This window comes from Hyla sarda, chromosome 3, assembly GCF_029499605.1.
Source record: "Hyla sarda isolate aHylSar1 chromosome 3, aHylSar1.hap1, whole genome shotgun sequence".
NCBI lineage: Eukaryota > Metazoa > Chordata > Amphibia > Anura > Hylidae > Hyla > Hyla sarda.
In genome coordinates this window covers 317,460,125-317,532,213 of record NC_079191.1, presented here as the reverse complement: position 1 = coordinate 317,532,213, position 72,089 = coordinate 317,460,125, and the positions used below count along the sequence as shown (strand labels likewise).

Sequence of the window (72,089 nt, the reverse complement as noted above, 5' to 3'; positions counted from 1 at the left end):
CATAACAGTGACCATGTCATAACCACTAGATAAGTTTCACACTTGGCAACATCTCCCAGCACAACCACATTACAGCAATTTTGCCCCTGTTGCTCTTTAAGATTTGTAATATTAGACAATGAAGCTTGCGCCATGCTTTCTCAAAAATGGCAGCCCCCAGCAAATATCTCTAGATCATACTGATGTCTGCCATTAACCCTTTAGATGCCGTGGTCAATGCAGAGCATGACATCTATAGGGAAAATGGCTATATTGAAGAATGAATGGTTCACAGTGTCTCACTTTAGAAGTCCACGGGTACTCAGTCCTCAATGCCAGACCTTCATAATGCAGTATAAAGGAAAAATGGAAGACGGCACTTCAAAGCAAAAAAAGTGAATTCACAAGTGTTTAGTCACCCATCCAGTACAAAAAAGATGCAATGTTTCAACTTCACAAGAAGTATTTTTCAAGCATGGAAAATGGTGTTGGTGGGTACAAGGGGCTCATCGGACCATTGCATTGAAATCGTAATGGTCTCTTACTCTCCTCTGATACGCAGGATAGATGATCTTCTTGTGCAAACTGCCTAGCCAGGCGGTACAAGGAGATCGCTGATAGTACTGATCAGCGACCCCCCATCCTCTCAGCTGATCGGTACATCGCGATTTCACTGCGATCGTCCCGATCTGCTCCAGCTGTCAGGAGTTTTTTTTTCTTTTTGTAATCTTAGACTCAGTGATCAACTTTGTGGTGTCTAAGCAGTTAATGCTAGGCATCACTGCGATCAGTGATGTCCGACATTAGACACGGTACTGGCAGCTGATAGCAGCCGGGATCACCCCACTATGGAGAGAGCACAGCCTCTGAAAGCGCCCATAGAAGGGGAGAAAATGCAGGGCGTACATGTACATGCAGGGTGTACATGTACATGCAGGGCGTACTTGTACTGCTGCCAGCAGTAGCTCAGAGGCGGTCTATTTTGGGCAGTAAACTTGACATAATGTGAAACCCAAAATTATCTTGTCAAAGAAGATAACCACTATGCATAATGTGGTGGAAATGAAAATTGTTAACAAAAAATCTGGTCTGGAAAAGGGGTTGTGTCATGGATCCTGTACTTTACTGGAGTTAAAGGGGTACTCCCGTGGAAAACTTTTTTTTTTTTTAAATCAACTGGTGCCAGAAAGTTAAACAGATTTGTAAATCACTTCTATTAAAAAATCTTAATCCTTCGAGTACTTTTTAGGGGCTGTATACTAAAGAGAAAGCCAAAAAAGAAATGCATTGCCTCTGATGTCATGACCACAGTGCTCTCTGCTGACCTCTGCTGTCCATTTTAGGAACTGTCAAGAGCAGCATATATTTGCTATGGGGATTTTCCTCTGCTCTGGACAGTTCCTAAAATGGACAGCAGAGGTCAGCAGAGACCACTGTGGTCATGACATCAGAGGAAAGCATTTCTTTTTTGGATTTCTCTTTAGTATACAGCCCCTAAAAAGTACTGGAAGGATTAAGATTTTTTAATAGAAGTGATGTACAAATCTGTTTAACTTTCTGGCACCAGTTGATTTTAAAAAAAAAAATGTTTTCCACGGGAGTACCCATTTAAGTTGGGAAAAAAAAAATAGTGATTTAATTTTTTTTCTCCACTAAACTCCCATAGTTTTTGGGGAATCGCTGACGGCAATGTGAATGAGGCCTAAACAAGTTAAAGGGGTACTCCGGCCCTGAGACATCTTATCCCCTATCCAAAGGATAGGGGATAAGATGTCTCACCGTGGGGGTCCCGCCGCTGAAGACTCCCGCAATCTTGTATTCGCCACCCACCTGTTTGAGCTGCACGCCGTGGTGACGTCACGATACTCCGGCCCCGTGGTCGCCACCTGGCTGTTTGTGAGCTGGCACTGTGGCGTGCAGCTCAAATGGGTGGGGGGCGAATACAAGATTGCGGGGGACCCCAGCGGCGGGACCCCCGCAGTAAAACACCTTATCCCCTATCCTTTGGATAGGGGATAAGATTTCTCAGTGCCGGAGTACCCCTTTAATTTTGTAAAGTCTTTCATATAGGGTGAAGGCAAAACATTTTTGTTAGCACTATTTAAGTTACTTGTGACTTTATATATATTTTTTTATTTTGGTGATACAGAAAAAATAGTTCAGCGATTATTGTTGGCATGGTCTGCACAAGTTTCCTGAACTCTCACTCATTCTGCATTGACATTATTGGCAAACATACAATATTTCCACAAGCTCCTTAAGGTTTTTTCTTTATTATTTTAATTTGTATTACTGGAGACACATTTCAAGCTTAAATGTATAAACCTACTATGGAAAGTCAGCATAGCCTAGCCTTGTATGCACAGCTGGAAAATCAGAGCAGATTTTTTTCTTTTGTTATATGGTAGTCTGAGATGCTTTGGAAGCATATAAGTTCTTTTCCTTCAGAAATGAAAGGTCTATTTATTTAATATTGCAGCACAGTATTTGGCCCTCTATTTGCCACTCTCATGCTATGTAATAGAAAATTGATTTTTCTTTTCCTTGACCATTATTTCCAGCTGACAATTCACATTTAAACTCTATTTTGAATGTTTCCGCCTTAGCCTCCAACTTATTCATATCCCTCTATAATATATTATGCTTTTCTGTGTTGATTACTTTACAATACTCAGTGTCATCTGCAAATATTGAAGTTTTACTCCATAATCCATCTGTAAATTTATTACAAAACATATTGAAACGAAGAGTACCCGCTACCAACATGTACTTTCCCACAGTATGCACATTCTCTTTAACTCAGATCCTATCTCGAATTTACTGCTTCACATAGCAGTTGATTTGGCTTGGTCAAACCGATCTTTTATAAACACTGTAATGGGCAATGGGTGAGGACGTGCTATGCCACCCAACTGGTTTCACTTTGGGCCACACTCGAGGGTGTTGTTTGGGTTATGCCCGTAAACATCCATATAGAGATCTGAACTTTACTAGTAGGGACTACCTGGTTACTACCTCTGAGAGTGGAGGCTGGCCCAGTGGACCAGAAGAAGCTGCTGCAAGGCATGGAGGGGTCTGGTGGAAGCAAATTCGGGTGAAGGCCAAGGGTGTGGGCAGGCAGCAGAAAAGTCAGGCAGAAAAGCTGTGGCGGACAGCTCAGGTTGTGGGTCACAGTCTGGGTCATACACAAGAGAGGCAAGTTGGTATAGAGGGTTAAAGGGTTACTCCGGTGGAAAACTTTTTTTTTTTTTTTTTAAATCAAGTGGTGCCAGAAAGTTAAACAGATTTGTAAATTACTTCCATTAAAAACTATTAATCCTTCCATTACTTATTAGCTGCTGAATACTACAGAGGAAATTATTTTCTTTTTGGAACACAGTGCTCTCTGCTGACATCACGAGCACAGTGCTCTCTGCTGACATATCTGTCCATTTTAAGAACTGTCCAGAATAGGATAAAATCCCCATAGCAAACATATGCTGCTCTGGACAGTTCCTAAAATGGACAAAAATGTCAGCAGAGAGCACTGTGCTCGTGATGTCAGTAGAGAGCACTGTGTTCCAAAAAGAAAATAATTTCCTATGTAGTACTCAGCAGCTAATAAGTACTGGAATGATTAAGAATTTTTAACCCCTTAAGGACACATGACGTTCTCATACGTCTCCATTTCCGAGTCCTTAAGGACACATGACGTATGAGAACGTCATGTGTTTTACCGGCCCCCCGCAACCATCTGGAGCGGAGCCGGTCCCCGATGCCTGCTGAAATCGTTCAGCAGGCATCGGGGCATATCGCCCAGGGGGGTCATGATGACCCCCCATGTCGGCGATGGCCGCAGATCGCTGGACAATTCAGTCCAGTGATCTGCGGCGGATTCCGGGTCAATCGGGTCTCCAGTGACCCGGTGACCCGGAATTATTGGCTGATCGGGGCCGTCTCTGACGGGGCCGTCTCTGAACAGCCAGAGCCAGCAGGGGTGAGGTGGCACTGGTGCCACCTCACGATCGCCCTGATTCGTCGGCCGGTCAGGGCGCCTGCTGCGGGTGTCACTTCCGCAACCCGCTCCGCCCCTCTTCCGGAGAACGTGAGCGGGTGCGGGACGTGCACCCCGGGTGCTGGGGACCCCGATCCCCGGCGCCCCTGTTGGGATCGGGGCCCCAGGAGCAGCGGCGGCGGAGACGACGAGGGACTGACCTGTGCGGCGAGGATCGTTGGAGGTGAGTGACAGCCTCCTGCTGTTGCTTAGCAACAGCTCCCAGCATGCAAAAAGGGCATGCTGGGAGCGGTAGTTATGCAACAGCAGGAGGCAGACCACCACAACTCCCAGCATTCCCTTATGGGCATGCTGGGACTTGTAGTTTTGCAACAGCTGGAGGCACATTCTTTCTATGGAAAAGTGTACCTTCAGCTGTTGTGTAACTACAACTCCCAGCTTGCACAATCAGCTAAAGTGCATGCTGGGAGTTGTAGTGGTGCATCTGGTGGTTGCATAACTACAACTCCCAGCATGCCCGTTGGCTGTCGGTGACTGCTGAGAGTTGTAGTTTTGCAACAGCTGAAGGCACACTGAGTTAAGTAGCAAACCAGTGTGTCTCCAGCTGTTGCATAACTACAATCCCCAGCATCCCCAGCCAAAGTAGTATGCCTCCAGCTGTTGCATAACTACAAGACCCAGCATGCCCTTCCGCTGTCCGTACATGCTGGGGGTTGTAGCTTTTGCAACTGCTGAAGTTACCAAACTCGGTGTTTCACAACCAGTGTGCCTCCAGCTGCTGCAAAACTACAACTACCAGCATGCACTGATAGACCGTACATGCTGGGAGTTGTAGTTTTGCAACAGCTGGATGTTCCCCCCCCAATGTGAATGTACAGGGTACACTCACATGGGCGGAGGATTACAGTAAGTATCCGGCTGCAAGTTTGAGGTGCGGCAAAATTTCTGCCGCAGCTCAAACTGCCAGCGAGAAACTACTGTGAACCCCCCGCCCGTGCGACTGTACCCTAAAAACACTACACTACACTAACACAAAATAAAATAAAAAGTAAAAAACACTACATATACACATACCCCTACACAGCCCCCCTCCCCTCCCCAATAAAAATGAAAAACGTCTGGTACGCCACTGTTTCCAAAACGGAGCCTCCAGCTGTTGCAAAACAACTACTCCCAGTATTGCCAGATAGCCGTTGACTGTCTAGGCATGCTGGGAGTTTTACAACAGCTGGAGGCACCCTGTTTGGGAATCACTGGCGTAGAATACCCCTATGTCCACCCCTATGCAAGTCCCTAATTTAGGCCTCAAATGCGCATGGCGCTCTCACTTTGGAGCCCTGTCGTATTTCAAGGCAACAGTTTAGGGTCACATATGGGGTATCGCCGTACTCGGGAGAAATTGCCTAACAAATTTTGGGGGGTATTTTCTGCTATTACCCTTTTAAAAAAAATTTAAAATTTTTGGGAAAACAAGCATTTTAGTTAAAAAAAATATATTTATTTTTTTACATATGCAAAAGTCGGGAAACACCTGTAGGGTATTAAGGTTCAAATTACCCCTTGTTACGTTCCCCGAGGGGTCTAGTTTCCAAAATGGTATGCCATGTGTTTTTTTTTTGCTGTCCTGGCACCATAGGGGCTTCCTAAATGCGGCATGCCCCCAGAGCAAAATTCGCTTTCAAAAAGCCAAATGTGACTCCTTCTCTTCTGAGACCTGTAGTGCGCCAGCAGAGCACTTTTCACCCCCATATGGGGTGTTTTCTGTATCGGGAGAAATTGGGCTTCAAATTTTGGGGGGTATTTTCTGCTATTACCTTTTTAAAAATTTAAACATTTTGGGAAAACAAGCATTTTAGGTAAAATTATTATTTTTTTTTTACATATGCAAAAGTCGTGAAACACCTGTAGGGCATTAAGGTTCACATTACCCCTTGTTACGTTCCCTGAGGGGTCTAGTTTCCAAAATGGTATGCCATGTGTTTTTTTTTTGCTGTTCTGGCACCATAGGGGCTTCCTAAATGCGGCATGCCCCCAGAGCAAAATTTCCTTAAAAAAAGCCAAATGTGACTCCTTCTCTTCTGAGACCTGTAGTGCGCCAGCAGAGCACTTTTCACCCCCATATGGGGTGTTTTCTGTATCGGGAGAAATTGGGCTTCAAATTTTGGGGGGTATTTTCTGCTATTACCCTTTTTAAAAATGTAACATTTTTGGGAAACCAAGCATTTTAGGTAAAAAATATATATATTTTTTTTACATATGCAAAAGTCGTGAATCACCTGTAGGGTATTAAGGTTCACTTTACCCCTTGTTACGTTCCCTGAGGGGTCTAGTTTCCAAAATGGTATGCCATGTGTTTTTTTTTGCTGTCCTGGCACCATAGGGGCTTCCTAAATGCGGCATGCCCCCCAAAAACCATTTGTCGCTCCTTCCCTTCTGAGCCCTCTACTGCGCCCGCCGAACAATTAACATAGACATTTGAGGTATGTGCTTACTCGAGAGAAATTGGGTTTCAAATACAAGTAAAAATTTTCTCCTTTTTACCCCTTGCAAAAATTCAAAAATTGGGTCTACAAGAACATGCGAGTGTAAAAAATGAAGATTTTGAATTTTCTCCTTCACTTTGAGGCTATTCCTGTGAAACACCTAAAGGGTTAAAACACTTATTGAATGTCATTTTGAATACTTTTGGAGGTGTAGTTTTTATAATGGGGTCTTTTATGGGGTATTTCTAATATGAAGACCCTTCAAATCCACTTCAAACCTGAACTGGTCCCTGAAAAATAGCGAGTTTGAAAATTTTGTGAAAAATCGGAAAATTGCTGCTGAACTTTGAAGCCCTCTGGTGTCTTCCAAAAGTAAAAACTCATAAATTTTATGATGCAAACATAAAGTAGACATATTGTATATGTGAACCCAAAAATGTTTTATTTTGAATATCCATTTTCCTTACAAGCAGAGAGCTTCAAAGTTAGAAAAATGCAAAATTTTCATTTTTTTCATCAAATTTTGGGATTTTCCACCAAGAAAGGATGCAAGTTACCATAAAATTTTACCACTAAGTTAAAGTAGAATGTCATGAAAAAAAAATCTCGGAATCAGAATGATAACTAAAAGCATTCCAGAGTTATTAATGTTTAAAGTGATAGTGGTCAGAATTGCAAAAAACGCTTCGGTCCTTAAGGTGTAAAATGGCCTGGTCCTTAAGGGGTTAATAGAAGTAAATTACAAATCTGTTTCTGGCACCAGTTGATTTAACATTTTTTTTTCCACCGGAGTACCCCTTTAACCTGTTGGGGACAGAGGGCATACCTATATGGGGGTATTTTCTGCTATTACCCTTTTTAAAAATGTAAACATTTTGGGAAAACAAGCATTTTAGGTAAAATTATTATTTTTTTTTTACATATGCAAAAGTCGTGAAACACCTGTAGGGCATTAAGGTTCACATTACCCCTTGTTACGTTCCCTGAGGGGTCTAGTTTCCAAAATGGTATGCCATGTGTTTTTTTTTTTGCTGTTCTGGCACCATAGGGGCTTCCTAAATGCGGCATGCCCCCAGAGCAAAATTTCCTTAAAAAAAGCCAAATGTGACTCCTTCTCTTCTGAGACCTGTAGTGCGCCAGCAGAGCACTTTTCACCCCCATATGGGGTGTTTTCTGTATCGGGAGAAATTGGGCTTCAAATTTTGGGGGGTATTTTCTGCTATTACCCTTTTTAAAAATGTAACATTTTTGGGAAACCAAGCATTTTAGGTAAAAAATATATATATTTTTTTTACATATGCAAAAGTCGTGAATCACCTGTAGGGTATTAAGGTTCACTTTACCCCTTGTTACGTTCCCTGAGGGGTCTAGTTTCCAAAATGGTATGCCATGTGTTTTTTTTTGCTGTCCTGGCACCATAGGGGCTTCCTAAATGCGGCATGCCCCCCAAAAACCATTTGTCGCTCCTTCCCTTCTGAGCCCTCTACTGCGCCCGCCGAACAATTAACATAGACATTTGAGGTATGTGCTTACTCGAGAGAAATTGGGTTTCAAATACAAGTAAAAATTTTCTCCTTTTTACCCCTTGCAAAAATTCAAAAATTGGGTCTACAAGAACATGCGAGTGTAAAAAATGAAGATTTTGAATTTTCTCCTTCACTTTGAGGCTATTCCTGTGAAACACCTAAAGGGTTAAAACACTTATTGAATGTCATTTTGAATACTTTTGGAGGTGTAGTTTTTATAATGGGGTCTTTTATGGGGTATTTCTAATATGAAGACACTTCAAATCCACTTCAAACCTGAACTGGTCCCTGAAAAATAGCGAGTTTGAAAATTTTGTGAAAAATCGGAAAATTGCTGCTGAACTTTGAAGCCCTCTGGTGTCTTCCAAAAGTAAAAACTCATAAATTTTATGATGCAAACATAAAGTAGACATATTGTATATGTGAACCCAAAAATGTTTTATTTTGAATATCCATTTTCCTTACAAGCAGAGAGCTTCAAAGTTAGAAAAATGCAAAATTTTCATTTTTTTCATCAAATTTTGGGATTTTCCACCAAGAAAGGATGCAAGTTACCATAAAATTTTACCACTAAGTTAAAGTAGAATGTCATGAAAAAAAAATCTCGGAATCAGAATGATAACTAAAAGCATTCCAGAGTTATTAATGTTTAAAGTGATAGTGGTCAGAATTGCAAAAAACGCTCCGGTCCTTAAGGTGTAAAATGGCCTGGTCCTTAAGGGGTTAATAGAAGTAAATTACAAATCTGTTTCTGGCACCAGTTGATTTAACATTTTTTTTTCCACCGGAGTACCCCTTTAACCTGTTGGGGACAGAGGGCATACCTATACGCCCTCCATCCACTCCCTTTCTATAATGCGGGGCCACGCTGTGGCTCGGGGTCATAGCGGGTTGGGCCCGGCCGTATAGCGCGAGGCACTGATTGCGATGCCGTGAGCTATTAACCCTTTTGACGCGGAATTCAAAGTTGAATGCCGCATCTAAAGTGAAAGAAAACTAGTGCTGGTTAGCTCAGCTGGCTGTTTGGGATCGCCGCGGCAAAATCCCGGCATCCTGAACAGCAGTAGGGTACCCTACATTCCTCCTCGCTGTCCGATCGCCGAATGACTGCTCAGTGCCTGAGATCCAGGCATGAGCAGTCAAGCGGCAGAATCATTGATCAATGTTTTCCTATGAGAAACCATTGATCAATGTAAAAGATCAGTGTGTGCAGTGTTATAGCCCCCTATGGGAGCTATGACATTGAAAAAAAAAAAAAGTGAATAAAGATCATTTAACCCCTAATAATAAAAGTATGAATCACCCCCTTTTCCCATAAAAAAAACTGTGTAAATAAACATATGTGATATAGCTGCGTGCGGAAATGTCCAAATGATAAAAATATATTGTTAATTAAACCACACTGTCAATGGCGTACGTGCAAAAAATAGAATATTTTTAGTCACTTTTTATATCATGAAAAAATGAATAAAAAGCAATCAAAAAGTCCAATCAATACAAAAATGCTACCACAAAAAACGTCAGATTACGGCACAAAAAATGAGCCCTCATACCGCCCCATACGCGGAAAAATAAAAAAGTTATAGGGGTCAGAAGATGACAATTTTAAACATATATATTTTCCTGCATGTAGTTATGATTTTTTCCAGAAGTACGACAAAATCAAACCTATATAAGTAAGGTATCATTTCAATCATATGGACCTACAGAATAAAGAGAAGGTGTCATTATTACCAAAATATGCACTGCGTAGAAACGGAGGCCCCCAAAAGTTACAGAATGGCGTTTTTTCTTCAATTTTGTTACACAATGATTTTATTTTCTGTTTTGCCGTAGATTTTTGGGTAAAATGACTGATGTCATTACAAAGTATAATTGGTGGCGCAAAAAATAAGCCATCATATGGATTTTTAGGTGCAAAATTAAAAGGGTTATGATTTTTAAAAGGTAAGGAGAAAAAAACAAAAGTGCAAAAACAGAAAAACCTTCCGTCCCCAAGCGATCTGATTGGTTGCTATGGGCAACTCAGCAACTTTTCCTCTGGATAGGTTTTAATGAATCTCCCCCTATATGGATATGGCTGGGTTTGCCATTATTGTAAGCACTATGGTTGGCACTGTATGGATGTAGCAGCATTGTGTAAGTACTGTGTGGATATGGTGATATTGTGTATGCACTATATGGTGGTATTATGTATGCACTATATGGATATGGTGGCATTGTTTGTATGCACTATATGGATATGGGGGTATTGTGTATGCACTATATGGATATGGTGGTATTGTGTATGCACTATATGGATATGGTGGCATTGTTTGTATGCACTATATGGATATGGTGGCATTGTTTGTATGCACTATATGGATATGGTGGTATTGTGTATGCACTATATGGATATGGTGGCATTGTTTGTATGCACTATATGGATATGGGGGTATTGTGTATGCACGATATGGTGGCAGTGAGGAGCGGGCAGTGAGGAGCGGAGGAGCAGGCAGTGAGGAGTGCAGGAGCGGGCAGAGAGGAGTTCAGGAGCGGGCAGTGAGGAGCTGCGACGTTAGAGTAGAAAAGTGCGTGAGAGACTTTTGGTAGTTTGCATTTATCAATCACTGACAAAATGGCTCTGGCTAGTGGACTACAGATTCCCATCCCCCGCTCTATTTGCATACAGACACAAGAGGGACTTACAGGAAAGCAAGGCTACATTTTACAGCAATTCCTTTCTATTCATCCGATTCCTAATGTTAGCTCCCTCTCCTGGTCAAGAATGGGAAATATGACAAGTTATTTTTTTCATTTTTCATATTTTGTGACAAATAAAAAATTTAAAAAATATTTGCAAAAATAGTTAAAAAATGTGAAAAATGTATTAAACCTCTAAAAAAAATTAACAAAATTTGGTGACACATTCCCTTTAACCCCTTAAGGACCGGGGTTTTTTCCATTTTTGCATTTTCGTTTTTTGCTCCTTGCCTTTAAAAAATCATAACTCTTTCAATTTTGCACCTAAAAATCCATATGATTGCTTATTTTTTGCGCCACCAATTCTACTTTGTAATGACGTCAGTCATTGTGCCCAAAAATCTACGGTGAAACGGAAAAAAAAATAATTGTGCGACAAAATTGAAAAAAAAAACGCAGTTTTGTAACTTTTGGGGGCTTCCGTTTCTACGTAGTACATTTTTTGGTAAAAATGACACCTTATCTTTATTCTGTAGGTCCATATGATTGAAATGATCCCCTACTTATATAGGTTTGATTTTGTCTTACTTCTGGAAAAAATCATAACTACATGCAGGAAAATTAATACGTTTAAAATTGTCATCTTCTGACCCCTATAACCTTTTTATTTTTCCACGTACAGGGCGGTATGAGGGCTAATTTTTTGCGCCGTGATTTGACTTTTTTATCGGTATGATTTTTGTTTTGATTTGACTTTTTGATCACTTTTTATTCATTTTTTAATGGTATAAAAAGTGACCAAAAATGCGCTTTTTTTGACTTTGGAATTTTTTAGCGCATACGCCATTGACCGTGCGGTTTAATTAATGATATATTTTTATAGTTCGGACATTTACGCATGCGGCGATACCACATATGTTTATTTATTTTATTTTTTCCACTGTTTTATTTTTTTTATGGGAAAAGGGGGGTGATTCAAACTTTTATTAGGGAAGGGGTTAAATGACCTTTATTAACACTTTTTTAAAACTTTTTTTTTTGCAGTGTTATAGGTCCCATAGGGACCTATAACAATGCACACACTGATCTTTTACACAGATCACAGGCGTGTAAACTCCCGGTGTCCTGTAAGCTGTTCGGGACGCCGCGATTTCACCGCGGCGGTCCCGAACAGCCCGACTGAGCAGCCGGGTCACCTTCACTTTCACTTTAGAAGTGGCGGTCAGCTTTGACCGCCGCTTCTAAAGGGTTAATACCGCACATTGCCACGATCGGCGATGTGTGGTATTAGCCGCGGGTCCCGGCCGTTGATGAGCGCCAGGACCGACGCGATATGATGCGGGATCGCGGCGCGATCCCGCTTCATATCGCGGGAGCGGTGCAGGACGTAAATATACGTCCTGCGTCGTTAAGGGGTTAAGGGGTTAAGCAGGGATGGAGTTGGGATGACAGGCAGAGGTCAAACACCTCCAAGGTCATGCCAAATGGAGAGATAATTCTGAGGACATGAATGGTTCACTCACCTGTCAGTGTGAATTTATATGGTTGTTGCTGCCGACTCTTTGCCATCTGGACTACAGACAGGGCCGTTTGAAGGAATTTGGGGGCCCCAAGCAAAATAGACATGGAGCCTCCCCCCCCCCCCACGCAAAGTCTACAGCAGTGATGGCGAACCTTTTTGAGCCCGAGTGCCCAAACCGTATTGAACACCAACTTTTTTCCCCTCAAAGTGCCAGCACAGCACTTAAAGCAGAATACACATTAGGGTTGGCAGTATAGTTCCCCACATTAAGGTTAGCAGTATAGTTCCCCCCCACATTGGGTGCAGTATAGTTCTTCTCCCCCCCCCCCCCACACATTAGGTTGGCAGTATAGTTCCCCCACATTAAGGTTAGCAGTATAGTTCCCCCCCACATTGGGTGCAGTATAGTTCTCCCCCCCCCCCCCCCACATTAGGGTTGGCAGTATAGTTGCCCTACATTAAGGTTAGCAGTATAGTTCCCCCACATTGGGTGCAGTACAGTTCTCCCCCCCCCCCCCACATTAGGGTTGGCAGTATAATTCTCCCCACAAGGTTGGCAGTATAATTCTCCCCACAAGGTTGGCAGTATAGTTCCCCCACATTAGGGTTTGCAGTATAATTCCCCCCACAAGGTTGGCAGTATAATTCTCCCCACAAGGTTGGCAGTATAATTCTCCCCACAAGGTTGGCAGTATAGTTCCCCCACATTAGGGTTTGCAGTATAATTCCCCCCACAAGGTTGGCAGTATAATTCTCCCCACAAGGTTGGCAGTATAATTCCCCCCACAAGGTTGGCAGTATAATTCCCCCCCCCCACAAGGTTGGCAGTATAATTCCCCCCCCCCCCACACAAGGTTGGCAGTATAATTCCCCCCCACAAGGTTGGCAGTATAATTCCCCCCCACAAGGTTGGCAGTATAATTCCCCCCCACAAGGTTGGCAGTATAATTCCCCCCACAAGGTTGGCAGTATAATTCCCCCCACAAGGTTGGCAGTATAATTCCCCCCACAAGATTGGCAGTATAGATTACCCCCACATTAGGCAGTTAGTGTTCCCCCACACTAGGCAGGGTTCCCCCACATTAGGCAGGCAGAGTTCCCCCACATTAGGCAGGCAGCGTTCCCCCACATTAGGCAGGCACCGTTCCCTCACATTAGGCAGGTAGCGTTCCCTCACATTAGGCAGGCAGCGTTCCTCAACATTAGACAGGCAGTGTTCCCCCACATTAGGCAGGCAGAGTTCCCCCACATTAGACAGGCAGTGTTCTCCCACATTAGGCAGGCAGCGTTCCCCTACAGTAGGCAGGCAGCGTTCCCTCACATTAAGCAGGCAGCGTTCCCTCACATTAGGCAGGCAGCGTTCCTCAACATTAGACAGGCAGTGTTCCCCCACATTAGGCAGGCAGAGTTCCCCCACATTAGGCAGGCAGCATTCGCTCACATTAGGCAGGCAGCGTTCCCTCACATTAGGCAGGCAGCGTTCCTCAACATTAGACAGGCAGCGTTCCCCCACATTAGGCAGTGTTCTCCCACATTAGACAGGCAGTGTTACCCCACAGACATACAGCCTCCAGCCACATACAGTGTATGGCTGGAGGCTGTATGTCTGTGTCGGAACACTGAAGATGATGTCCCGCTGGTCACTTACCATGCGTGCGTCATCCTCGGTCCTCCCTGATGCTCTGCTCTGCTTTACGGGCGCACGCATGGGACGTCAGTGACGTAACGTCCCTGCATGCTCTAACTCCCGGCGGTCCCTGCGTTTTTAAAGCTAACGCGGGACCGCAGAGAGGTAACCGGGACATCCTTGTGTCCCGAAATGACCTTTCGGGACACAGGGATGACCGGAATGTGACGGTGGCCTGTGGCCGCGTGCCCACAGAGGGGGCTCGGCGCGGCACGCATGCCATAGGTTCACCATCAATGGTCTACAGGAACCACAGCATAGCCATACAGTTTAAGTTTACCCACAATTTATATAAATAAAAAAGGAGGTTTACATTGCAATTTTCATGCACATTAAATGCAACAGCAGTATTTGCACTGTGCAAATACTGCTGCTGCATTTAATGTGCATGAAATTTTAACATTTTCAACAAATGAACATTTGCAAAAAACACCACTGTACCATAGAAATTCTACTGCTGCCCTTCTAGTGGTGGCTAAACTGCAACTCCCAGCATGCCCAGAATGCCAAAGGCTGTCTGGGCATGCTGGGAGTTGTAGTTTTGCAACATCTGGAGGGTCACAGTTTGGAGACCACTATTACAGTGGTACCCAAACGGTGGCCCTCCAGATGTTCCTAAACTACAACTCTCAGAATGCCTAGACTGCCCAGGCATGCTGGGAGTTGTAGTTCTTTAACATCTGTTTCTTCAGATTTTGCAATTTTCATGAAAATTGCTGCTCTACTTTGAAGCCCTCTAATGTCTTAAAAAAGTAAAAATATGTCCATTTTATGATGCCAACATAAAGTAGACAAGTTGTATTTGTGAATCAATATAAAATGTATTTGGAATATCCATTTTCCTTACAAGCAGAGAGCTTCAAAGTTAGAAAAATGCTCAGTCCTTAAGGTGAAAATGAGCTGCGTCATTAAGGGGTTAAGCTAAAGGAGCAGTGCAGCAAAAAATAACTTATCCCCTATCCAAAGGATAGAAGATAAGTTATAGGTCACAAGGGGTTTGAGCGCTGGGACCTCCGCGATCTCGTGAACGGGGCCCGGTGCTCTGCAAGATGCGGCTGTTTCGACCCCTGCAGGAAGCCGCTTAAGGCCTCTGTGGCTTAGTTTTCATGTCCGCTTAAGGCCTCTGTGGCTGCAAGGACTCTTCCTATGGCAGCCTCTAGCACAGTGTTTCCCAAACCAGGCCGCCTCCAGGTGTTGCTAAAGCTACAACTCCCAGCCAAAGGCTGTCCAGGCATGCTGGGGCTTGTAGTTGCAACATCTGGAGGCTGCCTGGTTGGGAAAGACTGCTGTAGTGCCTACATACTGCATTGATCTGTATGAGCAATCCAATGATTAACTCATACAAGTCCCATAGAAGGATTAAAAAAGTGTAAATGGTAAATTGCAAACGTGGTTTTAAAAATATAAATCAACTTCTTTCATAATAAAAGTTTAAATCACCTCCAATAAAAATGTAAAAAAAAAAAAAACACAAAAAAATCTTGTCTGGTTTTCCTGTAAGAGCTCTTAGAATATATACCTATTGATCCCACACAGTGCACAATGTAAGGAAAAAAACAAAACTAGATGACAAAAGAGCATTTTTTGGTCACATCCCAGAAAAAAAATGAAATAAAAAGTGATCCAAAATTCTGATCTACGCCAAATTGTTCCCAATAAAAACAACATGGAGCAAGAATAAAGATAACCTGTCCATTTTAATGCACAGTGACCGACATATAAACAATACACCGCAAACATGAAAAAATTGCATTCCAGCTCACAAGCAACTTTCTCTGTTTCGCAGCACATTTTGTGGCAAAATTAAGGTTTTCATTACAAAGTACGATTGGTCTCCCAAGGGGTTAATGCGGTATCTCCTAACCAGGGTGTTGCAAAACTATAACTTGCAGTTTTGCAACTGCTGGAGGCACCCTGGTTGGGAAACACTTTGTTAATGAGTGGTACACTACTGAGTGGTCTGTCAGAGATGAGGGTCTCTTGGTGACAGTACTGTGGGGGCACTGAGGCTGGCACTTTTGCTGGGCCTGTAAATATGGATGAAGTACTACCAGTACTACCTAACACTGGCACCTTAATAGTGGTGCTGACTGACAGTGGGTGACACATAGGTCAATGTTTTACACATCCTTTACATTATCTTTAGTATAACCTGTGGTCATGGTCTGTAGGCTCTGCCCTCATGCAGTCCCATCGCTCCCTCTCACTCTCATGCTGCCGCCATGTCTCTTCTGTTCCCTGTGACAGGACAGGCTCCTCATAAACTGATCAGACCCGGGAATCTAGTGCTGGGCTCAGCCTGTGCAGCAGCTCCCTGCACTGACCATAGAGATGAGTACAGGAAGAGGACAGAGAGGACTGTGGAGCTACATCCTGCACTGCTCTCTCTATGTTCGGGCAAAGCAGCTTAGGAGCCTCTGCCCAATCATAACTCAGCTTCAGTGTCAGGAATAACAGGTTTTAATTGGGGGGCACAGCATTAACTTAGTTTATTGTAAATGGGGGGGGGGGGGGGGGCAAAAGGGGGGGCACAGCCTGATCTAGGATGGGCCATGGCCCCCTGTGCCCCCGCTCCTAACCCCCCCTAGTGACGCCACTGTGAAGGTGAGCTGGAGCGGGGCACAAAAAGAAACTGGAGGCAGCGACTTCAGTCTCTGACTCCCGCTCCAGGCAGGCTCTCGCACTGCTGGCCTGGCAGGCCGACAGGGCGAGCTGCTTGCCGAACGGAATAGCGCAGGAGGACGGACAAACACCGGCTCTGCTTCGGGGGCCCGGGCCAGCTCGGGGCCCCAAGCAATTGTTTGGTTTGCCTGTCCTGTTGCGACGGGCCTGACTACAGATATGACATCCAAATTTGTCACTGGGTTTCAGAAGTGGTGGAAACTGAGCCCAAAAACATAATAATCATGAGGCATCTGAAGAGCACCTACACTGCCTTGAAAAGTGGAAAACTTTGGCAACAGGACTGAGGCTGCACAAAACCATTGATGCAAAACTCTCTCTAGGATGGAAATTGAGAAGAAAAAGTGGAGGGACATTTTGCACAGAATACTGGAGGGGCAAGCTGTGCATAACTAGCTTGCCCCCTGACTGGTGAGCAGTTAAGGGGTTAAGAAATGTACAGGCAAGGTTTTTTAGCCCCCTCCCCCGCCTGTAAAACTTGCCAGTGGCTACAGTGGTATGTCCCATGGGTAGGGGGGAAGGAGTGCACCAATCAGGGGTTTAATAGTTTCCCGGGCTTTCAGAGGCCCTCCCCTGGGTATTTATAGCTGTGGTGCCTCCCTTCCCCCCTCAATCTGCCCAGGACCCGGAGTTTTGTCTGCCGGTTGGTATGTATCTGCCCCTTATATTATGGCCCGGATGGAGCAGGAGGGTGAGGGCTGGCATGCTTGCTTGTGGCTGAGCTGGCCTCCCCTCCTGTTGCACCCTGGCATTGGGTTCGGGAGGCTGGCGGACCTCTCACAGTCCCGCTCTCCTTCCCCCTGTCCTGCCCGTTCCTTTAATCCCCTTCCCTGTCCCGTTCCTTTCATCTCCTGCCCGTTCCGTTAATCTCCTGCCCGTTCCGTTAATCTCCTGCCCGTTCCTTTAATCTCCTGCCCCTTCCTTTCATCCTTTTCTCTGCCCGTTCCTTCAATCCTCTTACCTGGCCCGAGCCCCTTTCTCATGCGTGCTCCTTTTGAGCGCGCTTTGCCTCTTTCCCCCGTTACTGTCCCCTCCGCTGCGGTGGCGGCCCCCTGGGTGGCTGCTGCTGTTTTTTGCGGGCTTGCGCAAATGGTCCCTAGCTAGTTTTTTGCGGGCTTGCGCAAATGGTCCCTAGCTATGCTGCGCGCTCACAAGTTGAGCGTGCATCATAGCCGCTGGGTCCCGGTTGCTATTAGCAACCAGGACCCATGCTAATGCCGGACATCGCCGATCGGGCAGATGTCCGGCATTACCTTTTTGGATGCGGCGATCAAAGTTGATCGCCGCATCTGAATGTATGTACGGGCGTCCCGGCTGCTCAGTCGGGCTGATCGGGACCATCGCGATTAATCGCGATGTCCCGATCAGCTGGAACGCAGCAGGAGGGTCACTTACCTGCCTCCTGCGCGTCCGCTCGTGGATTGATTGCTCCAAGCCTGAAATTCAGGCTTGAGCAATCAATCACCGATGACCCAGATCATTGCCATGTTAACACATGGCAAGTGATCTGTGTTAGGTACTGTGTGTGCAGTGTTGTGGCTCCCTATGGGAGCTATAGCATTGCACACACACACACACAAAAAAAAAATAAATAAATAAATAAATAAATAAATTAAAAAAAAAAAAAAAAAATTATGAAGATCAATTTAACCCTTGCCATTAAACGTTGGATCACTACTCCCCCCCCCATACATAAAAAAAATAAAAATAAATAAATAATAATAAAAAAATAAATAAATAAATTACTAAATAACTGAATAATTAAAATAAAATAATTAAATAAGATATAAATATCTGTATTACATCAAGCATATACACCTATACGGTATCGCTGCTTGCGTACATGTCCGTACTATTTAAATATATCTTCGATTGCAGTACTCCTTCAATGGCGTACGCGCCAAAAAAATAAAAAAATAAATAAATAAAAATTCATGAATAAATAAATGAATTAACAAAAAAATAAATAAATAAATAAATAAATGAATAAATAAATAAATTTATAAATACATAAATAAAAAAATTATAAATAATAAATTACAATGATATGAAAAAGTACAAACTATGTAGATTTCAATGCACATACGCATGTGGTATCAAAGGCCACGTGTGTCCATGTCCGAACTATCAAGTTATATATCCTCATTTGATTGCACGGTTTGCGGTGTAAGCGCAAATTAATAATTACATATATATATTCTACAGTCCCATATAGCGTATTTTGGTCGCTTTTTATACGTATAAAAAATTTTTTTTAAAAAAGAATAAAAAAAAAAAAGAATAAATAATCACAACTCTAATTGACACAACAATGGTACCGCTGTAAACTTCAGATCACGGCGCATGGTTCTTGCAGCCACTGCACCCCAAACCCTCCATCACCCCCAGCGTGCCTTGTCCCACGCCTGCGGTGGTGAAGTGGTTCCTCCATCTTTTGTGCCTTCTCCATCTTCTGGACTTAGTGAGCGTTCTGTTGCGGGGGGGGGGGGGCTCTATTTTCGTGCCTGCCCTTGGGGCTTTGGCAGGCCAGTTGTCTTCAGCTGGCTAGGTTGGGTTGGTGCCCTCTCCTTCCCCGGTTAGTGGGCTTATGGCTGTTCAGGGTAGTATCCGCCTTTTGTTCCTGTGTGTTTGGTGGGTTTGGGTCTCGGATATAGGTGTATGTCTATGTTGGTCTCTGGTTGTGAGTTGGGTACGTCTCTTCTTGACGGGGTGCTTTGGTGTGGTATCATTTTCTGCGGTGCTCACTTAGGTGAGTGGTCTTTTGGCCTTACGCTCTGGATGACTGGGTTTTGTGGACTTAGCTCCTTAGGCTTGTTCCTTATCCTGAATCGGTGGCACCCAGTTACGGTTTTGTTTCTTTTGGTTTTCTCCCCCCTTGGTTTGGTGTTTCTCTCCGTCACTAGTTGTAGTCCCTCTCCGCTGCTCTGTTTGTCCTAGTGTATTGTCTGATGTTTTCTCCTGTTTTGCTCCCGATCTCTGGTAGGCATGGGACTCCTGTATGTCGTGCTGGGTGCTTTAGCTGATGTGGCGGTGGGTAGGTTTTGCTTGGGTTTCAGTTAGTCTTTCCTTGTGGGTTCTTCTGTTTGTGGTGGTTTTTCCAGAGGGGGATTCTCCTGTGCTCTACGCTTGTTGGGGTGTGGTTTGTTGTAGTCTTCCGCATGCCGTGTGGCGTTGGTCTGCAGTTTTCCTGTGTAAGGGGAGTGTTTGCGTTTTCTCTGTTTTGGTTTCCTCGGGGCTCGCTAGGTGCCCCTGTTCCGGTCCTTGCTGGTTTACTGTATGTTCCGCATGGATTATGGTTCTGGGCAGAGTTTTTTCCTGCAGGTTGTCTCTGGCCACCGAGGGTGTCTGGTATTTGTGCCCCCGCATATGTGCCCCTGGTACGCTATGGGCTGACATTTCGGTTGGTTGGGGTTTTTTCAGGAGTTGGGCAGTGGACTGGCCTGCTTTCAGTTCCCCATTGCAGCGCACGGGGAGCTCGCTCTGTTCTCTGTTGTGGCTGGTTGGGTCGGTTGTTGGTGTGGTGTTTGGTTTTCCAGTGGTGCTGCGGTGGGTTTCTGCCATGCTTGGGGTTTTGTTTGAGCTTTTCCCTTGGTGTTGGTTGTGGGACTTTGGGTGCTTGCTTCGGCAGCTCATGTTTTAGACTTGTAACGTTACTGTGTGGGTTGGCATGGCCCCTGTGCTTGGTTGCGCGCTACTTTTGTGATGCTTTTCTTCTTTTCTGGTGTGTGATTTGAGTGATCAGGGGGCGTGTTTTCTTCCTGTGCTCTGCCTGTTGCATCTAGTGCTTCGCTGTTTGGAGTTACGATTTCTTTCAGGGCTACGCTCCCTGGGGTCGGTATTGGGTGTTGACGTTTTGTCCCGTTTTCTCTGGCTGTAGTTCCGGAGGGTTGCTTGTGCGGCCGGCCCGTGGGTCCTTGGGGAGAGTGGTGTAATTCTTGGTCCGCTTTGGTGGCTCCTGCGGTTTGGTCGCACTCACGGTACGGCGCTTGCGAGTGGTTAGTGTTGGTGTGGAGGCCGGGATGTCTACAGTCGAGGAGGGTCCCGGAGGTTCCAGAGGGTCTGTGGACGGCGGATAAAAACTTAAAAAAAAAAAAAAAAAAATATTGGTTTCCATACCTGGAATGCCCCTTGATGTAACCTTATAAGGCTCTGATGTTTGATTTACTGTTTCGTTTTAATAGGATGTGATAACGGAAGTTATCTGCTGTGTCACCTCTCCTAGGAGTTTCGAGATTTGGGCAGTGTTCTCAGTGTATCCAAATAACATTCTGAGTATGTGATGCTGGGATCTTCACCTGTTAATGTGAATCACCTATAAAAAAAAAATAAAAAAAAATATAAAAAAGTTGGTTGGCTTTCCCGCTGTGCTGCGATCCAGTGGGGTGCGGTTGGCGCACGGCACATGGCAGGGGGTGATTTTCTTTCTGCTTTGCAGGTGGTGTATACCTAGGGGCTGGGCCCACGAGTGGGTGGCCTTGCTGTCGGCGACCGTTTTTTTCCTATCATTTTTGGGTCGCTTGGTGGCGGCTGCGGGTCGGGTTTTTGGTTGTCGTTTTGCGTAATTTTTCTGATCCGAGATTTTGCGCTAGCTTTTTTCAGGGCTATGTGGATGGGGCACTTTTTCTTTCTCCTCGTCTCCTTCCATGGGACTTGGGTGTCCGTGTTTTTGGGTGCCTATTTTTTGCGTTTCATGGAAAAAGTTTAAAAAAAAAAAAAAATAAATAAATAAATAAAAAAAGGCCCGTCGGTCCGAGACTGTTTAGGCGATCCGGGAGACGCAGCTCGTGCTCCATGAGGGTCCGTGCATGACTGTTTTGTGAGTTCGGGATTTGCTCTCTTTTTGTATCGGGGCCGGCGGAGGTGGATGGGGTTTCCGGAGAGGGTAGCGCTGCACGTGGGGCGCGGGCGTTCTGCATGTTATGTTGCTATTTTCGCCCAGTTTGATCTTTCCCATGTGTGTTTTTGTTTTAAGAGCGGCTTTCCGCAAGGTGATGCGAGTGCTGCAGCACTCTTCGGTGTATGGGCGAGTCTGAGAGAGAAGTTCACACGGGTTATTTAAAATTAAAAAAAAAAAAATAAATAAAAATTTAAAAAATGGTCCTGGTGGCAGGTACCTCGGATTTCCTGGAGAGGAAATGTGTTGAGCAGATTTCCTGGAGAGGAAATGTGTTGAGCGGATTTCCTGGAGAGGAAATGTGTTGAGCGGATTTCCTGGAGAGGAAATGTGTTGAGCGGATTTCCTGGATAGGAAATGTGTTGGGCGGATTTCCTGGAGAGGAAATGTTTTGGGTGTGCCGGGGGGCTGAGGTGGCCCCAGGTGTTGCCTATCCAGTTTCTCTTGGGTGGGGGTCGGAGCCCAGTGTAGGGCTAACTGGTCTCCTCCGTGGCGGTAAGAAGACGGTGAAAGCGGGGTCAACCCGGGGTAGACCTCCACACAGGACAGTGTGGCAGCACCTCTCGGGTTGGTAAGAAGCCAATCGGTGTCTTTGTTACAGTTAAATTGTTATTTATATAAGTAATTTTATAAATAAAGCTGTGGCCGATTCCCACCCACGGAAAAGTTAAATTGTTGTTGTGTCAGTTATTATTTAATTAATTATTGTAATAAGGGGGAGGGGTAGTTATAGCCGGCTAGGAGCTAATTGGGTCTCAACAGTCTGGAGGGGCAAGCTGTGCATAACTAGCTTGCCCCCTGACTGGTGAGCAGTTAAGGGGTTAAGAAATGTACAGGCAAGGTTTTTTAGCCCCCTCCCCCGCCTGTAAAACTTGCCAGTGGCTACAGTGGTATGTCCCATGGGTAGGGGGGAAGGAGTGCACCAATCAGGGGTTTAATAGTTTCCCGGGCTTTCAGAGGCCCTCCCCTGGGTATTTATAGCTGTGGTGCCTCCCTTCCCCCCTCAATCTGCCCAGGACCCGGAGTTTTGCCCTCCCTCCCTCCCTTTTTGTATCTCTGTTTATTGTAAGTCACAGCTTGGCGGTAAGAAGACGGTGAAAGCGGGGTCAACCCGGGGTAGACCTCCACACAGGACAGTGTGGCAGCACCTCTCGGGTTGGTAAGAAGCCAATCGGTGTCTTTGTTACAGTTAAATTGTTATTTATATAAGTAATTTTATAAATAAAGCTGTGGCCGATTCCCACCCACGGAAAAGTTAAATTGTTGTTGTGTCAGTTATTATTTAATTAATTATTGTAATAAGGGGAGGGGTAGTTATAGCCGGCTAGGAGCTAATTGGGTCTCAACAGTCTTGATATGACATTGTTTCTTGCCAAGCAGAATCTGGCATCGTGTGATGAGTCTTCATTGAATAAAGGGAACTTTCTTGAGATGGTTGAGATGCTTTCCAAATATGATTTAGTACTGAAAGAACACCTAATTAGATTAAAGCGGCACACCTGTAAACCTAACCGGTTTCCTATCTTTCTCCACAAACTCAAAATGAGTTTATAAGTGCCCTGGCAAATCATGTGGTAAAGAAGAAGAAGATTGTAATGGTCATAAAGTCTGCAGAGTACTGCATCATGGTTGACCGCACACCCGATGTATAACATAAGTGATCAGATGTCTTAAGTGATCAGATACTTACAAATCAGCAACAGGAAAGTTAAAATAAAAGACGTTTTTTAGGATTTTTTTCTAAAAAGCTGCTGACCTCAGTTCTGACATTCTTTAAAAACTGGGAAGGGATGGAATAGACATAACGATGTGTCACTCTCAAGGTTATGATAATGCTGCTACTATGGCTGAAATTCATGAAGGTTTACAATCCATTCTGAAGGAAAACACAGGAAGGCTATTTTTAATGGATGTGTCAACCATTCCCTTAAAGTCGTACTCTGCCCCATCTTATCCCCTATTCAAAGGATAAGGAATAAGATGTCTGATCGCAGGGGTCTGGCGAGCAGTCATCTTATCAAAAATGCAGTCACCTAGTCAAAAATGCAATCCAGCAGGCACTTTTAGGGTGTATTCACACAGGAGTCCATCCGCAGCGTATCTGATGCTGTGGATGCGCTGCCGGCACACACAAAGTTATGGCAGAGTGAGCTCCCTGCTGCTGCTGCTGCTGGTGACTGTGGATTTCCCGCTGGCAATCATGAGCTGATACACAGAGCTACTGCAGCAGCCGCAGGGAGCTTGATCTGCCATAAATCTGTGTGTGCTGGCAGTGCATCTGTGGCATCAAATATGCTGCAAATGCGCCCCCGTGTGAATAAGGGAGAATGAAGAATATGGAATTGCGGTAGAGAGAAGAGCCAGGCTCAAGAAGAGGATGGCAGGGGAATTGGTAAGAGATGCTGGACAACAAGTCTACAAGAAGAAAATAAGAGGGCAATGCTTGAGGGCATTGATCACTTCCATTTTGAACTCCACACCAGGCTGTTCAAGCAAAGAGTCTCATATCTGCCGCTGAAGGAGAATTAAAGATGCCCATTCCAAAACTGACCCTTTTCTATGATGAGGTATCCAAGATTGAGCTGTTAATAGAGATATGACAGTTGAGAAGACACCTTACAGCAACAAAGACTGACCTAGAAGAAGTCAAAGATTAGTCAGCACTACAAGTTTTGACCTTTATAGCTTAATAGGATTTCATTGAATTACTTCCATATCTTTCAACGCTTAAACTTGTAAAAAAAACTATGTTCTACAATGGGCCGGTCTAGGATTTTCGATCTTACACTGTTGTCAGTTGAAAGCAAATTAGTAGAGAAGGCAAGGGAGAAGACAATTAGGTAATACTTCTTTTATTCACTTTTCAATGCACCCGGGTTTTGGCCTTCTGATATTATTTTGGCGCAACCAGCCTCATCCAATCATAGCTCCTCTCACACTTAACTGTCATATGCTGTTGGTTGGACACACACCCCTCAGCACTCCAGGCTGCACTTCCTGTGTTTGGGCTTCGGTCCAAAGTCTGTGTATGAGATGGGGGGAAAATGTGCTCTTGAGCATTTTTAAGCACAAATAAAACATAGAAAACTTTTTTTTTTAAACAAAGTATATTAGAAATATTTTTTATTTACCATAAGGAGTGCAATAGCAAAAATTAGTTTTAATGAGAGTTACCCTTTAAGTGTGGTAAGAGATTCAGGTATAGAAGCCACGATGTCTTCCAGCTCAGAGACTCTGTGCTCAGCCTGCGCAACCTTGTCTCTGAGGTTTTGCATGTCCTGCCTGAGGAGCCCCACATGTATTTTAATCTCCTCCATCTTGCCAGTGAGGGAGGTTTTGTAGGCTTGAATAGCCTGTAGGAGACTCCCCTGATGTAAGGTCCCGTGCCTCTGCGCTCTTCTCTGCTGGCAGCTGATTTCTCTGTGCAGCAGGAAAAGGAGGCCGTACTGCAGCATAGCCAGCTCTATCCTTCCTCCTGGAATGTGCAAACTCTCATACCCAGTCAGCCGCAGAGCGGTCCTGTCCCGGCTTGGATCTTGCTTGGGGGGCATCTCCCTTGCCGGATCACTGCGGTCTGGAAAGACAGGATGCGGTGTAAGGATGGGCAAAATGCGGTCTCAGAACAGGAGCGCTTAGACCATGTGTCCACTCATTTGAAGCTCCAGCCCAAACTCCCCAGATCAGTTCATTTTTCTGCATAGAAGTCTTTCTGAATTCTTCTTTTAAGCCAGAAAACCAGGTATCACAGGAAAAAGGGTATTTTGAGGAGAATTATCTGCTTGCTTGTAAATATAGTCTCATGTACCTCTCTCAATTTAGAAATTTTCATTAACATCAACTAAGCAATAATACAAATGAGTCAAGGTATCGTAATTCTTCTCCAATGCTTTGGAAGCCATAAATAATCTATGATAAAAAGATTTTAAGCTTTAGGACTTTTCAATCCAACCGTATTCCAGTGCATCTTCTCATTCAATACAAAAAGGAGATCAGGGTACTATATTTAACTTTCGGTGGGCAGTGCATCTAGCATGGCTGCATTTTAGTTTGGCTCCGTGCCCTCCGTGTCCTAAAGCTTAACCAAGACTACCTTTATCCACTGGGGACAGACCCTACAGTATCTTACACCTGGCTGAGGACCCTGTGTGTTCCATACAGCCACCTGAAGCCAGCCTGGTGATGTGGCATATCTTTATTTCAGCAGGGGCATCTGGCTGTGTGAGGGAGGCTGGTGCCTTCTTGGATTTCTCCTTGTGGATCTGCTGATGGCTGGCACCCCTCTTATGGCTTCCAATGCCCACCTTCCTGTACCCTCCAAGTTCTTACCTGTCTTCTGTGCCTGGGAACAATAGCAGAGACCTCCTCAGTTGTTGCTCGAGGGCCAGGTATCCTCTCTTTTGTTGGAGCAGGCTTCCATTCAATCCCTGCATTGTCCACTCCCCTGCACTGCTCTCTACCAGGCTGAGGACCTTCCCACCTTCTATTACATGTAGTGCTATTATTTAGCAGCACAGAGCACCTCTATCATTCCTGCAGTTCTCTATTGCACTGCCTATTTTGGGGACTTTTCTGCTAACTCTCTGGGACAATTGTTACCCTTTCTGACCACTGGAGGGTTCCAGAGCACCATCATATGACTCCAACTATGGCATAACTCTGTGTTCTGTGATTGATCTGCCCTTGCTCCATTGTACCGGTGTGTTGACAAGAGTCTTTCTGTACTGTTCATTTTTCGCCTTATTGCCCTTTTTTCTGATAATCTTAAAAAATAAAAAATTAATTCTGCTTGTTGCAGTGTTCTCCGCCAAGGACATTCTACAATGCTATGCACAGTTAACAGCTGTTCACTCATATTGCTGCTCTATAATGTAAAGTATATTTTTCCTTTCACCACTCCTTAGCAAATCTTCTAATTGCCAGGGGAGCTGTACCTCGCTCCCCTGTAACATTCGAGTTAACCTTCATTGTCGTCATGGACAAATATTTCACAAATTCTTAGGGACTTACTCACTTATCTTACATGTCAACCAGATAGACTAGCTCCTCTTCATCCATACCTCTCACTCAACAAATAATGAAACAAGCAGTCTAAGGCCATGCTCACATGGCATAAAAATGTGCCGAAAGTCCACACCGACATTCTGCACATTTCAATAATCCAGTGGGCACTAGGACCCCTTGGAAATGCGCCGTCTGGGGGTCAATTTCTGAGATATTTTAAGTTACTAAATTGGCCCATTGACAAAAAACACAAAATGTGTCCCTAGCCAAATGGACTGAGGACATACCAAACATTATCGAGTAGCATAGGTTTGCTATCAGGATTTCCTCCTGCTCTGGACAGTCCCTGATACGGGCATCAGTTGTCAGCAGAGAGCACTGTGGACAAGACAAAAAAGAAATTAAAAAACAAAATAATTTTCTCTGTAGCAAACAGCTGCTAAAAAGTACTGGCAGGATAAAGATTTTTTTAATAGAAGACATTTAAAAATCTGTTTAACTTTCTGGCACCAGTTGATTTAAAAAATATATTTTTTTTCCACCCGAGTACCCCTTTAAGATAGATCTCTTTACGTCCATCTGTTAATTAAATAAATATGTGGAGAAAAGGGTGATTTCCAATTGGGTTGCCAGTAAGTTGTTTCCAACTTGTCCTAAGCACCTTTTATTTTTTACCCAAGGAACATAAGACCTTGAATTTCCCCTCGGACGACCTATTGTCTCCAGCGTGGGATCCCTTACTGAACCAATCTTCAAGTACCTGAACTAGTTATTACATCCTTTGTTACAGAATTTTCCAGCCCTAGTTAAAGACACTAACATGTTTCTTATGGTGCCTGAAGATGTGATTTGGCAGGACAACTGTATTTTTGCTTCTTTTGACATAGAAAGCCTTTACACTAGCATTCCACATAAGATGGCAGTAGAGTGTATTAGAGAATGGTTGTTAAAATCTGATCTTATATGGTGAATTTTGTGGGGGGATGCTCCATCTTTTGTTTTATTAAACAATGCTTTCCAATTTCACTGTACCTGACATGCCCTGTAGCAAATTTGTATATGCCTGTTCTTGAAAATAATTTTTTTCTCCATCAATAATCCTGGGGAGGGTCTGCAGAGGAGTTTTATGAGTTTGTTCAGTTCTTAAATAACGCAAATGACATGAACTTGTGTCAAGCTCTACGGAACTGGAGTTCTTGGACGTGTTGATTGAGTTGGGGGCGGGGGGAGCTTGCAGACGGTTTGATATCAAAAGCCGACTGTGGGCCATGTCTTGCTTAAATTTTTGAGCTCGTACCCCCAATACGCATGGACAATTTTTGCGGTTACGCAGAATTAATAGCACCAAAGAGGGCTTTGAACTCTAGTCCTGGGAGTTTTCAACAGACTGTTAGCCAGCGGTTATCCAGATAATGTGTTGGGAAATGATTTTTAAAAAAAGGCTCCAGTCATAATGGAATGGAGCTCCTGACAAAGGCTAGTGGAAGAATAAATGCAAAAAAAAAAAGTTTACAGTATTTAAAAATTTTTGGGCCTTTAAGTATAGCCCCAGCCCCAGTACCATTAAAAAAATATTATTATTATTAATAATAATAATTTTAAATAATTGGTACCTAAGTCAGAAAGATCTGGTACCAATTATTTATGGTGTATAAAGGGTTAAAAATTAAGGTAATATACTTACCAGCCGTGTGAATCCAGGTAGAAAAAACAGACATGGCCGCACATCCACAATTTTGTATTTTGATCTAATTGCTTCTCAGCATCATTTCAAAAATAACAGGTTGTTAGTATACATTTTGATCAAAAGGTACAAGCCCACTCGCCACATCAAGGCCACCTATTAAGAGTGGGTCCCTAACGTCCCTAGCATAAAATGGCGTAGCACTGGGTGGCGTTCACCACCGCTGCGACACCAGTGCCCACAGGGGGAACGACCCACTGGCAGAGCGGCCCCAATGCCACTCAAACCAGTCTATGGGCCGCACCCCCCCGCAGACACGGCGCCGTGTGAACAAGGTGTAAAAGCTCACTTACCATGTGCTCCCAGTCAGTAAGTAAGTAAATGTTTTTTTAAATTCACTAAATCTTGTTACACATCTGTCTGGTAACATCACATCCTGAGATTATTTAACCGGGCTCTGTCGCCTCCAGAGGGTATGGTCTGAAAAAGTATGCCTAGTATACGAAACAGATGGAACTACTTAGGTCTCCAGTATCCACGTTGTACTTTTTACCACAACTACATTAAAGTAATCCCTGTTTTGCACCAGACTTTGGTGAGTGCCATCCATCTTTTCCACTTTGCTGTTATTTTTCACCTTGCACAGTGAATGTTGTGGTTGTAGTTCTCACATGGCATGCCCTGTATAATACCTTGTATTACTCTTACAAATGAAAGCATACCTGTCATATAAAAGACAAAAAAATGCTTATATATGTTTCTCACTAGGTCATACAGATTATTTACATTACTTTTTTATGTGTTTACCTTTTGTGTTTGAAACTTGCAATATAGGAAAAATAAAAGCAGACAAAAGCGCAAAAACATGTGCCGTTACTCTGGTAGAGCAGGGGTTACCAATAGCAACAAGATAAGTACTGCTCACCTTGAGATGTTATGCTTAGAGCACAACACCTTTTGTAGCTTGATTACCCAATCCCTGGGTATGTGGTCAGGGTGCTGCCTGGATCGTACCCGTCGCTGGTGTAATACAGGATGGTCAGGGAGATCTCAAAGGAAACTGCAATCTGCAGAGGAAATGGTGATCCTCCTGGCGCTCACCTGATGATCATGGAAGAAACCGATCAGGACAATAGAGATTAATAATTGAAATAAAAATCCTTTATTCATAGCCCTGTGGACTATGCGTTTCATGGAGTGGGACCCCCTCTTCACCAGAACCTTTTGTGTTTGGCTCACAAATCCCTCTGTTCTGTTGCTCACTCATTCTGACATCCACTGCTCAGGAAGGGGTGTGTCTGAGGTAAACACTGAGCTTGCCTTCACTGAACATGCATTCGCTTCCTCCATGAGTCTGCTGTGCGGTGCTTGGTCTCTTCATCCAACAAATTCAGGCTTCTTTGTAACTCCATTCTCTCTGTTTTCAGACAGGAGTCTAATAGACAGGACAGGGGTGAGCATAGAGAAGTCCTAGTCCAACCCTCACTTCCTGGACATTGTTCCAGGCCGTGCCTGAGCTGGGACAGAGGTAATACTGCAGCCGGCCAGAACCATGTTCTGGAAGGTATGGGGACCCCTGTGGGGACCCCTCTTTTATTTATAAAGCCATAATTTCGATTACAAGAGATACAAATTTGTTATAAAGTATATTACAAGGGTAATGTTTTGCCAAGATATACAACATATAAAAGTTTTCTGTTCTGACAGTCTCCATTTAAATAACAAAGTATGTTCCCTCTAGTAGTGGCTAAAATGATCCAGAATGATCTTTTAAATACATTTAGGCAAATGATTTGGAATTCTCTATAAGTAAAGAAGGCTGAAAGCACTGTAAATGTACTATAGGGATTTAGTCAGTGCTCATTTTTTAGCTTAAAAAAACAAAGCAGTGGTTAATCATTGACATCTCCTTTCAGCTGAAACTAGACAGTTTGCTCTGAATTCAGGCATACAGCAATACGTCTTGCCTTTATTTTAAACCTGTATGTCCTTACTAGGCATTAAAAGTTAAAATGTTAAGGTGTTTTACTAGTAGCTACAATTTAGCTACACAGAGTTAAAAAAAAAAAGCGTAATACACACAAAAGATCAATTCACATTTGACTTAAACTCTCCCATACTGTTTCTTTTGGCTTAAAGAATAAAAAAGGAAAGGAAAGTGGAGAGAAATTAAATAATGGAGAATGCCAGACACAGAATTGGAACGGTCAATGTGATATAATCTGGAGAAATCGTCAGAAACGCAGTTCTCTGTTCTCATTTTCACTATAGAAACAGACAAGGCTTCTGGAGAGAAAAAGCTTAGGGCCAGACAGATTATCATTCTACTACTAAATGTGCAACTGCACCTGAAATTTGGTGTATAAAATTTGGTGCATAAATCAATCTCATTCAAAACAGCTAGGTACCCTATCTATCAAACTGTCATGGAAAATACAGATATATGTATATACACTGCTCAAAAAAAATAAAGGGAACACTTAAACAACACAATGTAACTCCAAGTCAGTCACACTTCTGTGAAATCACACTGTCCACTCATTAAGCAGCACTGATTGACAATCAATTTCACATGCTGTTGTGCAAATGGAACAGACAACAGGTGGGAATTATAGGCAATTAGCAAAAAACCCCCAATAAAGGAGTGGCTCTACAGGTAGTGACCACAGACCACTTCTCAGTTCCTATGCTTCCTGGCTGATGTTTTGGTCACTTTTGAATGCTGGCAGTGCTTTCACTCTAGTGGTAGCATGAGACAGAGTCTACAACCCACACAAGTGGCTCAGGTAGTGCTGCTCATCCAGGATGGCACATCAATGCAAGCTGTGGCAAGAAGGTTTGCTGTGTCTGTCAGCGTAGTGTCCAGAGCATGGAGGCGCTACCAGGAGACCAGTACATCAGGAGATGGGGAGGAGGCTGTAGGAGGGCAACAACCCAGAAGCAGGACCGTTACCTTTGCCTTTGTGCAAGGAGGAGCAGGGGTGCACTGCCAGAGCCCTGCAAAATGACTTCCAGCAGGCCACAAATGTGCATGGATCCACTCAAATGGTCAGAAACAGACTCCATGAGGGTGGTATGAGGGCCCAAAGTTCACAGGTGGAGGTTGTGCTAACAACCCAACATCGTGCAGGACCCTTGGCATTTTCCAGAGAACACCAAGATTGGCAAATTCGCCACTGGCGCCCTGTTCTCTTCACAGATAAAAGCAGGCTCACACTGAGCACATGTGACAACGTGATGCCGTGGAGAATGTTCTGCTGCCTGCAACATCCTCCAGCATTACCGGTTTGGCGGTGGGTCAGTAATGGAGTGGGGTGGCATTTCTTTTGGGGGCCGCACAGCCTTCCATGTGCTTGCCAGAGGTAGCCTGACTGCCATTAGGTACCGAGATGAAATCCTCGGACCCCTTGAGAGACCATATGCTGGTGCGGTTGGCCCTGGCTTCCTCTTAATGCAAGAGAATGCTAGACATCATGTGTCTGGAGTGTGTCAGCAGTTCCTGCAAGAGGAAGGCATTGATGCTATGGATGCCCACCCTTTCCCCAGACCTGAATGAGATTGAGCACATCTGGGACATCATGTCTCGCTCCATCCACCAACGCCACGTTGCGCCACATACTGTCCAGGAGTTGGCTGCCACCTAATCAGGAGCATGCCCAGGCGTTGTAGGGAGGTCATACGGGCACGTGGAGGCCACACACACTACTGAGCCTCATTTTGACTTGTTTTAAGGACATTACATCAAAGTTTGATCTGCCTGTAGTGTGCTTTTCCACTTTGATTTTGAATGGGACTCCATATCCAGACCTCCATGGGTTGATAAATGGGTTAAAACTACTTAAGGTTAGTTCATATCTAACACACAAATATACATTGCCATAGACATTATATTGTATTTTGGGAGCAAGTGTTATCCATTGTGTCCGTTTGTACCATTTAAGGATAAATATGCCACAAAGGAAACAGATTGTAGGACATACTTTTTCCCACCATACACATTAAACGCAAATCCACAATGGGATGAAAGCCAGACAATCTTGGCCCACTATGGTAGATGTGCAAGTGATGTGCAAAACTGTCCCTTTTTACCTAAGGGACAGCTGCCTGAACTCAGGGGTAGCAAAGCGCCATGTGTGGCGGAAACCCAAAAGTACCCATCACCCTGAGCAAACCATCCCCACAGGATACAGGGCAAATCCTTGAAGAAAATCTAAAGCAATCAAAAAAAGACTTGAGACTGTGATGGAGGTTCATCTTTCAGCAGGACAGCCAAAGCATGTTAATGTCCTAAAATCGCCCAGTCAAAGCCCAGACCTAAATCCAGTTGATCATCTATGGCAACTTAAAAAATTGTTGTTCAAAGTCTGTTTCCATCCAATCTGACTAAGCTTCATCTTTTTTTAGCAAAGATTAACGGACAAGCATTTTCATCTGTAGATGTATGAAGCTGAAAGAGAGATACCCCAATAGACTTGCAGCTGTAATTGCAGTGAATGATGATTCTATCAGGTATTTACTTAGAGTAGTGAATACATATACAGTGACATTGTACGAAGAAAGGGAATGGATGGATCACTCACTGTGCCGGTATAAAAGATATCTTTATTCTTCAATCTTTAAAATTTGTCTCATGTCGAGATATGGAACGCAGACCGGTGGGGGGTTGCGCAGGGACGCGAGAGTACAGAGACTACGGCTCCGTTTTGTTCCCGGAGGTAACTTCTTCCAGTCTCCCTCAACGGTCTACAGTGATCCCTCAACTTACAATGGCCTCCACATACAATAGTTTTAACGTGCAATGGTCTTTTCTGGACCATTGTAACTTGAAACCAGACTCAACATACAATATGTAAATATGTAAATGTATCAATAGCTGGAAGAACTGACCAATCAGAATGGACATTTCACTGGTAAAACACCTGTATTACTGAAGCATATGCACTCACTGGCTGTCTGGTAGCGCCCCCTACAGTACAGAGGTATTACAGGATCTGTACTACTCTTTACCTGTGCCACAGTTAGCTGCTCCTTTGGACACCAAGTAAGGGCGGCTCCAGTTTACTTTTTTAGGACACTGTGTGTACTGTACAGAACCCAGAGAAGCTTCTGTCCTCTACATAGGCAGTGATTTACAGCTCCCAGCAGCTTCTTCTTACTTTTATATCTAAGGACTTTCTTTATCTATATTAGTTATCTACTTATTTTGTTTAATCCTCACTTTTTCCTATTATTTTCCTATGACATTTTGGTGGCTTCAGAACCAATTACCAGGTTTCCATAGAGTTATGGTCTCAACATACAATGGTTTCAACATACAATGGTCGTCCTGGAACCAATTTAATATTGTAAATTGAGGGACCACTGTACATCCAACAGATATCAACATTTAGGTTCTCATTATTGTTTGTGTCTCAATGAAAGGTATTTTTCACTTTTAAAGTACTATACATGTTGTGTTGATCATATGGTAAAAGTATGTTTAAGTCTATGTGTGGTCGCTAAGACGTGGTGTGTATATAGACTGGTGGGTGTTGTGACTATGGTAAGAGTTTGTGATGCCAGAAGTGTTAACCACTAAACTCCAAGGATTAAAGTGGTTGCCGGATAAGGAATATCACAAATATAAGGTTAGAGAAACCACTTTTGAACTTTACTTCAGGAATTACAACAGGGTAATACCCACAAGACAGTTCAGTTTTATCGCAATTTTAGCTAAAGGATGCTATAAGAAACCACAGTTGTTGTTTTGGCACTCTGGGACTTGCAGTCCTCTTTAACTAAGATGTGACTTGACTGGTCTGAACTTGACCTGGACAGACTTGACTGACCTAGCCTTGACTTGACTGACTGACTGAGACTTGACTTGAATTAGACTTGACTTGGGAGCTGACTATCACTGACACTTGCTACTTCACTTGTTGAATCCAATGTAAGGGCTTACTGCTAGGGTGGACTTATATGGACCGGAGTGGCCAGATGATCTTCACTCACGTAATCCTTTTCTTTGGCAATGTGGCCTGACAGCTCTCTTGACACTTATCCCCAAAGCTGACTTGAACTTGACAGACGGACTATCTGGTGAAGGCTGATGGGCAAAAATGCAAAATGGGCAAAAAGTCCAAGGGGGTGAATACATATACAAAACACTGTACTGATGAAATTCAACATCAACCAATTGTTGACTCCTTCTCACAGCTCTGCCCGCTGACTGAACTCGGTCGGTGAGCAGAGCTGAGGGAAGGGGACATTAACCCCTCCTCTGCTGGCTGCTATTGGTGGGACAAATGGCAGCACTCCTGGTGGGGGGACGGGATCGCCACCTCCCCCCTAGCTACAGGGGGTCATTGTCACGGGATGCCTGCTGAATGATCGCGGCGCGTGGCGGGGACTCAGGTACACCCTGAGTCCTTAACTACCAGGGGAGCGAGGGCGTACCTTTATGCCCTGGGTCCCTAAGTGGTTAAACTGGGGAAGATTATGTGTCTTGTAAAGGGAATGTGTCTTTAGAAAATGACCAAATGACTGTGTTAAAAAAAAAAAAGCAAAACGCTGCAGGCTGGAATCAGCTTAAAAAAGAAAAAACACCAATCCTGCATCACTGTTGTTCTAATATACCCCTCTAAGCCAGCTGTATTTTTATTAAGTAAATTGTTAAAGAGGTTAAATAGCACTACAGTGATTAGAATAGGTCACATAACAGTGGGTGAGATTTGTCAAAACCTGTGTAGAGGAAAAGTGGTGCAGTTACCCATAACAACCAATGAGCAATCTGATTGGGTGCTATACGCAACTGATCAACTTTTCCTCTTCACAGCTTTTGATAAATCTCCCCAACAGTGAGGCTTCCCTGCGACCCTGTTCTCTCACATTATTCAACTCCTTACCCCCTTGGTTCCTCATCCCTGTAAGCAGCCGGACGGCTTATCATCCTTACATGGCTGCCTATGGAGGAGCATGTGACAATACACTTTACGTGCCTTCTTCATAGCAGTGCACTGCGCCCAAGCAAAGAGTGCAGGCACAGTAAAGAAGGTAGAGTGACATGAATAGTCAAGGGCCTCTCCATAGACAGCCTTGTATAGACTATTAGCTGCTTGGTTGCATACAGGGACAAAGGACCAAGCAGGAGCAGAGCGCACTGAGAGAACAGGGCTGCAGGAAACCCTTACTGTAATGCTATATTAAAAAAAACATGCAACAAGGTGGGAAACCCCTTTTATATGATACTGCAGCCAATCACCAACCTCAGCTGTCTTTTTGGTCCTGTGAGTCCTGAGGTCAATGATTGACTTTAACACCACATAAAAAATGTTTTAACCAATGTGCCCAGGTTGCCTGATAACACACAAAAAAAAAAAAAAATCATACATACCTCCCTAACAGCCTCCGGTATCGATACCGGTCTCCCTCAGCTTACCCAGTCACTGACTCAGGTGGCACATCGCTGTGGCCAGTGATTGGCTTAGTGGCGCTGCTACTTCATGTCTGTTGCTCCATGAAGGGGAAGTTTAGAGGAGACTGAGCACTGATTATGGACAGGGCCGGACTGGGGAGGAAAACCAGCGCTGGAAATAATTGAAGACCAGCCCCACAGCATTGCGTCAGTCATCGGTAGCCACACCTAGATTTATCACTATCCTACAGTACACTAATATAATATATATATATATATATATTTTTTTTTTTTATTTCCTCGATATATATTTCGAATAATTAAATTGCGACTGTATTTCACTTTGCTGGAGCAATTTATATATGTGTCAATTTCCCATGCATTATAATACTGTATATGTCTATATAAGCCAAACATTTACCAAGTAACAATAGTATGGGAGGAAAGGAAATATTACCATCACACTGTAACTGACCAAGTCCTCTATACTTAGGCTAATATTAACAATAATGACACTATAAAAGGAGGAATATTATCACCATACATAGTACCATCATACATACGGTTACTGGGCAAATCCTGTATACTGAGACCAATATTACCAATAATATAAGTATACAAGGAGGACTATTATCACCATACATATTACCATCATACTGTTACTGACCAAATCCTGTATACTGACCAATATTACCAATAATAATACCAGTAATAATACCAGCTCCTGGACAGTCTGTGGTGCATGGAGCGAGACATGATGTCCCAGATGTGCTCAGTTGGATTCAGGTCTGGGGAATGGAGGATCTCATCTCAGTAGCTAATGGCAGTCAGGCTATCTCTGGCAAGCACATGGAGGGCTGTGCGGGCCCCCAAAGAAATGCCACCCCACAACATTACCGACCCATCACCAAACCGGTCATGCAGGAGGATGTTGCAGGAAGCAGAACGTTCTCTACTGCATCTCCAGACTCACGTCTGTCACATGTGCTAAGTGTGAACCTGCTTTCATATGTGAAGAGCACAGTGCGCCAGTGGCGAATTTGCCAATCTTGGTGTTCTCTGGTAAATGCCAAACATCCTGCACGGTGTGGACGTCGTACCCTCATCCCACCCTCATGGAGTCTGTTTCTGACCATTTGAGTGGACACATGCACATTTGTGGCCTGCTGGAGGTCATTTTGCAGGGCTCTGGCAATGCTCTTCCTGCTCCTCCTTGCACAAAGGCAGAGTTAAGGGTCCTGCTGCTGGGTTGTTGTCCTCCTACGGCCTTCTCCATGTCTCCTGATGTACTGGCCTGTCTCCTGGCAGCGCCTCCATGCTCTGGACACTACACTGACAGACACAGCAAACCTTCTTGCCACAGCTCGCATTGATGTGCCATCCTGGATGAGCTGCACTACCTGAGCCACTTGTGTGGGTTGTAGAATCCGCCTCATGCTACCTCTAGAGTGAAAGCACAGTCAGCATTCAAAAGTGACCAAAACATCAGACAGGAAGCATAGGAACTAAGAAGTGGTCTGTGGTCACCACCTGCAGAACCACTCCTTTTTTGGGGATGGCTTGCTAATTGCCTATAATTTCCACCTGTTGTCTGTTCCATGTGAAATTGATTGTCAATCACTGTTGCTTCCTGAGTGGACAGTGTGATTTCACAGAATTGTGATTGACTTGGAGTTACATTGTGTTGTTTTAGTGTTCCCTTTATTTTGTTGAGCAGCGTATAAGCTCTATACAGGCACATATGCTCTGCAGACCATAGATTACATACAGTTACATCAGGTGATGTCTTCTCCAACTGGAGTCGTTCACTTTCCTTTTTCTTTTCCATCCGGCCCAGACCGTCATCAAGTTTTCTATCAGCCACAATTCGTCTCCACAAAACCTGCCAGACAAAGATTTTAAACTGCGCACTTTTTCAGCACTTATAGTGCTCTATACAGTAATAATAACCCTCTTAGTGTCCTACTCAGTAGAGTGGGTAGAGGTATGGGTTGGGGTTGAGTAGGTAGGTTCCCCCCTCCCCTCATTATGCTCCAGTAGGTTGACAGGTCCCTTCATATGGTTTCCCCCATTATGGATGTGCCCCAAATAGGTAGGTCCCCGTGTAGATAGCTTCCCCTTGTAGGCAGTAGCAGTCTCTCATAAGTAGGGTTTACTCCCTGTAGGTAAGTCCCTTTGTAGATAGTAGCCTAACTGCATATAGTTGAAGCCCCCAAATTTAATAGTAGCAGCAGCCCGCTTTAGGTAGTAGTAATAGCAGAAGCCCCCTTTAGGTAGTAACAGCAGTAGTCCCCTTAAGGTGGTAGTGATAGCAGGAGCCCCCTTTATGTAGTAACAGCAGCAGTCCTCTTTAGATAGTAGTGATAGCAGGAGCCCGCTTTATGTAGTAACAGCAGCAGTCCCCTTTAGGTAGTAGTGATAGCAGGAGCCCCCTTTGTGTAGTTACAGCAGCAGTCCCCTTTAGATAATAGTGATAGCAGGAGCCCCCTTTATGTAGTAACAGCAGCAGTCCTCTTTAGATAATAGTGATAGCAGGAGCCCGCTTTATGTAGTAACAGCAGCAGTCTCCTTTAGGTAGTAGTGATAGCAGGAGCCCCGTTTATGTAGTAAAAGCAGTAGTCCCCTTAAGTTAGTAGTGATAGAAGGAGCCCCCTTTATGTAGTAACAGCAGCAGTCCTCTTTAGATAGTAGTGATAGCAGGAGCCCGCTTTATGTAGTAACAGTAGCAGTCTCCTTTAGGTAGTAGTGATAGCAGGAGCCCCCTTTATGTAGTAACAGCAGCAGCAGTCCCCTTTAGATAGTAGTGATAGCAGGAGCCCCCTTTATGTAGTAACAGCAGCAGTCTCCTTTAGGTAGTAGTGATAGCAGGAGCACCCTTTATGTAGTAACAGCAGCAGTCCCCTTAAGGTAGTAGAGATAGCAGGAGCGCCCTTTATGTAGTTACAGCAGCAGTCCCCTTTAGGGAGTAGTGAAAGCAGGAGCCCCCTTTATGTAGTAACAGTAGCAGTCTCCTTTAGGTAGTAGTGATAGCAGGAGCACCCTTTATGTAGTAACAGCAGCAGTCCCCTTAAGGTAGTAGAGATAGCAGGAGCGCCCTTTATGTAGTTACAGCAGCAGTCCCCTTTAGGGAGTAGTGAAAGCAGGAGCCCCCTTTATGTAGTAACAGCAGCAGTCCCCTTTAGGTAGTAGTGATAGCAGGTGCCCCCTTTATGTAGTAAAAAGCATTAGTCCCCTTAAGTTAGTAGTGATAGCAAGAGCCCCCTTTATGTAGTTTCAGCAGCAGTCCCCTTTAGTTAGTAGGGATAGCAGCCCCTTAGGTAGGCAGGCAATCCTCCCCTGTCCCATCTCCTCCCCTTTTCTCTCTATAACTTAGTATAGTGTTTCTCAACCAGGGTGCCTCCAGATGTTGCAAAACTACAACTCCCAGCCAAAGGCTGTCCAGGAATGCTGTAAGTTGTAGTTTTGCAACACCTGGAGGCACCCTATTTGGGAAACACTGGCTTAGTAGCTTTCATGTAAAATTAAAACAACAAAAGAAAACTCACCTTCCTACCGCGCCTACGCAGAGCCGTTCTGTTTCCAGTCTGCGTCCAGGCCGCACAGGACACCTATGTCATGGCACTGGCAGCGCAATCATATGACATCATCAGGTAGCCGGCAACGTGACAGATGCTACGTGCTGCCTCTGGATGCGCAGGTACTGGGTTGAGTGGCGGTGCTGGGAGCCTACAACTCATAGCTCCGCCTCTCTGTGGCCACTTCACACAAGGTCCTGACTTCATGTCAGCACCTTGTGTGAGTGAGCAGACACTGGGTGTACCCTCCCGGCCCACTGTGCGGTTGGCCTACCGGGAATTTTCCCGGTAGTCCGATAGGCCAGTCCGGCCCTGATCATGTGGGAGCGATTATTAACCAGTCTGCAACCACTGGTAAAAAAAATAAAATCTTTTGACATTGTATGCAGCAAGGCCAAGTGGGGACACCAGAGTGTGGACAATGTAAAGTGTTTTTTTTTTTATGTAAGTCCATAATATTAACTTTAATTACATGTGCAACACCCACATCTGAAACTAGTAAAGAGACGTTCAGAATACGGTGAGACCTTAGCCATAGATTCAAAGAAAAGATAATATTACTTAACATTCAGATTTTCTAACATTAGTAAATTTCCTATCTAACAAAGATTGAACCTAAATGATTTAACACGTAAAGATGCTCATCCTCGCATTTACCACAAATAGCAACACCTTCCCCCATTGCATTTTACAGTTCTTTAAAATTAGTCACCTGTGCAAAATCCCAAAATGGTTTATCCACATGTCCCTGCTGTCCTGACCACGGTCCCTTACACAGACACAGAGTTTAAAACATGATAATTTTATTGGCATATAGTCTAGAAAAACTTGGAATAGTTTACTTTCATAACCTATGACTGGGTTGCCAAAGCTTTTGGAATCAAATAAAAGCCATAAAAAGCAAGGAATGGGTAAAATATAAAACCCCAACGAGCACCTAATAAAGTGTTATAGTGAACTACTTATACATGTGTTCTTAACGCTCTAGAAATGCCGCACTGCTACATCAGGGATTCCACTGACACATTTTCAGATGTACAATAGATTTTAAAGCAAACTTGTTTCCTCAGTACAAGAAGCAGTTAGTTATTTATAAGTTATAGTTATACGTTTTAAGTTATAGTTTTATTTCAGATGTATAAATTGCTATAAGTGCAACTTCGGCTTTTAACGGCCCAAGGTTCAATAGGGGCCCATGGCAGTCCAAACCAGACAAAGGATTTCATCTACTGATATTCTGCCCTTTGGCAGTTTGCAATGACTTGCACAAAATTGCAGCTTATTCCATGATTTGGGGGAAAATTGTGGTAAGGCTGCAGCTAAACGGCCATTCTCCAAAGTTATAACAGGCCTTCAGGAGTTTCCGTGACATCATAATCACATGTCAAAGGTCCGGCAGTGCTCCAGAGTGGGGGAAGAGAGCTGTGCAGGTAGGTAGTGAGAGACATAGGAGGTCTTGGTTGTTGAGATTCCCATAAATCAGTGTTTCCCAACCCTTTTCCGCTCGGGGAACTCCTTGGAAAAGAAATTTCCGTTGGGTACTCCTACCGAATTTGACGAGAAAAAAAAAAAAGGGGGGGGGGGGGGCGGGGGGGAACAGCCGCAATGCACAACATCAATTTAGCTGTTGGCTATGTAGATTACAGTGCAGCTTTATAAAGCAACTCACGAGTGACGTCTTCTAAAATCAGCGTTGTTCCCTTCTCTTCTCCGGGTCATCATAACGATTTCTTCCAGCCACCGTTCTTCACTGTTAAACCAGCAAAACAAACCTATTAGGCTCCACACTTTTCCTGCATCAGCCTCCAGATTCTCCTTTTACAAGTGAAGAGGAATATAGGGGCGTAAAGGGGTAACAGAGGGTTGTAGAATAGTGTACATGGCATGTAGAGGAGTGTACATGAGTGAGAGAGGGGTGTTGAGGGGTGTACATGGTTGACAAGGGGGCGTAGGGGGTGACAGAGGGGTGTACATGGGTGTAGAGGAGTGTGCATGGATAACAGAGGGGTGTTGAGGGGTGTACATGGGTGACAGATGGTAGTAGAAGAGTGTACATGGGTGACAGGGGGGCATAGGGAGAGAAAGAGGGGTGGACAGGAGTGACAAGGTGGTAACAGAGGGGTGTACAGGGGTGACAAAGGGACAGAGGGGTGAATAGTGGAGGATGGACATTGGTGATGGAGGTAGACTGGGGGGTGGTAAGAGGGGTGGTGAACATGGGTGACAGGGCGGACAAGGTGGACATGGATGACAGGAAAGTGGACAAATGTGAAAAGGGGTGACAAAGTGGGGTGGACAGTGGTGACAGAGGGAAGAGGGTGCAGTACCTTAATTAAGCTGAGCTGTTTTTCAATGTCCTTCTGCAGGGGGCTGTGAAGATGGTCCAGGGGCTGGGAGGATGGTCTGGGGGGCTGGGAGGATTCTCCTGGGGCAGGGAGGATGGTCCGGGGGCCGGGAGAATGGTCCTGGGGCTGGGAGGATGGTCTGGGGGCCGGAAGGATGGTCCAGCGCACCATCCCCATTGCATATATTCCCTTCCCGGCCTGCATGCTGTGACTCACTCCCGTCGCCACAGGGGGAGGGGAACGCTGTGTGCGCAGTATGCACATACACGCAATGCGCATGCAGGCTTCACTTCCAGGATTCACATAGCATTTCTATGAGACCAGTAGACGGAGGGTAACATAAAATTTATTTACAATAGATCACTTTGGTGATCCAGTAATACCCTATATTTTCCATATAACTTATTAAAATGTTGACTATATTGTTTATTCAAATTAAGTGGTTTAAAATCTTGGTCTATTGACCGCTGTAAGTGTTTTTATTGTGGGTGCAGTACAGTGCTTCCGAACGATTTATGATTTGCTATGGCTGCAGTACAATAGCTATATCATTTGAGAATTAGACCATAGTTTAAAAGCCTTAGCCTAACACCATGCCCCCGTCAACATGTTTCACCACTAGTCGTTGCTTTGTCAAGAGGTAATGGGCTAATGTTAGCCCATTACCTCTTGACAAAGCCACGTCTAGTGGTGAAACATGTTGAGGGGGGCATGGTGATAGGCTTTTAAACTGTGGTCTAATTCTAAAATTATATAGCTATTGTACTGCAGCCATAGCAAATCATAAATTGTTCGGAAGCACTGTACTGCATCCACAATAAAAGCACTTATACAGCTGGAATAGGCCAAGATTTTAAACCAATTTGGTGTGAATAAACAATAAAGTCAACATTTTAATAAGGTATATGGGAAATATAGGGTATTACTGGATCACCAAAGTGATCTATTGGAAATAAAAGCCGGAATTCAAAGGCGCGCAGGCCGGGGCGGGAGATTTAAAAAAATAATAATAAATTGCCGGGCCTGACAGAACCCTGGTTGGGAATCACTGTCCTAGATAGAGCAAATGGAGCTGGAAGGGGTGAGAAGGGGTCTGAGAGCTAGTAGGAGGGGATCAAATAAATGATGATGTCATCCTGTAGTCCACATGAAGTCAGAGTATGACTTGGGATCACATGGCCAAATTTGAGTAATAAAACACATACATGTAGCTGCACTGGAATAAAACTAATGGCGTTGTTTGACTAGTGATGGTGAGTGTGCATTGACTAGTGATGGTGAGTGTGCATGATATAGACAAAAAATAAATAGAACACTGAAGTGCTTCTTTAAAGTCATCCATAATAAGATTAAGAATTTCACAAAACAATAAATAAGGATGCTTGAGTAGGCAGAAAAGTGATCAGGAAACTGGTAAGTTTAGTATAAAAACAACAGCCACACTCAACAGAGGCATAGCTAGGTATTCCTGCAGGCGAGGCTAAGATTCAGTTTGGTAGACAATTGGCAACTTATGGTGAATCATGGTTCTCACTCATCATAGCAACATGAGACCTCAGGCTAACTCCATTTGCCATGCCCCTTCATTTACCATTTATTGTTACTGAATCTTTATTTTTATTTTTTAAGTTGTAGAATGAAGGGGAATTATGAAGGGTCCCATACGATTTTTCATAAAGGAACTCTGCTGCCATCTACATTGAAACATAGAATGTGTCGGCAGATAAGAATCATTTGGCCCAGCTAGTCTGCCCAATATTCTGAATACTATGAATAGTCCCTGGGGGATATTTATCAAAGCTGTCTATGTCCCGCATCAATATAGACCAAAATACAGAGGGTTAGGCTGGTCTATTGTGTGTTTAACCCCTTAAGGACCAGGCCATTTTATACCTTAACCCCTTAAGGACCGGAGGTTTTTCCGTTTTTGCATTTTCGTTTTTTGCTCCTTGCCTTTAAAAAATCATAACTCTTTCAAATTTACACCTAAAAATCCATATGATGGCTTATTTTTTGCGCCACCAATTCTACTTTGTAATGACGTCAGTCATTTTGCCCAAAAATCTATGGTGAAGCGGGAAAAAAAATCATTGTGCGACAAAATTTAAAAAAAAACGCTGTTTTGTAACTTTTGGGGGCTTCCGTTTCTACGTAGTACATTTTTCGGTAAAAATGACACCTGATATGTATTCTGTAGGTCCATACGATTAAAATGATACCCTACTTATATAGGTTTGATTTTGTCGGACTTCTGGAAAAAATCATAACTACATGCAGGAAAATTAATACGTTTAAAATTGTCATCTTCTGACCCCTATAACTTTTTTATTTTTCCGTGTATGGGGCGGTATGAGGGCTCATTTTTTGCGCAGTGATCTGAAGTTTTTAACGGTACCATTTTTGCATTGATAGGACTTATTGATCGCTTTTTATTCATTTTTTCATGATATAAAAAGTGACCAAAAATGCACTATTTTGGACTTTGGAATTTTTTTGCGCGCACGCCATTGACCGTGCGGTTTAATTAACTATATATTTTTATAATTCGGACATTTCCGCACGCGGCGATACCATTTATGTTTATTTTTATTTTTATTTACACTGTGTTTTTTCTTTTATGGGAAAAGGGGGGTGATTCAAACTTTTAATAGGGAAGGGGTTAAATGATGTTTATTCACTTTTTTTTTGCACTTTTTTTTTGCAGTGTTATAGGTCCCATAGGGACCTATAACACTGCACACACTGATCTTTTACATTGATCACTGGTTTCTCATAAGAAACCAGTGATCGATGATTCTGCCGCATGACTGCTCATGCCTGGATCTCAGGCACTGAGCAGTCATTCGGCGATCGGACAGCGAGGAGGCAGGTAAGGGCCCTCCCGCTGTCCTGTCAGCTGTTCGGGATGCCGCGATTTCACCGCGGCTATCCCGAACAGCCCACTGAGCTAGCCGGCATGCTTTCGGTTTCACTTTAGACGCGGCGTTCAACTTTGAACGCCGCATCTAAAGGGTTAATAGCGCGCGGCACAGCGATCAATGCCGCGCGCTATTAGCCACGGGTCCCGGCCGTTGTTAGAGGCCGGGCCCGACCCGCTATGACGCGGGGCCACGCCGTGGCCCCGCGTTATAGATCGGGAGTGGACACATGACGTTCCAGTACGTCATGTGTCCTTAAGGGGTTAAGGACCGGAGCGTTTTTTGCAATTCTGACCACTGTCACTTTAAACATTAATAACTCTGGAATGCTTTTAGTTATCATTCTGATTCCGAGATTGTTTTTTCGTGACATATTCTACTTTAACTTAGTGGTAAAATTTTATGGTAACTTGCATCCTTTCTTGGTGAAAAATCCCAAAATTTGATGAAAAAAATGAAAATTTAGCATTTTTCTAACTTTGAAGCTCTCTGCTTGTAAGGAAAATGGATATTCAAAATATATTTTTTTTGGGTTCACATATACAATATGTCTACTTTATGTTTGCATCATAAAATTTATGAGTTTTTACTTTTGGAAGACACCATAGGGCTTCAAAGTTCAGCAGCAATTTTCCAATTTTTCACAAAATTTTCAAACTCACTATTTTTCAGGGACCAGTTCAGTTTTGAAGTGGATTTGAAGGGTCTTCATATTAGAAATACCCCATAAAAGACCCCATTATAAAAACTACACCCCCTAAAGTATTCAAAAAAACATTCAGTAAGTGTATTAACCCTTTAGGTGTTTCACAGGAATAGCAGCAAAGTGAAGGAGAAAATTCAAAATCTTCATTTTTTACACTCGCATATTCTTGTAGACCCAATTTTTGAATTTTTGCAAGGGGTAAAAAGGAGAAAATTTTTACTTGTATTTGAAACCCAATTTCTCTCGAGTAAGCACATACCTCATATGTCTATGTTAATTGTTCGGCGGGCGCAGTAGAGGGCTCAGAAGGGAAGGAGCGACAAATGGTTTTTGGGGGGCATGCCGCATTTAGGAAGCCCCTATGGTGCCAGGACAGCAAAAAAAAAAACATGGCATACCATTTTGGAAACTAGACCCCTCGGGGAACGTAACAAGGGGTAATGTGAACCTTAATACCCTACAGGTGTTTCACGACTTTTGCATATGTAAAAAAAATATATTTTTTTTACCTAAAATGCTTGGTTTCCCAAAATTTTTACAATTTTAAAAAGGGTAATAGCAGAAAATACCCCCCAAAATTTGAAGCCCAATTTCTCCCGATTCAGAAAACACCCCATATGGGGGTGAAAAGTGCTCTGCTGGCGCACTACAGGTCTCAGAAGAGAAGGAGTCACATTTGGCTTTTTGAAAGCGAATTTTGCTCTGGGGGCATGCCGCATTTAGGAAGCCCCTATGGTGCCAGGACAGCAAAAAAAAAACACATGGCATACCATTTTGGAAACTAGACCCCTCGGGGAACGTAACAAGGGGTAATTTGAACCTTAATACCCTACAGGTGTTTCACGACTTTTGCATATGTAAAAAAAAAAAATATTTTTTTTTACCTAAAATGCTTGTTTTCCCAAAAATTTTACATTTTTTAAAAGGGTAATAGCAGAAAATACCCCCCAAAATTTGAAGCCCAATTTCTCCCGAGTACGGCGATACCCCATATGTGGCCCTAAACTGTTACCTTGAAATACGACAGGGCTCCAAAGTGAGAGCGCATTTGAGGCCTAAATTAGGGACTTGCATAGGGGTGGACATAAGGGTATTCTACGCCAGTGATTCCCAAACAGGGTGCCTCCAGCTGTTGTAAAACTCCCAGCATGTCTGGACAGTCAACGGCTATCTGGCAATACTGGGAGTAGTTGTTTTGCAACAGCTGGAGGCTCCGTTTTGGAAACAGTGGCGTACCAGACGTTTTTCATTTTTATTGGGGAGGGGGGTTGTATAGGGGTATGTGTATATGTAGTGTTTTTTACTTTTTATTTTATTTTGTGTTAGTGTAGTGTAGTGTTTTTAGGGTACAGTCGCACAGACGGGGGTTCACAGTAGTTTCTCGCTGGCAGTTTGAGCTACGGCAGAAAATTTGACGCAGCTCAAACTTGCAGCCGGATACTTACTGTAATCCTCCGCCCATGTGAGTGTACCCTGTACGTTCACATTGGGGGGGGGGGGGGAAATCCAGCTGTTGCAAAACTACAACTCCCAGCATGTACGGTCTATCAGTGCATGCTGGGAGTTGTAGTTTTGCAACCGCTGGAGGCTCCGTTTTGGAAACAGTGGCGTACCAGACGTTTTTCATTTTTATTGGGGAGGGGAGGGGGGCTGTGTAGGGGTATGTGTATATGTAGTGTTTTTTACTTTTTATTTTATTGTGTGTTAGTGTAGTGTAGTGTTTTTAGGGTACAGTCACATGGGCGGGGGGTTCACAGTAGTTTCTCGCTGGCAGTTTGAGCTGCGGCAGAAATTTTGCCGCACCTCAAACTTGCAGCCAGATACTTACTGTAATCCTCCACCCATGTGAGTGTACCCTGTACGTTCACATTGGGGGGGGGGGGGGGGGACATCCAGCTGTTGCAAAACTACAACTCCCAGCATGTACGGTCTATCAGTGGAGTTGTAGTTTTGCAACAGCTGGAGGCACACTGGTTGTGAAACACCGAGTTTGGTAACAAACTCAGTGTTTTGCAACCAGTGTGCCTTCAGCTGTTGCAAAAGCTACAACCCCCAGCATGTACGGACAGCGGAAGGGCATGCTGGGTGTTGTAGTTATGCAACAGCTGGAGGCATACTACTTTGGCTGGGGATGCTGGGGATTGTAGTTATGCAACAGCTGGAGACACACTGGTTTGCTACTTAACTCAGTGTGCCTTCAGCTGTTGCAAAATTACAACTCTCAGCAGTCACCGACAGCCAACGGGCATGCTGGGAGTTGTAGTTATGCAACCACCAGATGCACCACTACAACTCCCAGCATGCACTTTAGCTGATTGTGCAAGCTGGGAGTTGTAGTTACTCAACAGCTGAAGGTACACTTTTCCATAGAAAGAATGTGCCTCCAGCTGTTGCAAAACTACAAGTCCCAGCATGCCCATAAGGGCATGCTGGGAGTTGTGGTGGTCTGCCTCCTGCTGTTGCATAACTACAGCTCCCAGCATCCCCTTTTTGCATGCTGGGAGCTGTTGCTATGCAACAGCAGGAGGCTGTCACTCATCGTCTCCGCCGCCGCCGCTGCTCCTGGGGCCCCGATCCCAACAGGGGCGCCGGGGATCGGGGTCCCCAGCACCCGGGGTGCACGTCCCGCTCACGTCCTCCGGAAGAGGGGCGGGGCGGGTTGCGGGAGTGACACCCGGAGCAGGCGCCCTGATTGGTCGGCCAGTAATCCGGCCGACGAATCAGGGCGATCGTGAGGTGGCACCAGTGCCACCTCACCCCTGCTGGCTCTGGCTGTTCGGGGCCGTCTCTGACGGCCCCGATCAGCCAATAATTCCGGGTCACTGGAGACCCGATTGACCCGGAATCCGCCGCAGATCGCTGGACTGAATTGTCCAGTGATCTGCGGCCATCGCCGACATAGGGGGTCATAATGACCCCCCTGGGCGATATGCCCTGATGCCTGCTGAACGATTTCAGCAGGCATCGGGCACCGGCTCCGCTCCAGATGGTTGCGGGGGGCCGGTAAAACACATGACGTTCTCATACGTCATGTGTCCTTAAGGACTCGGAAATGGAGACGTATGAGAACGTCATGTGTCCTTAAGGGGTTAATTTATCAACATGCGCACGGCTCTTGATAAATTCTGTTCACAGGATCTATGGTTTACACTGTATTTAAACCTGCTCCAACATGGTCTGACATTTCAGCATACTTTCAGCCGATGCATCATGTTCTAAAAATCCTCTAGAGCAGAAGTCGCAAAAAAGTCGCACATATTTAGACTGCGACTGTCTGTGGGACAAATTAAGACAGGAAAAACCAGTCTAAATCCTTTGATAAATATCCCCCCCTGTCCCTACCTTATATGAAGGATACCCTTATGCCTGTCCCATGCATGCTTAAACTCATTTACTGTATTTGCAGCTACCACTTCTGCAGGAAGGCTATTCCATGCATCCACTACTCTCTCTGTAAAGTAAGGGTACGTTCACATAGTGGAATGTCCGTGCAGAATTCCACTGGAATTTCCACACAATCAGCTAAAGCATAGTCTTATTATTTTCTGCTGTTTCTGCCATGGAAATCCCAATTCTGACATCCACATTCCACACATTTGCATAATCCAACGGGCACTAGGAGAGCAATTGACAGCAATGCATCTTCCAGCAGTCCTAGCACCTGCCGGATTATGCAAATGTGTGGAATGTCCCGTGTTTTCCGGTGAACATTCAGCAAGTTTTACGCAGTGTGAACATGGCCTAATTCTTCCTGATATTACTGCAGAAACCTTTTTCCCTCTAATTTAAAATGATGTCCTCTTGTGGTAGTTTTTTCTTCTTTTAAATATCCTCTACTCCTTTACCGTGTTAATTCCTTTCATGTATTTAAAATCTGATGCTTTTTACGTTGTTTGCCTACCTTTAAGTATTTTGAAATAATAACCCCGAAATTCCTTTCCTTAGATATTGAGGTTAAGACTGTAACAAATATTCTATATTCTGTCTTCTGGTTTTTATGTCCCAGGTGCATTATCTTGCACTTGTCCACATTAAAATGTAGTTTCCAGAGTTCTGATCATTCTTCTAGTTTACCAAATCCTTTTCCATTTGGCGCATCCCTCCAGGAACATCAACCCAGTTACGTATCTTTGTGTCATCAGCAAAAAGACCAATACCTTACCATTGAGAACCTCTGCAATATCACTGATAAAGATATAAAACAAAATGGATCCCAGTACAGATCCCCACTGGTAACAAGACCTTGTTCTGAATATACTCCATTGTCCATAACCCTTTGTTGCCTCTCCCTCAGCCACTACTGTTACGCCTAGCGCTCCGGGTCCCCGCTCCTCCCCGGAGCGCTCACGGCGCCTTTCTCCCTGCAGCTCCCCGGTCAGCGCTGACCGGGAGCGCTGCCCTGTCATGGCCGTTGGGGATGCGATTCGCACAGCGGGACGCGCCCGCTCGCGAATCGCATCCCAGGTCACTTACCCGTTCCCGTCTCCTGCGGTCATGTGCTGGCGCGCGCGGCTCCGCTCTCTAGGGCGCGCGCGCGCCAGCTCCCTGAGACTTAAAGGGCCAGTGCACCAATGATTGGTGCCTGGCCCAATTAGCTTAATTGGTTCCCATCTGTTTCCTGGCTATATCTAGTCTCCTCCCTTGCACTTCCTTGCCGGATCTTGTTGCCCTAGAGCCTAGTGAAAGCGTTTTTGTGTGTTTATACCCTGTGTACCAGAACTTTGCTATCTCCCCTGACTACGAACCTTGCCGCCTGCCCCCGACCTTCTGCTACGTCCGACTTTGCTTCTGCCTACTCCCTTGTACCTCGCCTATCTTCAGCAGCCAGAGAGGTGAGCCGTTGCTAGTGGATACGACCTGGTCACTACCGCCGCAGCAAGACCATCCCGCTTTGCGGCGGGCTCTGGTGAAAACCTGTAGTGTCTTAGAACCGGTCCACTAGCACGGTCCTCGCTATCCCTCTCTGGCACAGAGGATCCACCTCCTGCCAGCCGGCATCGTGACAGTAGATCCGGCCATGGATCCCGCTGAAGTTCCTCTGCCTGTTGTCGCCGACCTCCCCACACTGGTCGCCCAGCAAGCCCGACAGATTGCCCAACAAGATCACCAGCTGTCGTACTTGACCACCATGACTCAGCAACTCCAGTCGCAGCTACAGCAGATTCAGTCTCAGCTACAGCAGCAGCAACCATCTCCTCCGCCAGCTCCTGCACCTCTTCCGCAGCGAGTGGCCACTCCTAGCCTCCGCCTGTCTTTGCCGGACAAATTTAATGGGGACTCTAAGTTTTGCCGTGGCTTTCTTTCCCAATGTTCCCTGCATCTGGAGATGATGTCGGATCAGTTTCCTACTGAAAGGTCTAAGGTGGCTTTCGTAGTCAGCCTTCTGTCTGGAAAAGCCCTGTCATGGGCCACACCGCTCTGGGACCGTGATGACCCCGTCACTGCCTCTGTACACTCCTTCTTCTCGGAAATTCGAAGTGTCTTTGAGGAACCTGCCCGAGCCTCTTCTGCTGAGACTGCCCTGCTGAACCTGGTCCAGGGTAATTCCTCCGTTGGCGAGTACGCCATACAATTCCGTACTCTTGCTTCTGAACTTTCCTGGAATAATGAGGCTCTCTGCGCGACCTTTAAAAAAGGCCTATCCAGCAACATTAAAGATGTTCTGGCCGCACGAGAGACTCCTGCTAGCCTGCATGAACTCATTCATCTAGCCACTCGCATTGACATGCGTTTTTCTGAGAGGCATCAAGAGCTCCGCCAGGAAAAAGACTTAGATCTCTGGCCACCTCTCCCACAGTCTCCACTGCAATCTGCGCCTAGGCCTCCCGCCGAGGAGGCCATGCAAGTGGATCGGTCTCGCCTGACCCTGGAAGAGAGGAATCGCCGTAAGGAAGAGAATCTTTGTTTGTACTGTGCCAGTACTGAACATTTTCTGGTGGATTGCCCAATCCGTCCTCCACGTTTGGGAAACGCACGCTCACACTCAGCTCTCGTGGGTGTGGCGTCTCTTGATGCCAAGTCGGCTTCTCCACGTCTCAAGGTACCTGTTCGGATTTCCACTTCAGCCAGCTCTCCCCTCTCAGCCGTGGCCTGTCTGGACTCTGGAGCTTCTGGGAATTTTATTCGGGAGTCCTTTGTGAATAAATTCCATATTCCGGTGACCCGTCTTGTCAAGCCACTCCGCATCTCCGCGGTCAACGGAGCCAGGTTGGACTGTACCATACGTTTCCGCACGGAGTCCCTTCTTATGAACATCGGATCTCATCACGAGAGGATTGAACTTTTGGTCCTCCCCAATTGCACCTCGGAAATTCTCCTTGGACTTCCCTGGCTTCAACTTCATTCCCCAACCCTGGATTGGTCCACTGGGGAGATCAAGAGTTGGGGGTCCTCTTGTGCCAAGAACTGTCTAAAACCGGTTCCCAGTAACCCTTGCCGTAACTCTGTGGTTCCTCCTGTATCCGGTCCCCCTAAGGTCATTAAGGACTCTGCCTGCCACAGGAAATGCCCCTCCCCCCCTCCCAGGCAAGCTTCTGTGTCCCCTCATGGCCCTCGTCCTGGTGTCACACTGCCCCGTGCCAGGTCTCGCCCTCTGCCCTCTCTCCCCATTCCTACTCCTGCGGTTCTGCCTGCCGTTGAGGAATCCCTCCTTCCTTTCCCGGTGTCCTCATCCCAGGGGAGGCAGTTACCCGATAAAGAGAAGGGGAGACCTAAGGGGGGGGGGGGTACTGTTACGCCTAGCGCTCCGGGTCCCCGCTCCTCCCCGGAGCGCTCACGGCGCCTTTCTCCCTGCAGCTCCCCGGTCAGCGCTGACCGGGAGCGCTGCCCTGTCATGGCCGTTGGGGATGCGATTCGCACAGCGGGACGCGCCCGCTCGCGAATCGCATCCCAGGTCACTTACCCGTTCCCGTCTCCTGCGGTCATGTGCTGGCGCGCGCGGCTCCGCTCTCTAGGGCGCGCGCGCGCCAGCTCCCTGAGACTTAAAGGGCCAGTGCACCAATGATTGGTGCCTGGCCCAATTAGCTTAATTGGTTCCCATCTGTTTCCTGGCTATATCTAGTCTCCTCCCTTGCACTTCCTTGCCGGATCTTGTTGCCCTAGAGCCTAGTGAAAGCGTTTTTGTGTGTTTATACCCTGTGTACCAGAACTTTGCTATCTCCCCTGACTACGAACCTTGCCGCCTGCCCCCGACCTTCTGCTACGTCCGACTTTGCTTCTGCCTACTCCCTTGTACCTCGCCTATCTTCAGCAGCCAGAGAGGTGAGCCGTTGCTAGTGGATACGACCTGGTCACTACCGCCGCAGCAAGACCATCCCGCTTTGCGGCGGGCTCTGGTGAAAACCTGTAGTGTCTTAGAACCGGTCCACTAGCACGGTCCTCGCTATCCCTCTCTGGCACAGAGGATCCACCTCCTGCCAGCCGGCATCGTGACAACTACCCAAACCATTCAACAATATGGGAGTCCAAGCTCAATGACTGCAGTTTATTGATAAGTCATCTATGTGAGACAGTGTCAAAAGCCTTACTAAAATCTAGATAAGCAAAGCATCTCTGCCATCTATTATTTTAGTCACCCAATTAAAAAAATTTGTAATATTAGTTTGACATGATCTCCCTGAAGAAAAGCCCATGTTGTTTCTTATCTTGCAATCCATGTGATTTTAGATGTTCCACAGTTCTATCCATTAATAGCGTTGCCATTTATTTCCCCACTATTAATGTCAGGCTTACCGGCCTATATTTGCCTGATTCCTCCCTACTACCTTTTTTGTGAATAGGCACAACATTTGCTAATTTCCAATCGTATGTGAGGACTCCTGTTACCAGTGATCGGTTAAATAAATCTGTATTAGCTTTGTATCCCATCAGGCCCCTGTGACTTATTTGTCTTTACTTTATACAGCCGACATAGAACCTCTTCCTCAGTTAAGAAGGAAGACTAATGAATCATTTGATTCATCTGTCTTTACTAAGGTCATTTCCCTTCATTTTCTTCTGTTACTGAATAGAAGTATTTATTGAGGCAGTCAGCTAGTCCCTTATTCTGTTCTACATACTTTCCTTTCTTCGTATTTAATTCAATTATTCATTGTTTTAATTTCCTTTTTTCATTTATATATCTAAAAAATTTCCAGCTTCCATAATTTTTTTTAATATTATTTCATTCCTTTAAAACATTCAGAAAACATAAAGATGACCCTATAAAATCATTTGGATTTTATGGGGTCACCTTTATGTTTTTTGCACTTTTAAAGGAATGAAATAAAAAAAAATGTAATGGAAGCTGGAAACCTACTTTTTTCTCGTATAGTATCTTTTCTACCTGTGCTTTAGTAGCTCTTATAACTAACTTGGTATCTTTCTGCCTAATATTATCCACTTAGGGGCCTGCAGGAACGCCCTGACACCCTGGTGCTTAAGGACCAAGGGCGTATCTGTACGCCCGTGGGAATTTTGCTCCCCGCTGTGCTCCGGGCGGGGACCGGACTGGGATGACTGCTGATATCTATCAGCAGGCATCCTGTGCCAATACCCAGGGGGGTCCCGAGACCCCCCTCCCATGTTGGCAATCACACCGGTGATTTGCGGCGATTCCGAGTCCTACGGGTCTCCAGTGACCCGGAAAATTAGGTGGATCGCCCTGAAGGGATAGGAGTGAGGTGGCAGGGGTGTCACCCCTCCTATCCCTGCTATTGGTCGGTCAGAAGCGACCGACCAATAGCAGATCGGGGGTCCGGGCAGTAGCACAGTAGTCCGGGCAGAACGGGGGAACCGATGGTGACAGGTGCCGGAGGTCCACTTGCCATCTGCGATCGGTGGCGGGCGGCAGTGGACGGCGATGCAGCTCCCTGGTGCAGCGATCCTACAGAAGCCAGTGAGTAGTTGTCTGGAGGGCTACAGTTTTGAGACCACTATACAGCCCTCCAGCTGTTTGGGCATGCTGGGATTTGCAGTTCTGCAACAGCTGGAGGGCTACGGTTTGGAGATCACTGTGCAGTGGTCACTAAACTGTGGCCCTCTAGATCTTGCAAAGCTACAACTCCCAGCATACCCACACAGCAGTTTGCTGTCTGGACATGCTGGGGTTTGTAGTTTTGCAACATATGGAGGGCCACAGTTTTGAGATCACTTTGCAGGGGTCTCTAAACTGTGGCCCTTCAGATCTTGCAAAATTACAACTCCCAGCATGCCCAAACAGCAAACAGCTGTCTCGGCATGCTGGGAGTTGTAATTGTGTACCTCCAGCTGTTGCATAACTACATCTCCCAGCATGCCCTTCGGAGATCAGTCATGCTGGGAGTTGTAGTTTTGCACCAGCTGGAGGCACACTGGTTGGAAAATACTGAGTTAGGTAACAGAACCTTACTGAAGTTTCTCCAACCAGTGTGCCTCCAGCTTTTGCAAAAGTACAACTCCCAGCATGCACGGTCTGTCAGTGCATGCTGGGAGTTGTAGTTTTGCAACAGCTGGAGGTTTGCCCCCCCCCATGTGAACGTACAGGGTACATGAAGGGAATTAACACAGTAAAGGAGTAGAGGATATTTACAGTGAGTTTCCTGCTTCAAGTTTGAGCTGTGGCAAATTTTCCACCGCAGTGCAAATTCCTAACGGGAAACTCACTGTAAACCCCTGCCAGTGCGAATGTACCATAAAAACACTACACTAACACAAAATAAAGGGTAAAACACTACACCCGTACACTGTCCCCCCCCCCCCCATTAAAAATGAAATCGTATCATACGGCAGTGTTCCCAAAACGGAGCCTCCAGCTGTTGCAAAATAACAACTCCCAGCATTTCCAGGCAGCCACTGACAACAGCTGGAGGCACCCTGTTTGGGAATCACTGGCGTAGAATATCCCTATGTCCACCCCTATGCAATCCCTAATTTTGTCCTCAAATGCGCATGGCGCTCTCTCCCTTCGGAGCCCTGTCGTATTTCATGGAAACAGTTTAGGGCAACATTTCGGATATTTCCGTACTCGGGAGCAATTACATTACAAATTTTGGGGGTCTTTTTCTCCTTTTACCCCTTATGAAAAGGAAAAGTTGGGCTCTACACCAGCCGGCTAGTGTAAAAAAATTAAACATTTTAACTAGCATTTTTATTTTTTACAAGAGGTAAACGGAAAAAAAGACCCCCAAAATTTGTAACGCAACTTCTCCTGAGTATGGAAATGCCCCATGTGTGGGCGTAAAATGCTCTGCGGATGCATAACAAGGCTCAGGAGTGAGCCTTGTAAAATGTAAATTTGAGGCCTAAATTGGGGATTTGTACAGGGGTGGCTAATTTTACAGCAGTTCTGACATAAACGCAAAAAAAAAATACCCACTTGTGACCCCATTTTGGAAACTACCTCACGGAAAATAACAGGGGGTATAGTGAGCCTTAACACCCCACAGGTGTTTGAAGAATTTTTGTTAAAGTTGGATGGGAAAATGAAATAGTTTTTTTCATTTTCACAAGGGAAAATAGGAAGAATGCCCCAAAAATTTGTAACCCCATTTCTTCTGAGGAAGAACATACCCCATATGTGGATGTAAAGTGCTCTGCAAGTGAACTACAGTGCTCAGAAGAGAAGGAGCGCCATTGGGCTTCTGGAGAGAAAATTTGTCCGGGATTGAAGGCCACGTGTGTTTTCAAAGCCCCTGTAGTGCCAGAACAATGGACCCCCCCTCCATATGTGACCCCATTTTGGAAACTACACTCCTCACGCAATGTAATAAGGGGTGTAGTGTGCATTTACACCCCACAGGTGTCTGACACATTTTTTGAACAGTGGTCCGTGAAAATGAAAAATGTAATTTTTCATTTGCACAGCTCACTGTTCCAAAGATCTGTCAGATGCCAGTGGGGTGTAAATGCTCACTGCACCCATTATTAAATTCTGTGAGGGGTGTAGTTCCCAAAATGGGGTCACATGTGGCCCCTGACTTCTATCCCACACAAATTCTTTCTCCAAAAGCTTAATGGCGCTCCTCCTCTTCTGAGAATTGTAGTGCGCCAGCAGAGCACTTGACATCCACACATGGGGTATTTCCATACTCAGAAGAAATGGTGTTACAAATTTTGAGGGGCATTTTCTCCTTTTACCCCTTGTAAAAATGTAAAATTTGGTGAAAAAACTGCATTTTAGTGGAAAAAAAAGTTTTTCATCTACACATCCGACTTTAACAAAAAGTCATCAAACACCTGTGGGGTGTTTAGGCTCACAGTACCCCTTGTTACGTTCTTTGATGGGTGTAGTTTCCAAAATAGTATGCCCTGTGGGGTTATTTTTGCGGTTCTGGCACCATAGGGGCTTCCTAAATGCGACATGCCCCCCAAAAACTCTTTCAGCTAAAATTGCTTTCCAAAAGCCAAATGTGACTCCTTCTCTTCTGAGCATTGTAGTTCGCCCGCAGAGCATTTTACGTCCTAACATGGGGTATTTCCATACTCAAAAGAGATGGGGTGACAAATTTTGGGGGGCATTTTCCCCCATTACCCTTTTTAAAAATAGTAAATTTGGGGGGGAAAACTGTACTTTAGTGAAAATAATTTTTTTTAAATTTACACATCTGACTTTAAAGAAAAGTCGTCAAACACCTGTGGGGTGTTAAGGCTCACTGCACCCCTTTTTATGTGCCTTGAGGGGTCTAGTTTCCAAAATAGTATGCCAGGTGTTTTTTTTTTTTTTTTTTTTGTTTGCTGTTCTGGCACAATTGGGGCTTCCTAAATGTGACATGCCCCCAAAAACCATTTCAGCAAAGTTCACTCTCCAAAATCCCATTTTTGCTCCTTCCCTTCTGAGCCCTCTACTGCGCCCGCCGGACACTTCACATACACATATGAGGTATTTCCTTACTCGAGAGAAATTGGGTTACAAATTTTGTGGGCTTTTTCTCCTATTACCCCTTGTATAACTTCAAAAACTTGGTCTACAAGAACATGCGAGTGTAAAAAATGAAGATTTTGAATTTTCTCCTTAATTTTGCTGCTATTCCTGTGAAACACCTAAAGGGTTAACAAACTTTCTGAATGTCCTTTTGAATACTTTTAGGGGTGCAGTTTCTATAATGGGGTCATTTATGGGGTATTTCTACTATGAAGGCCCTTCCATCTCACTTCAAAACTTAACTGGTCCCTGAAAAATTCCGATTTAGAAAATTTTGTTAAAAATTGGAAAATTGCTGAACTTTGAAGCCCTCTGATGTCTTCCAAAAGTAAAAACATGCCAATTTTATGATGCCAACAAAAAGTAGACATATTGTATATGTCAATCAATATATAATTTATTTGGAATGTATATTTTCCTTATAAGCAGAGAGCTTAAAAGTTAGAAAAAAGCTAAACTTTAAATTTTTTCATCAAATGTTGGAATTTTTCCCCAAGAAAGGATGCAAGTATCGATGAAAATTTACCACTACCATAAAGAAGAATATGTCATGAAAAAACCTTCTTGGAATCAGATTGAAAAGAAAAAGCATCCCAGAGTTATTAATGCTTAAAGTGACAGTGGTCAGATGTGCAAAAAACGCTCTGGTCCATAAAGGGGTACTCCGCCCCTAGACATCTTATCCCCTATCCAAAGCATAGGGGATAAGATGTCAGATCGCCGCGGTCCCGCTGCTGGGGAGCCCCAGGATCGCCGCTGCGACACTGCGCTATGATTACTGCACAGAGCGAGTTTGCTCTGCACGTAATGACGGGCAATACAGGGGCCGGAGCATCGTTACGTCACGGCTGCGCCCCTCGCGACGTCACGGCCCCCCCTCAATACAAGTCTAGACTTGCCAAAGATTCGCATTAAGGGGACGGGCCGTGATGTCACGAGGGGTGGAGCCATCATGTCACGCTGCTCCGTCCCCTGTATCGCCCGTCATTACGCACAGAGCAATGATAGCGCAGTGCCGCTGCGGCGATCCCGGGGCTCTCCAGCAGCGGGACTGCGGCGATCTGACATCTTATCCCCTATCCTTTGGATAGGGGATAAGATGTCTAGGGGCAGAGTACCCCTTAAAGGGGAAAATGGGCTTGGTCCTAAAGGGGTTATAGATTTGTCTTTGTTCTTTGCAGTTTTTTTTTATAATCACTAAATGTTAGCTTTTTTTTTTTTAGTTTTTTTATGATTTTGGCCACTTCTGCTAAGTACCAAAGTGGACTTTTCCTTTTTTTGATTTTTTTTTTATGCTTTCACAGACAAGCCTAATGCAATTGTCTGTTTCCTTCAATAATGCAACATTTAAGTAGTCACATTTTTCCTGTACTCCATTTAACACAGTCCAGTCTGAAACCACATGGACTTGTGATCCCTAGATCTAAGCTTTCACCCGCAGTAATATCATATACTCAGTCCTCATTTGTGAATAGTAAATTTAAAATGGCCTTCTTTCGGGTTGGCTCCTTAACTATGTGTTGTAGAGGTAATACCAGTAAAAAATTTATAATATCTGTTATTTTGTTTTTCGAGTTCACATCATGAAGAATAACCCCTTAAGGACCCAGCCATTTTACACCTTAGGACCAGAGCGTTTTTTGCACATCTGACCACTGTCACTTTAAACATTAATAACTCTGGGATGCTTTTAGTTATCATTCTGATTTCTAGATAGTTTTTTCGTGACATATTCTACTTTAACATAGTGGTAACATTTTGTGGTACTCGCATCCTTTCTTGGTGGAAAATCCCAAAATTTGATAAAATTTTTTAAAATTTAGCATTTTTCTATCTTTGAAGCTCTCTGCTTGTAAGGAAAATGGATATTACAAATACATTTTTTTTAATTCACATATATAATATGTCTACTTTATGTTTGCATCATAAAATGGACATGTTTTTACTTTTGGAAGACACCAGAGGGCTTCAAAGTTCAGCAGCAATTTTCCAATTTTTCACAAAATTTTCAAACTCACAATTTTTCAGGGTCCAGTTCAGGTTTGAAGTGGATTTGAAGGGTCTTCATCTTAGAAATACCCCACAAATGACCCCTTTTTAAAAACTGCACCCCCAAAGTATTCAAAATGACATTCAGTCAGTGTTTTAACCCTTTAGGTGTTTCACAGGAATAGCAGCAAAGTGAAGGAGAAAATTCACAATCTTCATTTTTTACATTCGCATGTTCTTGTAGACCCAATTATTGAATTTTTACAAGGGGTAAAAACTATACCTGTATTTTTAGCCCAATTTCTCTCGAGTAAGGACATACCTCATATGTCTATGTAAATTGTTTGGTGGGCGCAGTAGAGGGCTCAGAAGCGAAGGAGCGACAAGGGGATTTTGGAGAGTACGTTTTTGTGAAATGGTTTTTGGGGGGCATGTTGCATTTAGGAAGCCCCTATAGTACCAGAACAGCAGAAAAATCCCACATGCCAGACCATTTTGGAAACTAGACCCCTTGAGGAATGTAACAAGGAATTATGTGAGCCTTAATACCCCACAGGTGTTTCACGACTTTTGCATATGTAAAAAAATAATTTTTTTCACTAAAATGTTTGTTTCCCCCCAAATTTCACATTTTTGCAAGGGTTAATAGCAGAAAATACGCCCCAAAATTTGTAACCCCATCTCTTCTGAGTATGGAAGTACCCCATAAGTTGACCTGAAGTGCACTACGGGCGAACTACAATGCTCAGAAGAGAAGGAGTCATGTTTGGCTTTTTGAGAGCAAATTTTGCTCGGGGGGCAAGTCGCATTTAGGAAGCCCCTATGGTGCCAAGACAGCAAAAAAAAACACATGCCATACCATTTTGGAAACTAGACCCCTTGAGGAACATAACAAGGAATTAAGTGAGCCTTAATACCCCACAGGGGTTTCACGACTTTTGCATATGTAAAAAAAAAATTATTTCACAAACATGTGTGTTTCCCCCCAAATTTCACATTTTTGCAAGGGTTAAAATACCCCCCAAAATTAGTAACCCCATCTCTTCTGAGTATGGAGGTACCCCATAAGTGGACGTCAAGTGCACTGCGGAGCGCCAATGCTCGGAAGAGAAGGAGTCACGTTTGCTAACTTTGCTGAAATGGGGGGGACATGTCGCATTTAGGAAGCCCCTATGGTGCCAGGACAGCAAAAAAAAAAAAGAGATGGCATACCATTTTGGAAACTAGACCCCTTGAGGAATGTAGCAAGGGGTAAATTAAGCCTTAATACCCCACAGGAGTTTCACGACTTTTGCATAGGTAAAAAATATATATTTTTCTTTCACTAAAATGTGGGTTTCCCCCAGAATTTCACATTTTTACAAGGGTTAATAGCAGAAAAGACACCCCACAATTTGTAAATACATTTCTTTGGAGTAAGGACATACCTTATTTTTGGATGATTTTGGCTCAGCGGGTGCACACCAGGTCTTGGAGTGGGAGGTCAGTCAGGGGCCTTGAGCTTTTCATAGCAGCCAGGATGTGGGACCCCCCCTCAAGGAGCATTAATGGGGGGAGCACTGAGCCTTAAAATAGGGGAACACTATGGGGGACAACGGGCTGTAACTGGGGTAGACAGGTGGGGTACAGAGGCCCGTAATATGGGGTACAGTGGGCCAGAAAATTATAAAACATAATAAAACAGGATATGTTCCCAGAATGATGACCCAGAGCATAGCCAAAACAAAAAAAAAAATATGCCTGCCCCAAACCCTATGCTCTAAATCATCATTCTGGGAATGTGATGTGTGTGGCCGTCCCTAACCTGTTGCCTCAAATGCGCACCCCGCTCAGGTGGAGAGAGAGCGCTGAGCATTTGAGGCAACATAAAAAAGTCCCCGATGATAGTGACTCAGTGACCTATGACCCATTTTTGAAAAAACACCCCCAGAGGTCCTATCAGGTTTTTTTTTTTCAGTTTTTTTTGGGGCAATTTAGTGATTTATGGGGGTTATATTTTGGAATGTACTCTGGACTTGGTACATTGGTCAAATTATGGAAAATTCAAATGAAAAGGGAAAATGTAGTGCTCCATGGAAGTGTGATACTCCCTGAAGCAGCCTATGCAGAGGCCCGGATTATCTGGGCAAGTGTCACATTGATACCTGGTGTCCTTCCGCATCCCCTTCCTGTAACACACTCTGTATTTTTTCTGGCGCCTATAACTCCAGACCCTTGGGAAGTCTGGCCTGATCTTTCCCGGTCAGCAAAGATCATGAACCTTAGGACTTCTTCTTGGTACTGGAGGAATGTCCCTTTGTTGCCAGCATACTGGGATAGTACAAAAGCGTTGTACATGGCAACCTGTACCAAGTAGACCGCAACTTTTTTGTACCATGCCCGTGTTTTCCACATGGCGTTATATGGCTTGAGGACTTGATCTGAGAGATCAACTCCCCCCATATACCGATTGTAGTCCAGAATACAATCGGGCTTGAGGACCGGTCCCACGGTACCTCGCACAGGGACAGGGGTGCTGCCATTCCCATGAATAGTGGTGAGTATAAGGACATCCCTCTTATCCTTATACTTCACCAACAACAGGTTATCATGGGCAAGGGCACAGGACTCACCCTTGGGGATAGGCATCTGGACCAAATTTAGAGGGAGGCCTCTCTGGTTCTTCCGCACGGTCCCACAAGCAGATGTGGATCTGGCGGAAAGGGATTTGAACAGAGGGATGCTGGTATAAAGGTTATCCACGTACATGTGGAAACCCTTATCCAGCAATGGGTGCACAAGGTCCCAAACAAGTTTCCCGCTAACACCCAGAGTGGGGGGACATTCTGGGGGTTCAATACGGGAATCTCGTCCCTCATATACTCTAAACTTGCAAGTGTACCCGGAGGTACTCTCGCAAAGTCTGTAGAGTTTCACGCCATACCGCGCCCGCTTTGAGGGAATATACTGGCGGAAGATGAGTCTCCCCTTAAAACTGATGAGAGACTCATCTACCGAGAGGTCCCTGATCGGTACGTAGGCCTCCAAAAATTTGGCCCCAAAGTGATCGATGACCGGCCTCACTTTGTAAAGCCGGTCATAGGCGTGATCACCTCGGGGCGGACATGCCGCATTATCTGCATAATGCAGGCATTTCCGAATGGCCTCGAACCGCCTCCGTGTCATCTCCATACTGTAAAGCAGGGTCTGGTAGAGAACGTCCCGGCTCCAGTAATGACGAACACTTGGTTTTTTGACCAGGCTCATATGCAGCGTGAGGCCCCAAATTGTCCTCATTTCCGCTGCATCAATGGCGCGCCATTCATTGGACCTGGCCAAAAAAAAAAGCAGTGGTGGCAATGAACTGCTGGGCATACATTCGTTTGCTCCACCATGTGATTGACCAGGCTGTCACTGAAAAAAAAAACTTTTAAAAGTCTAGATCAGTGAAGCCAGCATGGTCAATCTGGATTCCTGAATCGCCAACAAACTCAGGAATCCGTGGCTGATAACCCTCTGAGTGGCATTGCCACTCGTACTAGTGTCGGCCACTGGGTCACTCTCATGGGGGGTGCGTGGCCTCGCCTGGCGGCGTCTCCACCGCCGTACAGGGGACTCATCATCACTACTAGATGATGAGGAGGGCGAGGAAGAACACAAAAAAGTAGGATCTTCCTCGTCCTCACTGGCAGATTCGGAATCGGAGGCTAAAAAAGCGTAAGCCTCAGCTGCCGAAAATGCCCGGCAAAGGGGTGGCAAACGCAGCTCCCTGAACCCCTAATAGGACCCGGAGTAAGGGATCAGGCCCAAATAGGACCCTGGGGGACCTATTAGGGGGTCGGGGGGGGGGGATTTTTCTTAAACTTTAAGCTGCGTGGCTTCGCCTGGCGGCGTCTCCACCGCCGTACAGGGGACTCCTCATCACTACTAGATGATGAGGAGGGCGAGGAAGAACACAAAAAAGTAGGATCTTCCTCGTCCTCACTGGCAGATTCGGAATCGGAGGCTAAAAAAGCGTAAGCCTCAGCTGCCGAAAATGCCCGGCAAAGGGATGGCACACGCAGCTCCCTGAACCCCTAATAGGACCCGCGGTCAGGGATCAGACCCTAATAGGACCCTGGGGGACCTATTAGGGGGTCGGAGGGGGGGTACTTTTTTTTAAACTTTTTTTTAACTTTTATTTTACTTTTTTTAACTCCTACCTGTCCCTGCAATCTGCTTTCCTTATTCTAAGGCTCCTGAGGGGGCTCCGGAGATCCGAGGGGGATCCACGGCTTCTCCTCACTGCTTCACCCGCTGACTGAACGCAGCGAGCTGGTACAGCAGCGGGAAGGGACAGTTAACCCCTCCTCTGCTGCTCTGCTATTGGCCGGACGATCGCCGGCCAATAGCAGGGTTGCAGGTGAGGTGACAGTATTGTCACCACTCCCCAGCAACGGCAGGTGATTGACGGTGTATCATACACCGCCGATCATCATTTATTACCGGGTCATCGGGTCACAAGTGACCCGAATGACCTGAATCGCCGAAGATCGCTTGCGTGATTTCGCAAGCGATCTCCTGCGATCGCTGACATGCGGGGGTCCCGGGACCCCCCTCGGCATTTGCACGGCATGCCTGCTGAAGGATTTCAGCAGGCATGCCGTTCCGATCTCTGCCCAGCGCGAGGCTGGGACCGGAAATAGCCAGGACGTTCCTTAAAGCACAGGGTGCCAGGACGTCCCCGGACGTCCTGGGTCCTTAAGGGGTTAATGATAGCTTCCCCTTTTGATCTCATTTTGGCTCTTTCCTCAACAAGTAGATTATATGATTCTTTAGTAGTGATGAGCGGTATTGGCCATATTCGAATTCGCGATATTTCGCGAATATATAGATGAATATTCGTCAAGTCCACAGGGCTCTCTTGCAGGATCCCTCTAGGTCCTTATTATTTCTATTGTACATTAATTATGTATGTATTATGTATGTTTATTATTGGTATTGTACAGTGAATATAAACTATGTGCAATGGTTATTAGGATGTTTACCCTCTATAGGACCTTCCTAAGGTCATGTGATGTGGTGATGTGATATGTGATCACCTGATACCCAGAGTTCCATGGGCACAGGTAACCACAGACAACCAGCTACCAATGGGCTTTAGTCCATCCCCCTGATATATAAAGGGCTGTAGTCTCCACACTAGGTCTTTTGGTTCCTGCTCTTGATTCCTGGACATTAAAGCATTATCACAAGTCCTGTACAAGTTCAGTCCAGTACAGTTAGGCCAAAGCCTACAAGTCTTCAGCCACATCTAATCTGTAAGTCTCATCTATGTCTACAAGTCAAGTCTCTACTGTCCCTACCAAAGTCATAACAGTAGCACAGTGGCCTGCATCACCGTTATTATCACTACAAGTCACAGCAAGCCTGAGAGGTTCTCTGTGTCCTGGTCACCTCTGTGGAAGTTGGCTATCTGTAAAAATGTTTATTCTGCCTTCTTCCGTAAAGTTCCAGTTGCATCAAAACCTGCTTTGGACTCTCATTTAATATATGCCGTTTTTGGGTTGGTTGTCGGCGGTGCCCTACACCAAACAACCACATCCTGCCACCAACGAACACTAGGGGTTAACAACATCTTTCCCCAGGGGTTAATAAATCTGGCCCCACCACCTACAGCCCGTGGTCCCGCCATACACCGTGGGTCACCACATTTATATGTGCACATTTCCCAAATTGTGCAAGTGGGTCTTGTTTTAGAACATAATTAGAATAGATATTTCGTGGCATTGGATGTTATAATATATCTACTTTCTGATGTGCTGAAAGGAAACTTCTGACTCTAAGACTTTTTCCAGACATAATATTGACTTGATTTACTTCCAAGCTGTTCTTGCCACGTGATTATATTACAGATGTGTGTTTGCTTAAAAATTCAGGAAATTTTTAATTAATTTTGAATATTTTTTATTTATTTTGCTACTAGAAATATTGACTAGTGTTTTATACTGATCAGTATTTGTCATCATACTGTAAGACTGTTTTTATTTGCATACACTTGACTTTGTTCAGTGTTTAGACAGAGAGCTCAGCCAAGCTCTGGGTTAAATCAGGCTCAGGTATTAACTTACTTAAAGGGGTACTCTGGCCCTAAGACATCTTATCCCTTATCCAAAGGATAAGGGATAAGATGCCTGATTGCGGGGGTCCCGCCGCTGGGGACCCTAGCAATCTTTCATGCAGCACCCCGCTATCATCAGCCTCTGGAGCAAACATCGCTCAATGTCTGATGAATCACGATCACGGGGCGGGAGTATCGTGATGTCACGGCTCTGCGCCCATGTGACATCACGCTCTGCACCCTTAATGCAAGCCTATGGGAGGGGGCATGGCGGCTGTCACGCCCCCTCCCATAGGCTTACATTAAGGGTGCAGAGCGTGATGTCACAGGGGGGCGGAGCCGTGACATCATGATACTCCGGTCAGTGGAATTCTACTGGCTAAATGTCTGTAGTCTGGACGAGCCCTAAAACTCCTGCTCCTGGAATCTAGCAGGAGAAGGTTGGATTTTCAGCTGTCAGAGGAGAAGGAAAAGCAGTTTGTAAATGCTTTGATCTTTTTGACATCTACCTAACACTCAGTATATCCTATGCAGTGACTAGAGGCATTGGCAATGCTGTTGTCTCTATTGAACCCTGTGGTCACGTGATAACCAGACTGCATGGAACAAAACCACCTGTATGATGGAACCCATGTCCTTCCCCTTCTCTGGGATGGGTTATGGTCACAGCTCATTTATTATTATAACATAAGCAACATGTATGGATAAATCACTATGAAAAACTGCATAGCAGTAACCATAACAGTAACTCCGAACTCACTGCTTCAAGCCGAAGCAGTATGCCCCGCCGTGTCCACGACGGGCATGAATGCCAACGGCCCCTTTACATCCACCGGCGATCCCTTCACGCCAACTGTGACTTCTAGTGACCTAAACAAGAAAAACAAAGCACCAAAAATGGAACATAGCAACGGTATAAAGAAATACAAAAGACGTACGGACATCCTTGTTCAGACATAAAAAATAAAAAATTTTCTTTTTTTTTTATTTCTTTTTTTTTAAAAGGGATAACAGAAACCGTTGAGCCCCACAACAGAACTCCTGGCTAAATAACACAACAAAAAAGCACAAAATTAAATCAGGGAGGAAGGGCGGGACCTTCAGATGCTGGTGAGTCAAAGAGAGTGATGCAGGGAAGGGAGGAATAGATATAGCCTCTGGGCGTATACCCTAATCCCCTCCCCTCCACCTCATGAAGTGGGAGGGACAACACCTTAGTTCTACTGCTAACCCTTTCCGTCCCTTCAGTCGGGGTAACTTATGCCTAATTCGGCCAGGTAACCTACAGATGTGCCCTCTGTGTAGAAGAGTCTTCATTCTTAGTAGACCCAGATCATCTCTGCTAATGACTGGGGGCTGTTTTCCCTGTAACGGGAGTTCCTTTGGGTGCTCCAGGTACAGGGGAAAACTGCTAAATAAACTGAGAAAGATAAAGGCAGTATTTATCAATTATTATGAGGGAGATTTATCAAAACCTGCCCAGAGGAAAAGTTGCTGATTTACCCATAGCAACCAATCAATCACTTCTTTCTTTTTTCTACAGGCCTCTTTAAAAAAAACGAAAGAAGCAATCTAATTGGTTGCTATGGACAACTCAGCACCTTTTCCTCTGGACAGGTCCCCCTCTGACTTCCGATAAAAATGGCAAATAATTGCAGAATTTATACGCAAGATGCAGATGTTGTGCCATTATTTTGCAGTTTTCATCATCACGTGCAAAAGGGGAGTGGCCTAACAGGAAGGGGACGTGTGTGCCCCATTTGCTTGATTTATGGCAATTTCCTCATCTTCATAAATCCAGCATGCCCATGCGCGGCCAGCGAAGCCCCCCCCCCGCCCCCCAAGTGTTAATGTCTCCCAGAGGTCTTTTAAAGGGGTTCTCCACTGCCCTGCCTTCCAGAGCTCTGCTCGCAGCATCCGGAAGTTTATTACTCCGAACGCTGTGTGCGGGCTTCCGTGTTCGAGGCCGCCCCTTCATGACGTCAGGCCCACCCCCTTGTGACGTCACGCCCCCCCCTCAACGAAAGTCTAGTGACAGCGGTAGCGCCCCCTCTCATAGACTTTCATTGAGGGGGCGAACGTGATGTCACGAGGGGGCGGGCGGGATGTCACGAGGGGGCGGCCTTGAACACGGAAGCCCGCACACAGCGTTCGGAGTAATAAACTTCCGGATGCTGCAAGCGGAGCTCCGGAAGGCAGGGAGGTGGAGAACCCCTTTAGGATTACCGAAACAAACTAGGGAACCCATTTCTATACTTTCTTTTACTGTCAATTTGCAAATTTTAAACATTAAGAACCATAACATAACAAACACTTAAGATTTTGCACACACACTTAAAGGGGTAGTCCAGTGGTGAAAAACTTATCCCCTATCCTAAGGATAGGGGATAAGTTTGAGATCGCGGGGGGTCCGACCGCTGGGGCCCCCTGCGAGCTCTCTGTACGGGGCCCCGGCTCTCCGCCGAGATAGCGGGTGTCGACCCCCGCACGAGGCGGCGGCCGACACGCCCCCTCAATACATCTCTATGGCAGAGCCGGAGATTGCCGAAGGCAGCGCTTCGGCTCTGCCATAGAGTTGTATTGAGGGGGCATATCGGCCGCCGCCTCGTGCAGAGGTCGACACGCCCCCTTCCAGCGGGCTGTCGGGGCTCCGTACAGGAGATCGCAGGGGGCCCCAGCGGTCGGACCCCCCGCGATCTGCAACTTATCCCCTATCCTTAGGATAGGGGATAAGTTGCTCACCACTGAATCACCACTGGACTACTCCTTTAATAATACTAAAAAAAAAAAAGAAAATTATTCTATAAAAATGATGATGAAACAGGCTGATGTGTCATGAAAAAGACCACAAAAATATAATTTAGTAGGGCTACTATTTCTAAAATAAATATCAACTTACTGCTGTAGCTGGGCTAAGTGTTTAATAAATGCTGGCTGAATACTTTTCCTTCATACATTTTGACACCAGAGAGCCCTTTAACATGCCACCATCTTAAAAACAATGAAGGATCTAGTAGAAAAAAAAAATTGATAATCCTTCCTCTTCAAGAAGTGTAGTGGGTTGGAATTCATGTAGGCAATGGAGGAATCATTGTCATTTCGGTGACATTGCTTTTAGCAGACACTCTCTTCATCTGGGAGTTCTAGTGTTACAACAGCTGGAGGCACACTGGTTGGGAAACACTGCATTATGTATTAAAATGGCGAGTTGTCATTTTGGTTGATTGCTTGACATTAATGCTTACTTTTATAACTTTGTTGCATGACGACTGATTGTTCATCCTATTCTGTCCTACCAGAAGCCCCGGGGTATCTGAGCCATTGAGCAGTGAGCTAACTATGGGCTGCTGACATCAGATGTAGCTTCAAAGTGGTCCTGCTCTTCATGTAGATGTGCCAATCAGTGGGGGGTGACAAGCGGACCACCCAAGAGATAAATTCTGCCTGCATCCCGATGTGCTGCTGATCCAGATCCCATTGCATGCCCCTTTCTCTACTGGTCATGGCTCTCTGATCCACTGAGGAACATCTAAGCAATAAAAGCATGTACATGGTGAGTAATGGGCTATAAAACTCTGGAATCTGAATACATTTATGGTATCTGAGTCTGGTCTCTGTATTACATTGAGGGTCTGAGTTTGGGGTCTGTTATACTTTGGTTCAATGTCATGGGTCTGTATTACATCTGATTCTTGAGTCTATATTACATAAGGAATTTGGGGTCTGTACTGCATTGTGGAGTCTGGGGTCTGAATTGATAAGGATATTTTACTGAATAGGTTCAGGGTTTAAATATATGGCTTAACCCCTTAAGGACTCAGCGTTTTTCCGTTTTTTGCATTTTCATTTTTTCCTCATCACCTTCTAAAAATCATAACCCTTTCAATTTTGCACATAAAATTCCATATGATGGCTTATTTTTTGTGCCACCAATTCTTCTTTGCAGTGACATTAGTCATTTTACCAAAAAATTCACAGCAAAATGGAAAAAATTTTCATTGTGCAACAAAATTGAAGGAAAAATTTCATTTTGCAATTTTGGGGGCTTCCGTTTCTACGCAGTGCATTTTTCGGTAAAAATGACACCTTATCTTTATTCTGTAGGTCCATACGGTTAAAATGATACCCTACTTACATAGGTTTGATTTTGTCGCACTTCTGAAAAAAATCATAACTACGTGCAGGAAAATTTTGACGTTTAAAATTGTCATATTCTGACCCCTATATCTTTTTTATTTTTCCGCATACGCGCCGGTATGAGGGCTCATTTTTTGCGCCGTGTTCTGAAGTTTTTATTGGTACCATTTTTGCATTGATCGGACTATTTGATCGCTTGTTATTCTTTTTTTTTATGATATAAAAAGTGACCAAAAAATACGCAATTTTGGACTTTGGAATTTTTTTGCGCGTACGCCATTGACTGTGCGGTTTAATTAACAATATATTTTTATAGATTGGACATTTACACACGCGATGATACCACATATGTTTATTTTTATTTACTCAGTTTTTTTTATGGAAAAAGGGGGGTGATTCAAACTTTTATTAGGGAAGGGGTTAAATGACCTTTATTAACTTTTCTTTTCAGTGTTATAGCTCCCATAGGGACCTATAACACTGCAAACACTGATCTTTTACCCTGATTCCTGCAAAGCCATAGCTTTGCATGGATCAGCGTAATAGGGGGTTGATTGCTCAAGCCTGTAGCTCAGGCTTGGAGCAATCAAACGCTGATTGCACGCGACTCGTGTCCCAGCTGATCGGGACATCGCGATTTTATCACGATAGTCCCGATCAGTCCGATTGAGTTGCCAGGAAGCTTTAACTTTCGTTTTCGACGCGGTGATCAACTTTGATCGCCGCGTCTGAAGGGTTAATAGCCGTGCGCTGTAAGCCCAGAGTCCCTGGACCGACCCAGTGTGACGCCCTGCGTCTTTAAGAGGTTGAATCAATATTGGGGAATTGCATGTGGATTATATTAATGTTGGGCAAGAGCAGAGTCAGGGAAGTGCAAGGGATTTTGAAGTAGAAAAAATTCTCCAGTCCTGGCGCTTCTCCCAATAAAATTTCTCCATTATTCATACATACAGTGGTAGCAACAATTAACGTGTTTCTAGATCGGACCGAGCTCTTTATCAAGACGTGCATCTACTTCCAAAACCATTGCTCTTTGCCGACATCCTGTGGGGATTGGGCACTCCAGGGCTGCTGACCCGGTCATATGACATGCTATATCAGATGTTATGCCCTCAGTATAACCAACTTTGGTGAGCACAACTGAACTTCACCTTTCTAATATCACTGTCATCTTGGATCGCCCTCCTATATTTTTTCTGTCTTTTCAGTAGAGAAGTGCAAAGGGGAGGGCTGTCTTTCTATTACTCACAACTTCCGAGAAGGTTAATATGGCAAAGCTAAGGGAAGAGGTAGGTTTAAAATTCCATAGGACTTGTTATTCCACTGTTGCCAGAAATCTAAACAGATTTGTACATTACTTCTATTAAAAAATCTTAATCCTTCCAGTACTTATTAGCTGCTGAATACTACAGAGGAAATTCTTTACTTTTTGGAACATAGAGCTCTCTGCTGACATCATGCCCACAGTGCTCTGTGCTGACATCATGACCACAGTGCTCTCTGCTGACATCTCTGTCCATTTTAAGAACTGTCCAGAGTAGGAGAAAATCCCCATAGAAAACATATGCTGCGCTGGACAGTTCCTAAAATGGACAGAGATGTCAGAAGAGAGCACTGTGGTCATGATGTCAGCAGAGAGCACTGTGTTCCAAAAAAGTGTTTTTGCACTTTCGTTTTTATCCTTCTCACCAATTCTGCATTGTAATGACATCAGTCATTTTACCCAAAATCCATGGCGAAACACAAAAAAACTGAAAAAAATTGTGTGACAAAATTGAAAAAATAAAATAAAATAAACACCATTTTGTAACTTTTGGGGGCTTTCATTTCTACGCAGTATTTTTTTGGTAAAAATTACACCTTTTTATTTTGTAGGTCCATACGATTAAAATTATACCCTACTTATTTATATAGGTTTGATTTTGTCTTATGTACTTCTGGAAAAAGATCATAACTACATGCACGAAAATAAATGTGTTTAAAAATTTCTTCTTCCGACCCCTGTAACGTTTTTATTTTTCCGCATATGGGATGTATGAAGGCTCATTTTTTGCGCCATGATCTGAATTTTTTTATTGGTACCATTTTTCAGGGATGTGCAGTTCCGAGCGCTGGGCAGGTGAATTTTTCCGGCCCCTAGCCTGGCTTCGGGCAAGCAGGGTCGGATCTGACAAGCACGGCGGCGCTCAGCAGTCTGTATGGAGAGGGGCTCCCGACTCCTGCCCGCTCCATTCTCTGCAGCCCCTGGCGGTTCTCAGTAGCCGGGGACCACCGCAAATAGCCAGCATGCCGCAGCTGGCTATTAACCCTTTAGATCGCCGCTGTGAAAGCTGACAATGGCGTCTAAAGGGACATGTGAATGCTCCCTGGTGGTCCAGTGGGGTGGATCACCCCCCTGCAGCGTGATCGCGAGGGGGCAATCCACTATAGAGGTAAACCAGAGGGCTTACCTTTGTTCCCTGGTGTCCTGTGGCTCTGTCATTGATAGAGCCTAGCTGGACTAGGCTCTCTCAATGGAGCTCAGAGCACACAGATCAATGGAGTTCAATAGAACTCTATTGATCTGTATAAGGTGTCTAATGATCCCTCCTAAAAGTCTAATAAAGTGTAAAAAAAAAAAAGTTTTAATAAAAGTTTAAAAGACACACATTAACTCCTTCCATGTTAAAAGTTCAAATACCCCCTTTTCCTATATAAAAACATGTAAACATAATAAAAATAAACATATTTAGTATCGCTGCGGGCATAATTGTACGAACTATTAAAATATAACATTATGCATGCCATACAGTAAATGACATAAATGCCTCACTGTGCAGGTCTCCGCCCCCTCCCTCAGTATGCTGTCTGCCCACATCTCCCCTAGCATTAGCAAAACTACAACTCCCAGCTTGTCCTCACTGACAGTAGCGGGACACAGGCTGACATTGGGAGG

At 44.8% G+C, this 72,089-nt stretch overlaps 1 long non-coding RNA gene across 1 annotated transcript; it reads left to right on the top strand.

The window, feature by feature from the left end:
• The first annotated feature begins 40,500 nt into the window (after nucleotides 1-40,500).
• LOC130360783 (uncharacterized) lies at nucleotides 40,501-70,456 on the top strand. The gene is made up of 3 exons (XR_008890792.1): nucleotides 40,501-40,532; nucleotides 68,320-68,570; nucleotides 70,363-70,456. It is a non-coding gene; the product is annotated as an uncharacterized LOC130360783 (long non-coding RNA).
• Nucleotides 70,457-72,089: the final 1,633 nt, after the last annotated feature.